At 41.3% G+C, this 72,089-nt stretch overlaps 1 protein-coding gene across 2 annotated transcripts; it reads left to right on the forward strand.

Moving 5' to 3' along the window:
* The first annotated feature begins 521 nt into the window (after positions 1-521).
* On the forward strand, positions 522-28,842 carry PPP1CC (protein phosphatase 1 catalytic subunit gamma). 2 transcript variants are annotated; one of them, XM_069081683.1, is made up of 8 exons: positions 522-657; positions 16,490-16,621; positions 18,053-18,283; positions 21,724-21,828; positions 26,268-26,491; positions 26,649-26,783; positions 27,453-27,513; positions 28,453-28,842. In XM_069081683.1, the coding sequence occupies exons 1-8, from the start codon at positions 603-605 to the stop codon at positions 28,521-28,523; spliced, it is 1,014 nt and encodes a 337-aa protein (XP_068937784.1). In that variant the 5' UTR covers positions 522-602; the 3' UTR covers positions 28,524-28,842. The 2 variants fall into 2 exon arrangements, with proteins under 2 accessions (XP_068937784.1, XP_068937783.1); XM_069081682.1 differs by lacking the exon at positions 28,453-28,842 and having other exon boundaries at positions 27,453-28,418.
* The last annotated feature ends 43,247 nt before the right edge of the window (positions 28,843-72,089 follow it).

Here is a 72,089-nt window from a genome sequence, read left to right on the forward strand (position 1 = left end):
AATCCCTCCCTTGCCGGGGCCCTATTTGTTCCCTGGTTGGCGGAAGGACCCAGCGCAGAGCGCTGAGCGACGCGTCTCTGCTACCCCCGCCCCCTCTTGCCTCGCGCACCGAGATCCCGCCCCCTTCCCCTTTGGCCCTAGGACCCATAAAGAGGTCCCGGCCGGACTGCCGCGCTGCTCCCGCGTATCCGTACGCCGCCCGAGGCTGGCTGAGGAGTCGGCGGCCATTTTGTCCCTCTCGTGGCTCCAGCGGGAGAGAAGGAGGAAGAGGGAGCTGGGGGGGGGGGGGGGGGGGACGGGAAGGGAGCCGGCCGCCGACTCCTCCATCGCCGTCTCCACCGCCGTCTCCACCACCGCTACCCCCGGCACCTCCACCGCCGCCGCTTCTCTGTGTTCTGGAGCGTGGGGAAGGGGCAGACGGGGCCGTGAGTCCGGGGGCTGGGGGGCGGGCGGCGGCGCCGCCGCTGCTGCTGGGGCCGAGCCGGGGCCGAGCCGGGCCCGAGCCGAGCCGAGCCGGGCCGGGCCGGGCGGGGGGGGGGGGGGAGGGCCGGTGAGGAGGCACCGCCGCAGCCGCCGCCGGGGCCGGGGTTCAGGAGGAGGCGATGGCGGATATCGACAAGCTCAACATCGACAGTATCATTCAACGGCTGCTGGAAGGTGAGCTGCAGGCGGGGGGTCCTGGGGCTGGGGGGGTGGGGGGGGGAGGGGTTACTTCGGGGGGGGGGGGGGCGGGGGGGGGGGGGGGGGGGGGGGGGGGGTGTCAGGCTCCCGCGCCCGCCGCTGCCCTGGGGGTTCTAGGCGACCCCAGACCTTCTGGCCTTGCAAGCTGAGATGGAGAGGGGGCACCGACAGTGCCCCGGAACACCCTCAGCCCTCCCTGGGGAGGGACTGGGGGCTCCTCATTCATTGCCCTCGCCGGTGATCGAGGGGATGCACGAGCACGTCCTTGATGCTCAGCCACCATCCTTGCTTTCGCTGCCCCCCCCCCCCCCCCCCCCCCGGCCCCTTGGCTTTGAATTAGAAACCGAGCTGTGAAGTAACTCCTTCCTCCCGCACCCCAACACCGCACGCTCCTTGGCCGGTCTCTGCAGACTTTGCTTGGAGCTTGGCAGGGCTCGTCCAGACCCTCAGGACGGCGTGTTCCGTCCCTTGCCGTCGGGGCGAGCACCGGGTTTCTCATAGTGGCCTCCACAAAAGCCTTTTTATGGGGTGGTGGTTCATTGGGTTTCTAGGTTTGCGGGCTTTTGTCCAGCCTACCCTCTCCCCCCCCCCCCCCCCCCGGCCCAGACCTTAGTCCTGGAGAGTCTTCTTTCTAAAGTTTATAGCTCAAGAGCCCTGGACTTAAATGCCTTAACCTTCTCTCCCCACTCCCTGCTCTTAAAAAATACAATTCCGTTGAATGTGGGCACTTATTTCACTTCCTGCCATAAGACCTGAACCAAGAAGGGAGAAAGGGGCTATTTGTTTAAGAGAAATATTGGAGGAGATTCTCTAGGACACCCCCCCCCCCGCAGTAATTGAGGGCTGAAATGCACTGGTTTTGGCTGACTCGAGGATTTTTAGGTAATGCAATTGATTGGAGATCGATGTAAGGGAAAGATGCGGGTCATTTCAAGTCAAGCCGGCTGGGGTTCAGGGCAGATAAACCAAGGCTAAGATTTTATCCAGACTTTCGAAGAGCACTTGGCACTAAGTAATCAAGCTTTTCTAAGTTTCCTGTGAAGTGCTTATCTGTTGTCCTCTTAAAAGATTCTTTGTGATGTGAATAATACTGGTGCTGAGGGGAGAAAGTAAGAGGAGCCATGTGCATTGTGGCATTAAAATTTGGGGACAAATGACTTACATGTGATAACCAAAAGGAAATTTTGTTTTCTTTCTAATAGCTTTCTTTTTAAACCACAACCAAAAACCCCACCTAGCTGAATGTGTACGTGTGCCCTGAAGTATTCTTGATGTATTGCTTAGGTGTGAGCTCTTTGTCTTGATGTTATGTTTGTTACAAATATTTTACAAGATAAGATTGTTCCCTTTTTATGAGTGTTAAATGTAGTTCTTTGCTTATATGAAATGGCAGTTTTCCCTTGACCAGAAACTGATGAAAGCAAACTGCATTCTGTGATGAGCAAAGAATCTTTAAATAATTTGACAATTAAAATAATCTAAAGTTGAAATTGAATAAATGGAAGAAATTGAAAAGATAGAAGAATTCGTTCTTTTTCCTCTTGTTCATTTGTTAGGTTGGTGGGTTGCTCTTCAAAGAGAAACTCCACAGTCTTTATTTTGTCACTTAAAAGGTATTCATGTGATACTTTCATGAATTATTGGCATAAAAATTAGTCATAGTTGGCCTATAAATCTATTAAGTTATGATTCCTTTGCCTTTACTTAATATGTTTTATTTGTTAATGCTTTTTTTTTTATACCAGCATACTTGTCATTACCATTGGAGGCCAGGTTTTACATTTCCTTGCTTGTCATTTAGAAAATCTGTCATTGCAAAGCTTGTCTCATCACATTTAGCATGAGTTGATCATTTCAGTAAATGTAATAAACTAGTATTTCCTTAATGTTTAGGTGCTAAGGAAGGCAGGCACACTGAACATTTAAATAACCTGTAGCATATGCTTGCAATTGGCAAATAAATTATTGCTTAAGCACAATAGGTTTAGCACTTAGGCAGTGGCTCACCATCCAAGTAGAAGACTTAGTAATGAAGTTTAATAAGATTTTTTTTTTCTAACCTTTTTTAATAACCATTTAGTTATGTCTGGAAATAGGAAGAAAATGCTTGCTCAGCAAGTACTAGAGTTTTCCTTCCTTGAGGCAGATCTTTTATATATTCAAAATGGACAGGCCTTTACATTGATTTAGAAAGTTTCATGCTTGTAAGGATGATGATGATGTTTGGCTCCGAAAAAACCGTGAAGACACTAGAGAAACCAACTCAAAATGGAAGACTTCCTTAGGTTGGATATAGGATCAGTTCTTTGCAGAAGAGTTTATTTTAAATTTTAGTTATTTATGTAAATTTTGCCACTTTGAGTTTAGGGGTACTAAGCTTTTACATACAATTTTTTTCCATCTTTGGAATGGTATTTTACACAAAACAGAAGTTGATGTGTACAGATAATATTTTGTAAGCACTCAACAGCAAAGTAACTCTTAATATTAGTAGCATTCCATTATTTAAGGTATTGTAAGATGAAGAAAAATAGACTTGCTAATGATTTCAGTAAAAGCATGGGGATACTTGCATATTTCAGAGGTGCACTTAGCTCATTATACTAAGTAGTAATAGTGCTTTATAAAGCATAAGATGTGCACATTAAGGAGCTCCTTTGCTCACATTTCCTGATGGCAGTTGCCACATTTTCTTGGAAGCTTAGAATGGACTGTTTATTTCTCTTTATTAGTGGAAGCAAAATTTCTTTCCTTTAGAGTAGTTCTTGTCCAAAGTCTTGTAAACAAGTCTGTGGGCAGGGCTTCACTCAGATTAGAATTCCCTGACTTGTTTTGACACTATAGATGCAGCCTTTCTATAAAAAGGGTACCTATAATAACCTCCTTCTATTTAATCCTTTGAAAGCTTCCTCCTGAATAAGTACATTGGTTATATTAATGACATTAACTTACATTGGAGCGGTCATTTCTGAGGTGGAAATTCAAAAATTAAATAAATTTCAGTTTTTAGAGCATCAAGTACCAAGTAGCACTCTGGTGTTAATAAAGGAGGAATATTTGTTCCTGGCGAACTTTTTGTTGTTTAGCAATTCCAGGGGAAAAAATGTTTAAAATGTATTTCGTACAAGTAAGTTTAACATGTGAGTTAAATTCAGTTTATTAAGCACCTGCAGAATAAGTGGCACAGTGAATTGAGTGCCAGGTCTGGAGTCAGGAGGACCTGAGTTCAAATCTGGCCTGACACTTACTAGCTGTGTGACCCTGGACAAGTCTTTTAGCCCTGTTTACCTCACTTTTCTCATCTGGAAAATGAGCTGGAAAATGAAACGGCAGAACCACTCTAGTACCTTTGCCAAGAATTCTCCAAAAGGGGTCGTTAAGAGTTGGCCATGATTAATTGACCAAAAAACAACAACAATCTGTAAGAAATTGTGACTGGGAAACTAGGATGAAAATTCATAGAAGTCCCTGCCCTCAGGGAGCTTGCCAGCTAGCCTGTTGGGGAGCATAATGCATATATAAATGTTTGTTCTGGGCAGAGAATGTTAAATGCAAAGGAATGTCCCAGAGTGCTGTCCATGGCTGTGAGTCGGATGGAGAGTCTTATTTTGGAAGGTGGGAGGAATGTCCCAGTGGTCATAGACCCAGCATCAAGAATCAGGTCAAGGAGATATATAACTGGATGGTACAAACTGCAGAGGAAAGCATATTGAATGTTGGTAGCAAAGCAAATGCTGAAAGGGAAAAGGCATTTTCTAGTCAGTGATTCTCAGTGACTGGAATAGAAGAGTAGAAGGTTGAGATCTAGCCTCAAGCCTCTAAATAGACATTTGATGTGGTTGGCATCTTCCTGGTAATACTGAGGGCCAGTGGTCCTTTCTGGAGAGAAGGCTCTTAATAAGGAGATATTAATATTTTTGCATTTCTTTTCTTGGATGCAAAATATGGTTTATGTTAAGTGCAGTAACAATTCCTGCAGGTGTTCCTTCTCTCTCTCTCAAAATAACTCCTAGCACTCTGATTTTTTTTTTTTAAAGCAGCTTTGTGTAACTGACGTCCTCTGATTATGCCCTTGCTAAGACATTGGAAATTCTACACCAGAATCAGATAATCTGTTTTGAGGCAACATTAGAGAAGAGTTTAATTGTTGGTCTGTGGTTAAAGAGAAGTTCTCTCCCCCTAGAGCTCTCCTTGCCTATGTCAGACAGAAGGCAGTGGTGAAGCTGACAGTATGTGTTTGATTTTGCTGCTCTTGTGTAGAGTAAGAGAAAGCATTGTGTACGAGAGTAATAACATAGATGTTCCTTTGGAGGTGTCAGTCTGTCTGTCTGTGTATCTAGTTGCCTGTTAACAAACAGTGAAGGTATGAGAAAATGTTTATACTTTTTTAAATGGCATGTGCTTGTGACAGAAAAATTTCAGTTAACAATATTATGTGATTAGTTTGACCCAGGGAGGAATCATTGCAGTAATGTTTAAATGTCACTTGTAATTATGACTGTTGGCATCTTCTTGAAGACAATCGAAGAGTCTAGCGTGACTGATTTGAAGGTTGGGGGGAGGGTAACAAACTTGGAAGCTTCAAGAAGAATAGGTTTTTAAAAAGGTTAAATTTCTCTAATAGTTCTAGCATTCTAGAAGGATGACCAAATCTAGTGCTTCGGCATATTCCTTCTAAATTTAAATTAGCTTAAGATAAGGTAGGCCTCCAAATTAGTACACAAAAGTAGTTCTACTAGTGGTTATTGAAGTTGCTTGCTGTGCTACTCCCCAGGATTTATGTGACTTTTCATTCCCAGAATGAAGGATCACAGCTAGTTAGTGGTACCCTTTGTCCTCTCTTCTGTTCTTTAGACTTCTCTCATCTCAGGGATTCGGAGAATTAAAAAACAGTTGCTTTTCACCCACTCCCCCCAAAAAGAAAAAAGTTCAGGGTCCCAAAATAGAATATTTCCTGTATAGGGCTATTTTGTCTGTGTGTTTGCTAAGGAAACCTATGCTGAATACTTTTGTATTTCATTGTTAAAGTGTGTTGCTCACAACAACGCTGTAAAATAGGTATTGGAGATGATCCCCATTTTGCAGATTGTAAGAAGCTGGCTTTCAGAGAAGTTAAGTAAGTTGCCTGGGACCTTACAGCTGTTAAATTCCAGAGCTGGAATCCAGGAGGAGGGAGTCAGACACTGATTCATAGAATCACAGAGTTAGAGGTCATCTAGTCTGACCCTTTGGTCTTATAAATAAACTGATGTCCATCCAGAGGGGTCACCCAGAACAGAATTTGAACCCAGGGCCACTGGGTTTGCAAGTTCATTTTTTCTTTCCACAGCACAATGTTTCTACTTCTCATTCCTTTTGGATTCTTTTTTGGTTTTAATATTTCAAAACTTATTGTTTTGATATTTCAAATTTTATTTCTAAGTCTGTTAAAGTATTATAGTTGCATCTGCTGGCATTGATTTTTTTTTAAACTGCCATTGAATTTAATATAATTGGGTGCACTTTAAGATTATTACTGTGTGATTATTTTCAATTAATAAGATCTATGCCCTAAAAAACTTTCTAATTAGATATTTCCTTGTGGCCATGGGTTCTAAAATTTTCATCATAATCTTTTTACCTTTATATTGTTTTTATATTTATAGAGTACTCGAAGTTTTTCTGCAACAGTTTTGTTTTCCTGATTGTTGACTTTTGTGCTTACTATAATAACTCCAAGTGGTTTTTATTCCTCTTTCTGTTGGTAATATAGCCACCTCCAAAATTCATCCTGTAAAATCCTTCCTCACACGAGTAGCTTATTGTGCCCTTGATAAAATTTCAGGTATCTCTCCCTCAAAGTTACTGTAGCACTTATTTAGACTGCTCATTTAGTACTTATTTAATGATCTCTTGGATTTATTTAATGTCTTTTTTTATGTATCTCACCTTACCATCCAGACTGTGGGTTTCTGGAACACTGGGACAAGGGCTTTAGGATACTTTGTTGTGCTCATAATGCTTTCAGAAAAGGCACATTTTCTACATCATTAACACTCGGTATTTGTTGGTTGGTTGAATACATGCTGAGAATTATTGTACAGGGCTTGGTGGTAAGGTGACAAGGTAGTCCCACACCAGCATCTACAAATGAGGGCTGTCACTGTGGAGAGCCTGGGCTTGCCACTGCCCTGTGTAGCTCATCAGAGAAATGAGTATGTCTTTCCAGGCACCTACAGTGGAGCATCACTGCTCATCTGGCAAAAAACACTGGGTACTCAAGGCAAGGTCAGCTAACAAAATGGGGTGTACCTGATCAGCAACAAGACTGAGCTCCTGTAAAGTCATTCTGAAGTCATATCTTCTCTCCCCTCCCCTCCTCCACCAAAAGTTTCAGAAATGTTTTGAATGATTGGAATAGTAAGCTAATAATAAGCTCACATTAATAAAATGCCAACTATGTGCCAGGTGCTTTACCATTATTATCTCATTTGAGTCTCACAAGAACCTTGGAAGATAGGTGCTGTTACTATACCCATTTTACAGATGGGGAAACTGAGGCAAACAGGTTAAATAACTTGCCCAGGATCACATAGCTAGTAAGCTGAATTTGAATTCTGGTCTTCCTGCCTCCAGGCCCAGAGCCCTGTCCACTGTCACTCAACTGCCTACAGACTATAACCTCCCAAACTAATCTCTATACTATTCTGTGTCCTCCTAAATACAACTCCCACCATCTATAAACTTCCTAAAGGTGGGCAGAGTTTGTACTTTGTATCCCCACAAGACTAAATACATTGACTTGAACAGAGGCAAATACTGTCAAATAGTATACAATTAATGTGCATGTTGATTACCTTCTTATAGTTCGGGAAGCTGAAACCCACAAAATAAATTACATAGTTTCTCTCTAGAGACAGATTACAATATGGACTAAACAGGAAAGTATTAGTTCAGTAACAACCATATAAACTCAGTATAGTGAGTTCTCTCTTCTGACACTGTCATCATTCATCTTAAAACAGGCCCTCATCATCACCTCATACCTGGACTATTGCAGTAGCTTTGCTGATTGGTCTCCGTGCCTCATTCTCCCCACTCTAATCCATATTTTGCTTGATTTGTCAAATTAATCTTCCTAAAACTCACCTGTCAGGCCCTGCTCAATAAACTACCCTGGCTCCCTAGCACTTCCAGGTTTGAATATAAAATCTTCTTTGAGACATTCAAAGCTCTTCATAACCCAGCCCCTCCCACCTTTCCAAGCCTTCTAACGCCCTTCCTGCTGCCTAGTACTCTGTGATCCAGTGACACTGGCCCCTCCTTGCTGTCCCTCAGCAAGACACATTTTCTCCTATTGCTAGACATTTTCACTGACTCTCCTCTATGCCTGCAGTTCTCTCCCTCCTCATTTCAACCTTTTGTCTTCTTTAGGTCCCTGCTGAAAATCCCACCTACAGGAAGACTTTACTGACCTTCCTTACTGCTAGACCCTTCCTTCTGTTCATTGTCTCCACTTTATCCTGTCTGTAGTTTATTTATACATAGATTGTTTACACGTTATCTCCCCCATTAGACTAAGCTCCCTAAGACCTCAAATCTCTATAAAATGTCTCATGTAGTTAAAAAGAATCCTTAACAGGAATCTTAAAAATATAAAACACAATCTGAAGGGAGACTAGTAATGGATTATTGAACCTAAGCCTGGAGGTCAGTGGGAACTTAGTCACTAGCAGAAGGGAAGAAAAGGCTGCAGCTGACTTCTGGCTGCCAGAAAGTGAGGCCAATGGAGAAATTCCCAGTCCAGGACTGGTCCCTAAGATGGATTACCTGTGTATTCCTCCAGACTCTGAGGACACATCAAGAGCTCTTCTGCCTTCCATACTCTGCCCACTCTGAAAGTTAATGTCAATTTGGAATGAAGAAGCTACTTAAGTCCAGCTCACATGATTCTTTGGGGACCGTGGCTTTGAATCTAGGGGATTCTGCCCTCTTTGAAATAGGAAGCCACATCCTCAATCCCCAAATTCCTGTGGACCTCTCTGTTGCCTGGAGCCAAGTGAGAGAGGACTGATATTCCACATCATCTCCAGAAGTTCATTCCAACCAGCATGGGGAAAACATCTCCAATTATTACATGCCTTCCTCTGAACTCTTAGCTGGGACATTTTGGTAACAAGTTTTTGAAAGGTGCTTTAGTGGTCAGGTGTTCTGAATCCAATCCCAAAGAAAACCAAGAGTGAATGAATATTGCTGCTTTTTTTTTTCTAGTCCTCTCTCTGTTTTCTGAGTCTTAGACCAAACTTTTTTTCTTATTGGTCACCACATATTTACAGGTAAAATGGTTTTAGCACTGTTGTAGTCAACAAAAGTCTTAAAGTATGACTTGAACAAAGATTCTGAATTATTTCCCATTGGAATTTTTACTTAAACATAAATTGTTCAAGGTAAAGTCTGAAACCAGGCAGGTCAGAACTGCCTGCCAATCAGCAGTGTAATTGGAGTGAGAATAGTGGTCAGTACACTTCCAGCCTCGACAAGATAGGGAAACCCAGTCTTTCCTCACACCCCAAAATGCCACTAACTGCTTTGCCAATTTTTTTTAAAGCTTTTTGCTTACAAAACTAGTAGTGTGTCTTATCTAAGTTCACTGTTGTCACTCTTGCTGTATTAGATCTATAACATTTACCTTTGTAATAAAAGTTTGAAAAACTTTTATTCTTAGCTAGTTGAGGGAAATGGGTAGCTTCTTGAGGCCATATCAGTGTTGCTTATAAAGCAATATTTTTTTAGCCTAAAGAAAATTTTGAGTACATTGAAAATTCATCTTGAATTCACTAACGTAGTTAATGTTTGGTAGCGGGAAGAAATAGTATTAACCTACCTGTTTTATGAGGGTGTATAGAGTTTAGCTTAGGGTAGCTAGTTAGCTGGCACAGTGAATAGAGCATTGGACTTGGAATCACAAAGACTTATCTTCCCTAGTTCAAATCTGGCCTCAGTCACCTACAACCTGTGTGACCCTGGATAAGTTGCTTAGCCCCGTTTGCTTCAGTTTCCTCATCTGTAAAATGGACTAGAGAAGGAAATAACAAACTGCTAAAGTATCTTTGCAAAGAAAATGCCAAATGGGGTCACAAAGAGTCAGACATGACTGAAAAGACTCAGCAACAACATGGAGGGTAGCTGTAGTGTTCTCTGTGTGGCTAAGTTCCTTTTAGTTTCCTAATGTTGGGGGTATATCCATTTTGTTGGGGGAACAAAGAGGGTAAGAAGTCAATAAATAATATCAGGGGGTGGGATTATATTTTATTTTTAAAAGAGTGAAGTTTCTATGGTTACAAATAAGTCATCACATAAATATCCTCCAAATTAATATTAAAAGAAACTGTTACAGAACAATAAAGTTTCTGTGCTGAAACAGTATATAAATCAGCAATGTCACCAACTCCCTATATGCTGCAAAAAGGTACCTCTTTTCTGCTGGGAAAACTGCCTGCGCTTCGTAGGTTCATAGCTTTCCTGCCAGATGGCAATATCTTCACTATTAGGTGGGTTTTTTTCTGGTTAGAGAAGCAAGAATCTTTCCACAGTGAGTACTTCTGAAGAAAACATGCTGTTGCTTTTTTGGAAAAACTGTTTCATCTTAATCATATCACATACCTAGCCGAGTTTCATAATGTAGTTTTGGTGTTTGGTTGGCACTGAATTCCATAAACTTAGTATTCTTCCTTAAAGATTTTTTTAAAAAGTACTCCCTCTTTCCCCTCCCCCCCATTCCTTCTCATTTCATAGAATTGTGGGATTTTAGATTTGGAGGGGGAACTTAGCTAAAATATTTGTAGATCTAGAGCTGGAAAAGGAACTTTGAGGTCATCTGGTTTACCTTTTTCATTTTAAAGATAGGGAAACTGAAACATCCAGAGAAATGAAATAAAATTACTTCCCCAGGGTTCCCACAATATTAAGTGGCAGAACTGAAGACTTGAATTCAGGTCCTGTTACTGCAATTAAGGATCTTTTCTGCTGCCCTGTGAGAACTCTATTTTATACAGTGAGGGAACCCCTGACCCAGAGAAATCAAATAATTTTCTCAGGCTCACATAGTGAGCTATCTCTAGGCAGAGCTCTGACCATAGTGAGACCCCTGGTCTCCTGACTCCTCTGTCCACTGTTCATAATACCCTCATTATTCAAGTGTGTTCTTCAACTGTGTCATCTTCCCTCTTTCTACTCCTACCTTCATTCTTTATTATTGAGTGGGAGGGGGGAATCTCTTTGATTAGAGTGTCCCAGTTCTGATCAGAACATATTAGAAGAGAATACTGGGCTACCAGCAGAAATGCTAACCGTAAGGTGTTTGTAGAGCTACCCTGTTCTTTACCTGAGATTCCTTCTCCTGGAGAGGTAGGGAGCAAGACCCCCTTGGCAAAATGAAGTAACATACTTCGTTTTCCTAATGATGGACCCTTTTTTGTAGGTTTTTACCTAGCCATGGTTGGCCTGTTGTTATTTATATATATATATATATATTGGGTTGAAGTGTATGGGTTTGTCTTGGGTCTGGAATAGTATGCACTTCACTTTTTCTGTCATTCAATACACTGTTGTAGATTCTTTCTAATTTATTTGGGTCATTTCAATTTGAAAAGTGCTAATTCAGTATCACTTGCAGACTTAAAGAGCATGTTTTACATTTGTTTGTTCAGGCCATTGGTAATTATGTTAAATAATTGTGACATCTAAATTATAATGAAATCTTTGAAGGTGTCAGATAGAAAGCAAAACTAATAATTCTACTTGCTGAGTACAAAAATAATTTTTGTAGGGGAGGAGTCAAGATGGCAGCATAGAAGAAGGAAAACTCCCTGTGCTCCCCCCATAACCACCTCAAATACCTATGAAAAATGACTAAACAAACTTTAAGGCTACAGAACGCACAAAGTGATAGAGAGAAACAAACCTCCCACTGAAGACAAGCTGGCAGAAAGGGTCCATTGCAGCGTGCTGGGAGCAGCACCTAGCCTGGAATGAGCCAGTGGTTTTAGCCCCAGGGTGGCCCAACCAGCCATGGCTGGAGGGACTTCGGGAGAGTGGATCACCAGCAGCTGTGGCAGTGGTGGTTATCAACCCATAAATGCCAAAGTCAAAGTGAGAGGTCAGTGGACTTCAGGAACAGGGAGTCTGGAAGTACAGTCTGACCTCTGCCTACCCCCACCACCCCACCCCCAAAGGGAGAAGCGGCTGAGTGGCAACATGAGGAAGCAAAGCAAGCACAGCAATCCGACTTTGGAATCCTTTTTTGGGGACAAAAAGGATCAAAATATGGAACAGGAGGAAGAAAATCAAGTCAGAACTCCTGCACCAAAAGCTTCCAAGAAAAATATGAAGTGGTTACAGGCCATAGAGGAGCTTAAGAAGGATTTTGGAAATGAAATAAGAGAAGTGGAGGAAAAATTGGGAAAAGAAATTAGAATGATGCAAGAAAATCATGAAAAGAGAGTCAACAACCTAACTGAAAAAAATAACACCTTAAAAAATAGACAAACTCAAATGGTGTAAGAGGCTCAAAAAGGCAATGAGGAGAAGAATGCCTTAAAAAGTCGAATTTGCCAGATGGAAAAAGAATCTCAAAAGCTCACTGAAGAGAATCATTCCTTCAGAATTAGACTGGAACAAATGGAAGCTAGTGACTTTATGAGAAATCAAGATACTATTAAATAGATCCAAACAAATGAAAAAAAATAGAAAGTAATGTGAAATATCTCATTAGGAAAACCACTGACCTTGAAAATAGATCCAGGAGAGATAATTTTAAAATTATTGAACTGCCTGAAAGCCATGATCAAAAAAAGAACCTAGAAATCATCCTTCAAGAAATTCTCAAGGAAAATTGTCCTGATGTTTTAGAACCAGAGGGCAAAATAGAGGTTGAAAGAATTCACCTCTTGAAAAAGATCCCAAAAAGAAAATTCCTAGGAATATTATAGCCAGGTTCCAGAATTCCCAGATCAGGGAGAAAATATTACAAGCAGCCAAGAAGAAACAGTTTGAATATTGTGGAAACACAATCAGGATAACACAGGATCTGGCAGCTTATACATTGAGGGATGGAAGGGCTTGGAATATGATATTTTGGAGGTCAAAGGAGCTAGGATTAAAACCAAGAATCACCTACCCAGCAAAACTGAGTATAATGCTTCAGGGGAAAATATGGTCATTCAGTGGAATAAAGGACTTTGAAGCATTCTTGATGAAAAAACCAGAGCTGAACAGAAAATTTGACATTCATATACAAAAAGCAAGAAAAGCATGAGAAGGTAAACAGGGAAAAGAAATCATAAGGAACTTATCAGAGTTGAACTATTTACATTCCTACATGGAAAAACAATAATTGTAACTGATGAAACTTTTCTCAGTATAAGAATATTTGAAGGGAATTAAATGTATATATATATGTATACATACATATGTCTGTATAGGAGGGCATATGGGTGTATGAATACATATGTGAGTGTGTGTATGTGTATATATATATATATATGTATGTACAGGTATACATAGACAGAGGGCCCAAGACCAATTGAATAGGAAGGGATGATACTTAAAAGGTGAAATTGAGAGGTGAGAGAGAAATATAATGAGAGGATATGGGAAGAGACAGAATGGGGTTAATTATCCCATATAGAAGAGGCAAGGGAAAACTGTTACAATGGAGGGGAAGAACAGGAAGGCACAAAGGGAATGGGTCAACCTTACTCTCATTGAATTTGGCTTAGGGAGGGAATGGCATACACACTAAATAGGGTATCTTACCCTACAGGGGAGGAGGGGGGAAGGGGATGAGAGGGGGGATTATAGAAGGGAAGCAGGTTGGGGGGAGGGAAGTTGGAAGCACCCATTTTTGAAAAGGGATGGGGTCAAAGTAGAGAATAGAACAAGTGGGGGGTGGGATAGGTTGGAGGGAAATGTAGTCAGTCTTTCATAATATATCTACTAGGGAAATATTTTGCATAGCTACACATGTACAACCTATATTGAATTGCTTATCTTCCCAGTAAAGGTGGGTGATGAGGGAGGAAGGGAAAGAATCTAGAATTCAAAGTTTTAAAATCAAATGTTTAAAATATATATATATATATATATATATGTATATTTTTTTTTTACTTGTGACTGGGAAATAAGATATACAGGCACTGGGGTATATAGAGACCCATCTTGCCCTACTTGAAAGCTGGAGGGAGGGTGGGGGAGGATATAGGAGAGAGTAATAGATTTGGGGAGGGGGTATACAGTGGGGTCACTGTTTTGGGGTGGTGGGTAGGGGAGAGATGGGGAGAAAAATTTGTAACTCAAAATCTTGTGGAAATGAATGATGTAAACTAAAAATAAACAAAATTTAATTTTAAAACATAGTTTTTGTAACTTTTACAATCTAATCACTCTGCACCTATAGAATTTTGGGAAAATAGGGGGAAATGTAGATAGAAAATGTGTATAGTCTGGGCCAGGCCTTGAACCCCTTGAATAGAGCTGTAGGTCTCTGACAAAGTTTCTCTTCTAAAGGAAGTAGTATCTTAAAATTATCTAACAAGTCAATTCAACAAGTATTAAATGCTTACAATGTATGTACAAAGCACTGTATTGTGTGTGTGTGTGTGTTTTAACTGTAACATCTGTACAGTCTCAACTAAAGTGAATTCCTTATTGGAAGTAGACTATAAAAGAGGATAATTGTAGGTGGGCTTGTAGTAAAGTGGCATTTTTAAATCTAACTATTGGTATGTTTGCTAGAAATGGACAAAGAGGAGAGGCGAACCAGAGGAATCTTAGGAAATGGAAAGAGAACAAAATGATTCAGTAGAGATAGCAAAAGGAGAGATCTCTAAAATTTCAGATATTTACCCAAGAAATGTTTTTAGGGGTTGGGGCCACAGATGAGTGAATGAATATAAAAATATTTAAACAGGGCCAAAAACCAAAGAGGTTTTTTTGCTTGACTATGCATATTTGTTACAAGGGGTTTTGTTTTTAAATGTTTAATAATAAAATTTAATTTAAACAATTCTATAGTATGTGGTCAAATAGGCCTTTTCAGTGCCATACTTCTTTAGTAATATTCATTCCTTTGGCCTTTCATTGTGAAAATGACTGGCCTTGAGATTTTATTTCAACTGTGCCTGAACCTTCATACATCCCCTGAGGAATGGCCAGTGATAGAATGCATCTTGATATAACTGTTTCTTGTGGTTACTCATTTCTAATGGAACTGGAATAGGTCCAGAGCAGGTCAGCTCCAATGATCAAAAGGATGGAAGGCCTGCTGTATGAGGACTTTTTTTTTAAAAAGCTAGGACTTTTTTATACTAGTGATGGAAGAAAAGATTGAGGTCTATAAAATCATGAAGAATGGAGAGGGATGTGTTCAGTAAATTGAGAGTTCTGGAAAGAATTACTTGTTTAAGTTTTTGAAGGAGATAAGAGGACAAAAAGTAGTAGGTTTTGTGCTGTCAGTAATAAAGAATTTATCCCAAGAATTATTATTGGGTAGAACCCTATGATAAATTGAAGTAAAATTGTGACTGCTAAATCCATAATTCGTTGGTCTGAATATGGACCATACTTCTTAAAAGATATCTCTTTAGAAAGAAAAAAAAATCATTAAGCATAGCATTTACTATGTGCCAGGCAGTATGCTAAGTGCCTTACAATTATCATCTTACTTTATCTTCACAACAACCCTGGGAGGTAGATACTGTTGCTATCCCCATTTCACAGATGAGAAAACTGAGGCAGGCAGAGGAGGCGTGCATGACCTGCCCAGGATCATACAGTTAGTAAATGTTGAGGCTAGATTTGAACTCAGGTCTTCCTGACTCAAGGCCCAGCATTCTGTCTACTTCTCCACCTTGCTGCTCCTGTAGTGCCTACTATGTGCCAGACACTTTGTTAGGTGCTGGGGATACAAGTACAAAGAATTAAGCAATCCCTGCTTCATAAGAGCTGTATTCGGATTCTGTATGAAAAAACGTGGAAAATAATATTTCTTACTGCCTTTACATGCATCAAAAAAGGGAAAGGCTGGTAGGGTGCTGGTAGTAAGACTATTTCTGTTTGGTTCCATAGGGTGGCAGAACAAGCAGTGGGACTGCAAAAACTGCAAAAAGGAAGCTTTAGACTTGATAGGAAGAAAAACTTGGCTAACAGAATTGTCCCTAAATGGAACGGGCGTTGCTTCTACTTTGAGAGTTTGGGGGCAGAGGTTGCCAAACAGCTGGTGGCATTGCTACCATAGAGATTCCTTTCAGTTACGTGTTGGGTGAGGGATCCAACTAAAGCCCCTTCCAATTCTAAAAACAGACAGACATCCTGTGATTTTGTTATACTTTATGGGGTCTGAACACTGTAATCCTAGATTTCAACAAATTAATTTAAAGGATCCTTCAAACTCAGTATGGATTTATGTGTGTCTTATCTTTCCATGTAAAATGTTAACTATTTGGTAAGAAATTAGTATTAAAGTTTCAAGTTCTTTTAAATACCATACTTGAATGTTTGTAATAAAATAAGAAAACTACAATGTTTTTCTTCAAATTTTCCTGTAAAACACTAAAAATATCTGAGGAAACTGTTATGTAAACATTCCATATTATGTTTTGCTTGATTTCACGTGTATATTGAAATATTGCTTGCCTTCTCAGTGGGTAGAAGAGGATTGGGAGGAGGAAGGGAAAGAATTTGGAACTCAAAAAATGTTTTAAAAGAATGCTAAAAGTTAATAGATGTTTTGAAAAGGCATTTCACCTGATCACCTTTTGTCCTTTCTCAGTGAGAGGGTCGAAGCCTGGTAAAAATGTCCAACTACAAGAGAATGAAATCCGAGGACTGTGCTTGAAATCACGGGAAATTTTTCTCAGTCAGCCTATCCTATTAGAACTTGAAGCACCACTTAAAATATGTGGTAAGTTCTGGTACATTAACTAGTGTTTGGGGGTTGTTGTTTTGTTTTGTTTTTTGTCATTGAATTGTGGATGTGTTAATAAGGCACTTATTCGGTGTCTTGTTCTCCCTCCCTCACCCCTTTAAGGCAGAAGGGGGACAGGTTCTAGTTTCATTGGCTTAGAAAATTGCCAGTCAGTAATCTTGGTGTCCAGTTCACGTGGGCACCTGCTCTGAGCTTAGGATCTTAGGGTTGTCTGGGGCACAGAGAAGGCCTTGCCTGCTCATGGTCACACAGCTAGGGCTTGACTCTACATCTTCCCTGAGTCCTGGGCCAACTCACCGTCACTATATCATGCTGCCTCCCACTCATTCATTAGGCATAAGGATTTGAAGGATAGTTCAGTTCTTGAAGCCTTACTCCTGTGACAGCTGACTTAGTTTATGTGTCCCTTCATTCTCTACATTATGATCTTCTGTATTTTGATACTTGAGAAGCCCCTGGTTGTGGTGGAAACCCTGGAGTCAAGTCCTGCCTCTGACAAACAGGGGCTTGGGACGTTTGAAGTTAGTCACCTAACCTCTCTACACCTTCCCAATCAACCTGTGTTGATTAGAGGAGATTTCCTCACTGGAATTTCCTATGAAATCTCCATATAGGTCTTCTCTTTCTCTCCCAGGGGAGAAGTACTTTAGATATTCTCTTTAGTGATTTTGATGATCCTGGAAAAGAGTGTTAGAGGAGAGATAAAGAGATGGGGAAAGGTGTGAAGAAATGTATTTTGGAGTTTCGATTTTGTTTTGTTTTTTTATCTCTCCATTTCAGTTTCCTCATGTACAGAACAGGGTTAAAATACACCTTATATTACCCATGTTACTGGGTCAAAGAATTTAGAGCTAGAAACGAGGCCTTAAAGAGATCATTTCCTACTCTCAGCTCTCATGTTTTTATAAATGAGGAAACTGTGCTATAAATCTGAGTTATTTTATAGTAATTCCTACATGCAAATTAGGTATTTAAACCTGAAGACTAGAAGTAAAGACCTCCCTAAATAGCACTTTAAAATCTGTTGGCTATTAGTGCTCAGCGGACCTGGAAGCAAAGCTATTATTTGACAAGAAGATTCGGGAGTATCTTCTTAATGAAACATTTAGTCCCTTGGTTAGATGTAATTTTCTTCCCTTGGTGAAAAAGATTTAAATAATAAGTATATACTAAGTTGCATTGAATTGAATGAAATAAGTACTAAGCTATACAGTATATAACACTGGGTCAATGGATATTAATTTGCTAAAGAATTATGGAATTTTAGATTAGACATAAAATTAGAGGATATTTAGTGCCATAATACATGGAAGAATCTAGAAAGGATATGTTTCGATAGGCTTAACTAGCAAAAACGAAGTGACTTCAGAGTATTAAAGTCCTGTATAACACAATTCTTGTTTTTAGGTGATATTCATGGACAATATTATGATTTGCTTCGGCTTTTTGAGTATGGTGGTTTTCCACCAGAAAGCAACTACCTGTTTCTCGGAGACTACGTGGACAGAGGGAAGCAGTCCTTAGAAACTATCTGCCTTCTACTGGCCTACAAAATCAAATACCCAGAGAATTTTTTTCTTCTTAGAGGGAACCATGAATGTGCCAGCATCAATAGAATTTATGGATTTTATGATGAATGTAAGTAACTTGCCTAAGTAAAAAGTTATTTAAGTCTTTTAAAAGTTCTTTGTCCAAAAAGGCTTTTTATGATGATTTTATGATGAATGTAAGTAACTTGCCTATGTGAGAAGTTATTTAAGTCTTTTAAAAGTTCTTTGTCTGAAAAGGCAGTGTCCATCACCACCAGTGATTAACACTGTCTTTGACAACTCGGGTGCTTCTCACAGAAGACTAGAATTTGGGGGATGCCCTTTGTACCCCCAACATAATTCTGAGACCTTTTTTTAATGAGTCCTTAAAACCACTTATTTATATGTATATCATTTTTCCTAGTATATATGTGCCAGTGAAAAGTTGAATTTGCTGTGAGAGGCAAAAAATTCTTATTGCCAGGAATTCTGTGCAGTTATCCAGAGTGGTTTGTTGTAATGGGTTTTTGTTAAAATCATTGAATTTAATTTTAATTTAATAAATTAAATTTGAAATCAGTGAAATTGATTATGTATTTTGAAATTCTATTTCATTTGATATGTAGCATTACATAATTATATAATTACGAAATTGTCACGAAAGTGTTTAGCACAGTGCCTGGCACATTGTAGATACTTAATAAGTACTTATCCCCTTTCCTCCCTCTGTCCTTCACACCCTAGAGTTGAACCTGAGCTTTATCTATAAACAGAAAGGAGGACTTTGAAAGAAGGTAGCAGGAGGCTCATTCTTTCTCTTTTCCTTTTGGTTCTTTCTGCATATAAAATCTGATTTGAATTTTGCCTGGACTGGCTAAGGGGGCATTAGGAAGAGTTACAGAATAACCAAAAAAATTACAGCAAGCTATAAGTTCTATAAGCTATACATTTCTGTATCAGAAACATCCATTTTCCAAAACTGGTAACAACAAAGCCTCAATTTAACTGTTTACACGGTTTGCTATGGAAGATCAATGACTTTTTTTTTCCATACTCTGTGATTATAAGAACCCTTTAGGAGATATTAACTATTCAGGCTGTCAGTATCCATGACATCTATAACAAAACCACAGACTGTATGTTTAAAATTCAAGTGTTCTATTTTCTTAAAAGTTATTTTAAAACTGTTGATTCCCGGTGTGTCTTGATTAGCCATTGATACTCAACCAGAGCCAGTATGTTTATCTTTGAAATTATGATCTTCAGAATTTTCCATTTGTGTACATTGGTTGTTCATGTTCTATCATTTTTCATAAAGCATTCTTATGTCATTCATTAAGAGAGAGTTATCGTTCTTTACAGTATCTTTCTGTTATTGTATTCATTTACTTTTTTCTTAAATTTAAGGGAGTTAAATTTGATGGGATTAAATTCTAAGCATGAGTTCACAGAAAGCCCTAACTAATTTCTGTTTGCTCCACCCTCCACCTCTGATGTCAGCCCTGGCTCCTTAAGCTGCCTTTTCCAGACTGATTGTACATCACTCCCCCTCATGGGCCTCCTTCTGCTCCTAATCTCTGTGGCTGTGCATGGCCTGCACCCCCCATAATCCCCAAATCCTTGTATTTTAGTCCTCCTCTATCTGCCCCCAGTTACTCTGCATATATTTTGTATTTACCCATGTTCATATTTTCTATTACCCTAATCCCTAGCACAGTCCCTTACCTACAGTAAGTGCTTAATAAATGCTTGTTCAGTGCTTTTGAGAGACTGGAAAGTGGGGGGAAGAGTATAGCTAGAACAATGTAATCATTATTTGTGAGTAGGATCTTGTTTTTTTGTACAGAGCATATATTTATGGAATATTTCTTTTTACCAGTGATACATTTGGCTTCAGAAAATAAATATCAACATTTTGATATTATAAAGAGTCAGCATGATCCTCTTACTTGAATTCCCCTTATGGACTTCTGATGTACAATGATACAGTTGTGAGTTTGGAAACATCCTTACAATGAGATATTTTCCATAATGAACTTGTTTCTAGAAAGATAAATATAAGCATACTGCATCAGATACCATGATTTAAGTATTTTGAGCTTTATCATCTTAAGATGAAAAGGTACCTCTTTATGAAGCAGTCATCAAATTAGTAATTTAATGGAGTTTGAGCCTGTCATCACATAAAGATTTAATTTTCCTGTTTTTGACTCCAGGAACTGTCTGATACATACTCTGCAGTGATTGGTAGAGCATTTTTTGCACCAGAATAGGAGCCAGTTTTAGTAGTTAGTCGTAGAGCTTAGAATAAAGTCATAGATATTTGGTGTTAAGTCAGAACTTAGATCATCTTTAAAACAACTACAACTAGAGGAAGTGGTCAGGGGAGAGAGAAACCACTATATATAGTTTACAATGTCAAAGTCTAAGAGACAGCTTCATTCAAGAAGGGAATGGTCCACAGTGTCAAATGCATGCAGACTGCATACTTAGAAAAGACCATTAGGTCTGCCAAGAAAACAGTGCAGGTATATGCCAGATTTGACAGGGGATTTATTACTTGGAAGAATTGGGAGTGATGATTGACCTGTAGACTCTTACAGTTTGCAATGAGGTTACATTCCAAATATTTGCAAATTGGTTTAGCTTTTCAGACACATTTTCCATAGAAAACTATTTTAAAGAGAATTTAGTTTCTTATTCCCTCTGAATTTCAACAAAGATGGACTTAATTCATATACTGTGTACATATGCTTGGAAAAAAAAAAACATTTAATTGCTGTAGACCTTCCCTTCACTAAGCAGATCTTTATAAGTACAATGATCCCCAAAAGAAAAATCATTCCCCATTGGCCAGCTTTTGGTGAAGAGACTCTGAATTTTGCTAGGTTAGTACTTGGTTTATATATAGTTCATTGAACCTTTCCAGCTTGTTATAAGGCTTAACAGAAATTATACTTCACTACATATGGAGCTTTAGAATATTCAACATTAGATCTATGCCAAGAGGAAGCATTGAATAAGCAGAGTTTAATTGTCAAATCTGAAATGTAGTTCTGTACTAAAGATGTTAAGCCTGGCCCCTCTTCTTACCTTCTCAGTTTCTTACTCCCTCTACTCTCCTCTCCACCAACACTGGCCTCCTTGCTGTTCTTCACAGGAGTACTGCAGTAGCCATGGCATGGACAGGCATTTTGAGGGTGCCCTTATGGGGAGAGCGGTGTATAAAATAGGGATTTCAAGTTGAATTTGTGTTATCACATATTCATTGAATTTGACAAAAATGGCTTAATTATATTCTCGTATCAAAACCTGCTTTCACTGTGAAATTCAAAATGCCTTGGTCTATATAATAAGAATTACATTTGATATTGTTGATCAGGTACCTCCAAGTAAATGGTCTAGTTCTCCTACATTCCTTCCAAACTCATAGCATTTAGTAATTGAGAGTTTTTTGTTATTATGAATAAGATGTATAGAATCTTAATTTGTTGAAAATTATGTTGAGCAAGTGAATCTGTAGATTAAGTCATTTAAAAATCTTTATAGGTAAAAGAAGATACAACATTAAACTATGGAAAACCTTTACAGACTGCTTTAATTGCTTACCAATTGCAGCCATTGTGGACGAGAAAATATTCTGCTGTCATGGAGGTAGGTGATAGAATTTGATTTCTAAGTAGCTATTTGGAGGGGCCAGAGTTGACTTTATATTTGTGTTTGTGAGTGTCATAATGTTGGGCCTGACTGCCAAAATCCAATTCTCATTGTTGACTTTATATCACCTATCTTCTCTGATCCACCCATGTTTATCAAGTTGAAATTACTTGTCTGAGGAAAAATTCAGGGTAAATGACCCATTTTGTGGGAGGGCATTTTTGGTTGTGTGCAATTTCTAGTCTTTTGGTTCTGGGGTTTTTTTTCCTTTTTTTCTTTTCTTTTTTAACCTCGTTAAAAGATGTCATTGAATTATTCCCTTCACCTTATGATCTCTAACCCTCTTCTTTGTCCTCATTTTCTGTTCTGTCATCTGAATTAGAACAAATTCCGATTTTCAAACACATTACAATAGAACCATGGTACCTCTACCACCTTACTCCTTCTCTCTTATTCATTTGCTGTTGAACTGAGCCTGGAGGAAATCACAAAACCATGGTGAACTTGTCTACTACAAATTTGTTATCTAATCGCAGTAGCCTTCCCTGGATCCAGGAAGTCCCTCTGCTCGCTGATCAGTTCTTCATCCCACTCTCCATAGCCTCCCACATCACCCTCATAGCTGAGACCCTCACCTCATCATTTCTCCCCCCCCCAAAAAAAAAAAATTTAAGCCATTCACTGAGAACCTCCCTCTTCTCCCCTTCTCATTTCATATCCCTCTGGCAACACACCCCATTAACTCTTCTTTCACTTCTGTCTCTGAAGAGGTGTACTTTTTCTTTGTCAAAATCAGCCCCTCCATGCACCCTTGATACCATTCCCTTCCTTCTCTAATAACAATTTCTAACATTTAATCTCTCTCTTATTTACTGGATTCTTCCCTGCTACCTACAAACATACATATGTCTCCCTAATCCTTAAATCCTCACTCCTAGCATCTGTACCGACCACTGTATCTCCTCCTCTCCCTTCCCCCTAGCTAAACTCCTGAAAAAGCCACAGTACCCCCACTTCCTCTCCTCACTCTTCCAAATCTTCTACATTTTGATTGCTAGCCTCATCCCTGAATGGAAACTTTCCTCCAAAGTTGCCAGTGCTCTTTTAATGGCCATATCTAAGCTTTTTCTCAGTCCTTACCTTTTTTGGGAAGGAGCAGCATGTAGTGGTTAGAGCTGGCCTAACAGGCAGGTGAAGGTGAACATGGCCTGATGGTCACTCCCTGCCTCCCTCTCTGACCTTGGGCACAAGTCACTTAACTTCTCAGAGTTTAAGGTAAGTCTCTAAGAGGATAAGTTACAGATAAAGTGCTGATTGGTATTGTTAGAGGAAATTTCCTCATCTAGGAAATGTTGTTTCAGTGAAATCAGCCACAGATCCAGGTCCCATCCCTAACCTTTCTCCTTGATCTGTCGTCGGCATTTGACAGACTGTTGATCCCTTCTTCTCTGGTGTTTCAGAACGCTTCTTCTGGTTTTCCTCCTACTTCTCTGACCTTTTTCTCAGTCTCATTTGTTGGGTCTTCATCCATGTCATACTAACTGGCTATTCTCCAGGGCTCTGTCCTGGACTCTTTTCTCTCAATAACCTGGGGTGCGTGAGCTGGAGTTTTGTGTTTGTTTTATAACTGTATTCCAGTATAATTGATTTCCTCTATAAGCCCATGTATTTTATTTTATACATTAAATAGCATTCTGAGAGCAAGTGCATAGTTTTCTTCAGACTGCCAAAGGTCAGTCCTTGACACAAGAAAGTTCAAGATCTCTGTTGCATACTATCTTACTTGGTAAGCCATATCACCACCTGCCCAACGGACATCTCAGGCTGACTGTCCAGTAGATAGCTCAGATCCAGCATGTGCAAAAGAGCTTTCTCTCTTCTCTTGCCCACCCTCCCCTCTCTGCAGCTTGCCAGCTCCCCAGGTCCAGTCTGGGTGCCAGTTCATTCCTGAATCTTTTTAGCTGTGTGCACAGCACATAGAGCACCAGGCTCAGAGTCTGGAAGCCCTGAGTTCAAAGCTAGCCTCACCTATGTGACCCTGGGCAAATCACTTAACCCTTTTTGCTCTGGTTTCCTCATTTGTAAAATGGAGATAGTCACCACACTATGTCCCAGGATCGTTGTGAGGGTCAGAGGAGACACTGTTTGTAGAGTGCTCAGCACAGTGCCTGGCATATAGGGTAAGCACTGTGCAAGTGTTAGGCATCAGCATCAGTAGTGTTTCTGGCTTCACAGTGGTCCCATGTTCCCACCTTTGTCTAGGTGCTTACCCCCTCACCTAGACTGGTAGAGGTGTGCTTGGTCTCCAGGCCTCAGGCCTCTCTCCTGTCCACCCCTATCAGATCGATGTTCCTGAAGTCCAGCTTCCTGATGCAGTGAGCTCTCCTTGCTCTCAGTCTCACCTCCAGGATCAAATATTGAACTTTCTGTTTGGTTTCTAAAGCCCTCCACAACTTGCCCCCCTCCTTTCTTTCCATTCATCTTATATTCTACTCACTTTCACACACAGTGAGTGCTAATAGTAAAACCACTACAGTCTTCAAAAAGGTGGGGAACTGCTCGTCGACAACATGTCTTTCTGTCTCTACATCCATTTTGTTTGTAATTTACAAAACTTCACTCTAGGTGTCTCCCCTTTCTAATTGAACTGTTGCTCTTACAATACTACCATTATGCCTACTAGAATGGGATTCCACAAACACAAAGCAGAAAATAATAACATTGATTTAAACAATAGTAAATTTAATCCAGAATAGCGGAAATGAGCAAGACTTTTAGCATGCTCTACCTGCATGAAAAGAACACAAAATTTTTAAAGGGAAAAAAAAAACAAAAGAGGAAAAATTTCAGCATATGGATGCTTCTCTTTTCTTTACTTTTGTTTCCAGTTTTTGTTATCACAAGAAGTGCTGCTATAAATATTTTGGTGTATATGGAGATCTTATTCTTATCATGACCTCCTTGGGGTAATGAAATCCCTAGGTCAGAGGGTATGTATGCACAGTGTAGTCACTCTATTTGCACAATTCCACATTGCTTTCCAAGATGGCTGTGCTGACTCACAGCTTCACCAACAGTGCGCTAGCATGCTTCTTTTCCCACACTGACTGTTCTCATCTTTGCCAATTTTCTCATGCGAGAAGAAACCTTAGGGTTGTGTTGATTAGCATCTCTCTTATTAATGATTTGGAGCCTTCTTTTATGTGGTTGTTTATAGTTTGCAGTTCTTCTTTTGAGAACTGCTTGTTCACATCCTTTGACCATCTATCAACTAAGGGGTGGCTTTTGGTTTCCATAGCTTTTTATTGGCTGTCTCTCTTGCCTAGAATGCTCTCTCTTCTCATCTGTGCCTTCAAATGCCACCTCCTACAGGAGCCTTTCCTGGTCCTCCCATGTGTTAGAGCCTTCCCCTCTCAGTTTAATTTCTATTAATTCCATCTATATTTTGCATACAACTGTGTATTTACATATTGTCTCCCCTTTTAGAAGGTAAGCTTTCTGAGGATAGTTTTTGAGGTACTGTTTTTCTCACTCTCTTTATATCCCCAGCTCTTAGTGTCTGGCACAGGGTAAACATTTAATAATTTCATTAATTGTTGACTGACAGGCTGAAGAGAATTAACATGACACATACATGCTTCACTTCCTTTAAAGGTCTGTGTAAGTCAGGTTAAGTATTAGCTATCCAGAGGGTTGTGGATCTAAGAGGACCGATATATTTATAATGGGAACTAGTAGTTATATGTTTTGGAACAGACATGTTCTTTACCTTCAAGAGCTATGTTTGGGTTTCAAGGGCATAATGTTCTGGATTCTGTGGGGTTTTTTCTATTTTAATGATTTAGCAAGTTTTAATGAAATAGGATCATAGGTTTGGAGCTAGTAGGAACATTAGATGTCTTGGAGTCTAGCCTCTTCAGTTTACAGATGAGGGAACTGAATCCCACAAAGGTTAAGAGACTTGACCCGGGTCATGAAGCTTGTGTTTTGTTCCAAGTGGAGCTGTTGGAAGTATGAGAGGAAACTAAAACTGAACTGGGTTTGAGGAAAGGAGGATGTTGAGGTCAGGGAGCTGGCTGCTTCTGGACAGCCTGAAGTTTTAAAAGTCACTTAGAATCATCTATATCTGTAGTTATTTAAATATCATTGGTGGTAAAATCTGGAATTTGCATGGCCTTTTTAAGAAAAAAATCTCAACCAGGAAAAAATATTTGCCAAAAATTGATTTTGTTTTCAACTTGAGAGATCAGTAAAATAATCTTTTAAGGTAAGTTCCTCCAAATTTTAAGGGCTCTACCTACAATTTAAAAACCTTCACTGGCAAGCTTTAACCAATTCCAGGCCTTCTGTGATGGATGTTGATTATTTAAATGAAGTTCCTCTACCTTAATTTTTGTGTGCTCCCCCCCCCCAAATGTTTTCCTTCTGTCCGACAGGTTTATCACCAGATCTTCAGTCCATGGAGCAGATTCGACGAATTATGCGACCGACTGATGTACCTGATCAAGGTCTTCTTTGTGATCTCTTGTGGTCTGACCCTGATAAAGATGTCTTAGGCTGGGGTGAAAATGACAGAGGCGTGTCCTTCACATTTGGGGCCGAAGTGGTGGCCAAATTTCTCCATAAGCATGACTTGGATCTTATATGTAGAGCCCACCAGGTATTAGATTTTGAATTTTACATTCGAGCATATGTGCTTAGCCCTTTAATTGTTTGAAAGGTTTCCTTAAGCAACCCACAAACTTAAAAGGGAATTGAGAACTGGTTTTACCATATTTAGAAATTACGCATAATAACAAAAATTCTTTTTCTCCAAGGTGGTTGAAGATGGATATGAATTTTTTGCAAAGAGGCAGTTGGTAACACTCTTTTCTGCCCCAAATTATTGTGGTGAATTTGACAATGCAGGTGCCATGATGAGTGTGGATGAAACCTTAATGTGTTCTTTTCAGGTAGAGTATGTTTAAAATCTTGTTTATTTCTGCCGTTTTGGGTCAAATTTACTATTGTCTAAATCAGTGTTATTTTTTGCTTTGTATTTGTGGAAGAAATTTCTGGTAGGATTAAATTAGAAAGAAGGGGAAACAAATTACAAATAAAATGGACATATAACAGCATCAGTTTCAGCTAAACACAAAATGATGTGTTATAGATATTCCCAACCTTTTTTGAATATTGGGATCACTTTTTACTACTAGAATTCACTGATTGAGGAAATACAGTGAAGAACTATTATGAGTGCAATGACACTTGACATATTTTTTAATCACATTAGTATTTATGTGTATCTGAAAAAATAATTACACATTTCTTGTTTATTATTTACCAGAAGAATTTGCTTATGAATCCCTGGCCTACAGGCTGAGGACCACCAACAAGCAATTCATGTGTCACTTTGGTGCTCGAGTCTGTGTCACTGAAACATGTCCCACGTAGGCCTGGTCCCCACACCTTGCTGGGAGACTGAAGAGGGTGGGGGTGAGCAAGGGGGCATGGGGGTGGGGAGGGGTGGCACCCCGAGCTAGGCTGGGTCAGAATTGACTGGGCACTCAAGCACCCGCATCATACCCACCATTGCTACCGCCTCCTTAAATGCCCTCTCACCTGTGTGACCGTTTCAGATTCTGAAGCCTGCCGAGAAGAAAAAGCCCAATGCCAGCAGACCTGTCACGCCACCACGGGGTATGATCACAAAGCAAGCCAAGAAATAGAGGGCAATTTGGCACTGCCTAGTTGGGACTTGTGTGATAGGGTAGAGCCTTCCTTCCCTTTTTTCTTTCCTTCCTTTTTAAACTGGAACGTGCACTGGTCAGCTTGCTCAAATAGATACATGGTTGTGGTTTCTTTTTCCCATTTTTGATTGAATGAATGGCATTTGCTGGTTACAGCAGCAAATGAAAGACTTTCTCCACCCCCAAGGAAAGTTTCTTTTTTGATAAGCAATTCTCTATTCCTTTAAAAAGCAACTTCCGTTGGTGTCCCTGCTGCACACTCCATAGCAGTTGATCCTGTCTTTCGGGGTAACTGTACAATTGACTTTTATTTTTTTGATTCAGTACAATATATGTGTAGTGTAAATGCTTGTTTTTCTTTAGGATCTATGGAGGCCACTAGTGTTCTCTGAGACTAGACATATGTTACTGTCATAAAATGCATATTGTTTATACAAACCACTGTGAATGTGTTTTTTTTCCTTTTTTTACACTTTAAAAGATTTGTTTCAAAGGGATTGCTTTTTCTTTCATTGTCTTGTCATGTACAAACTAGTTTTATTGCTCTCAACATTAGGATTAACCTTCAACCTTGCCAGCATCACTGGTATGATGTATATTTAATTAAAGCACACTTCCCCTACCATATACTTTTGACAATTAAAGCCATTATTTTAAATGTTTGTGACTTTCCTAAAGCCAAAGTTTCTGTTGAAATATGTATTGACACAACCCATAAATACATGTTGGCATGGTTGTATGTAAATGCCTTCCTCTTGGGGATTTCAAAAGAAGTTTTGATTTTGAATAGCCAATAGTAATGCAGTGCTGTTTATGCTATTAATGATTAAAGTTAATAAAATTTTGTACAATTTCCATATTGCCTATTCATTAAGTAATCTTTTTACAGTTACATCAGGCCTGAACCCGTCCATTCAGAAAGCTTCAAATTATAGAAACAATACTGTTCTATACGAGTGATCCGTTATGCTTTCTTTGGCCTACATGCTTTATTCTGCGGTGAAGTTGAGGCTTGTAAGTCAAAAAACAAAGGAATTAACTTAATGTTCACCAGTTTATACAAAACTCACAGTATCTATGACTTTTTTAAACTAAGATCTGTTAAAGAAATCTGTTTGAACAGATGACAGTGTACTATACCATGTGGTGAAAACTAATTCAGACTTATTAAATGAAGAACTTAAATCCTCTCAGTGTCAATTTATCAGCACAATACACACAGGAAAACTGTTGATGGCATATTGAGTAGATTTTAATGAATAAATTGCTCTGGAAACCACCGTGTCTCCATTTGGATTTGTCTCTTCACATTCAAATACACTTCTTTTCAGGGGGAAAAAAAACGGTAAAATGGAAACTCTGAGACTCAGTCAACCTGGTTAAAGTTCCAAGTCTGAGCCTTAATTAATCCAAGCCTACAGTACAGTGTCATTCTAGTGGTGGGATGGGGAAGGGTGGCTAACCCCCAAATTACAGACTGATCATTATTTTGGGGAATATAATTTATTAGCTTTGGATAGCATCCATACTTTGTAGCAATAAGCTGCACAGTAACAGGATTCTGTTATGCCATAAAATCCTTTTCAGAGTTTAGAAGATTCATATTGGGGCTTAATTTGAAGTCTCCAAATGGAGGAAGGTGTCAACTAAGAGGCTATTGCAGCAATTTAGGTTTAGGAATGAGATACCCCGAGTGTGTAAAAGAACAAGTCTGAAGGGGCTTTTATGGCCAGGGCTTTGGCTTGTCTTTGTCTCCCCACTTGCACAGAGTGAGTATTGAAGGAATGCAGTATTGAAGGACTGAGGGGAGAGACTTTTTCAGTTCTGTCAGCTCTTAAATTTTTGAATGGTCTCCATTTCACCTGGGAAGATTAGAAGATGGTCTTAAGTCTCAGGCTTCATGGTGTGGCCAAGAGAGTTGGCTGCCTCTCAACAGCATCCTTGATGGGTCTTCTCGTTTCTTTTCACATGTACCTGTGACTTAGAAGTGGACATTATTAGCACCAGCTCTAGGCCTAAAACTGGGCTAGATTGGGAAAGAAAACAGTTATGGACCCATGGATTGCTATGGGATTGGTAAGCTCAGAAGCTAGGTGGGGAGCAAATATTTGTCTAATACTGACCTCTCTCTGTATTTGACTTTCCTACTATTCCTGATTTTTAGCATATCTGCTGCTGTTTTTAATGAACTACTTAAAGTTGCCTCAAGAGAACTTGGCTTAGTTAAAGACAAAATGGTTTTCCCCCGTATATATTAATTTCCCAAGTTTCACTGTGGTGGGTCTTCTGTGGGTCAGTTTATGGCTACGGAAGAAATGGAGAGTTAAGAATTTAACGTAAACTACTTTTCAGATAATTCTGCTCTTAATCCTGTAGCTAAACAGCAAGTTCCAGCAACATTTCTGTTAAGAGTGGGCCAGCCCACACGCCAGTTGTTCAGGCCATTTTCTCTCAAGTGAACAGCAAACCAGTCATGTTCTTGGACGAACAGGCTGTTTGACCTTTTCTAGGAAGACATTGGAACGTGTGCACAGCCTGGGTTCCAGCATTCTGTGCACTGTCCCAGAAACGTATTCTGCATGTTGTTGGAATGTTGCACTGGTAAAGGTTAGCATTGTGCCATCTACTGGCATTCAGGATTAATGCAGCTTTGTGAAGAGTCACCGCAGCATTCCAGGATCTGGCATTTCATTCTTCACAGTCCTCACCCCTCAGAATTTCCTCTTGATCAAGTAGGTTGCTCACTGTTCGTTTGGAGTTTTTTTTACTTCTCCTGGATAAGGAGGAAATTTAAGTTCTACCAGGGGCCTGGGAGGGTCTCATTTGAATAGACTTTGGCTGTGCAGTCGTGAAAAGAAACCATAAAAAATGTACCAAGAAACCTTTAGCCTCTGGCTTCACGCATCAGATACAGTTTCCTTTCAAAACCTCATTGAATAAAATTCTTAGGAACTTTCAGAAATAATATTTAGGGGAAATAGAATCAAGTATTTGGCGTTAGGGCTGTATTTTGATTAACATTGCTAAAATATTCTTGTAGACTGGTCCAAGGATAAAAATGTCAAACAGTCTCAGCTTTTGACTTTTTTAGTAGCTCTTTATAGTTTTATCCTTCCTACTCTGAATTTGGGTTCTTGACAGAGAGAAAAGATTCATTTCCCTTTCCTGTGACACATTTCCTATGTTTAACTCAAAGCTGGTAATTGCTAATTTCCTATTTTGAGAATGGGCATAGGGGTGGCCAGGTGGCTCAGCAAGTAAGAGCACCAGCTCGTGTCGGGATGATCTGGGGATTGAATCCAGGCTCCGACACTTAGCACCACACCCAGAAATAACTGGCCATGTAACCTTGAGCAAGTTACTTAACCCCAATTGCTCAAAAAAAAAAATCCTTCAAGGGACGGCCAGGTGGCTCAGCGAGTAAGAACACCAGCTCCAGTGTTGGGATGACCTGGATCAAATCCGGGCTCAGATACTCAGCACCACACCCAGAAATAACAGGCCATGTAACCTTGAGCAAGTTACTTAACCCTGATTGCTTTAAAAAAAAAAAATGGGCAGATTGTTGAACTGACCAATATCCCCTGGGAGTGAAGGTACACAGGAAAAAGAGTAAAGAATTCATGTTCTCTAACAGATCTCCCAGGGAGGAAATTCCCTCTGCCACCAGGGCTCAATATGAGCTTTGCAATTTAAGATCTTTGCTTGGGCACTCAGTTTATGTGACTTGCCCAGGGTCATTAGGCTAGTATATGTAAGAAGGACTTCAGCTGAGGTCTGCCCTCCCTCTGAGGTGGGCCGTCTACTAAAGTCATGTCACCTCTCAGAAGAAAAGAATATTTTTGAATGTTTTACATGAGTTATTTCTAGTGAACTGTTGGCTTAAAAAAAAAACTTTTGCATTTAAAAACAGCTGGAGAATTCAGTCTCTGGATGAAGTAAACTCCTTTGTTTTGTCTTTGCATCCTCGGTGCCTGCCACTGACCCTCCAGCATAATTGACAGTAAACCATTTATTGAACAGAATATTCCTCAGGTGGAGAGGAAAACCCAGATTTAGTAGCCATCCACAGGTTTTGGCTCTATTAGCAATGCACAAGGGGTGTTATGGTAAGTCACGGGGACAGCATGTCACAGGTAAGTATGAAATGTCTCCTGGGAAAAGCATGCCATAAACCCTGCATCAGTGTGGTTGGGGCCAGAAGGTTTAGGAATGCTGAGGTACAGTTAAGTTTCTTGGCAGCCCCTTTTCTTCTGTCTTATCTTGGCTCCCACCTCTCTCTGCTAGGAATTTTCTGGAAATTTTTATTTAGCCTGTTTTAGGCTACCATCTACCAGTTCTTTTAAAAATCAGTGCTGTTCTTAAAAAAAACAAAACAGCTGGCATAATTTGCTATTATTGGCTGACATTGGGGCTCATAGCCCCTCATTAGGCACAGGTATAAGCATTTCTGGTTTAAAAGGTGCATTCTTCAAAACAACTGGAAGGTAGTAATGACATTACCTTTCTATGACACTTAAGTTGTGCAGAGATAGCACAGGTTACATCATTTGATGCTCACAGCAGAACGGGGAAGAGCAGGTGCTGTTATACCCATTTTACAGGGGGAAAGGAGGCATTAGATGACTTGCTCATGGTCACGGCTATTTTCTGAGGCAGGATTGAAGTTCCCATCTTCGGCTTCAGCCAGTCACAGAGGAAGAAATGGGCCCAGAGAAGTAAAACAATTTAGCCCAGGGCACACAAGTGCCAGAACAAGAATTGGAGGCCATGTCACATAATCCCATTATGTTCAGGCTCCACATCAAAGAGTTGGGACGCTTTTAATCGCTGTGATTGTCTGTACCTGACACCTTATGTCCCTTTGGTGATGCCCCCCTGCCCCCCCCCCAAAGGGAGGGATCTTGACAATATGCCTAGCACAGTGTGGTCCATGCAGCAGGTGCCATAAATGCTGAGTAGTTGATTCACTGAATTCTAGCCAAGTGGGACAGCGCTAGTATGGACATACAACCTTGCCTATTGGGCAAAAGGTCTGCATTATGGACTCTGGTTGGTGTCATGGCTGAGGCTGATACCTTGGTGTGCTCTGCTATGGCGGTGCTGACTTGATCTTTCATTCGTGCAGGTCCTGACAAATGTTGGCTGCATCCAAGGCATGGTGTTGGTCTTGTGCATGGTGGTCCTATTAATCTATCACTTCTAACTCTGAAGGGATTATTCTAGGGTACTGTAAGGGTTATGGGATTTAAAGATCTCCCATGCCCCATGGACGTGCTGAGCCGAGCTAACGGTCCTGTGGTTGGCAGTTGGTGGCGGTTGCCTTTTTTTTTTTTTGAGTTAGGACTCCGGCTGAGCACTGCCAGGGGCCGGAGCTGCTGGGAGCGCTCTTCCAGGACGCTGGGTGGTTGCTGTGAGTGGGGAGAGGAGGACCTTTGCCTGAGGTAGCCTGTTCTGTTTTGAGGGCTTGAAAATGTGGGTGCTTTCTACTTTATCTACCTGTGCCAATGTCATAACTACTCTGATGGCTTTCACTTTCTGGTTTTGGGACTCAGTCTTTTGGTATCTTAATAAATTTTCTAGTTTATTTCCCCAAATGGCAAACCTGACGTATTTTGTGATGGATAATTATATCAGCATATTTGTAATCTCTATAGGCATTGTGAATATGGCATTGCTGATACAGGTACCAAAAAAAACACCTTTGTTTTTGCTCATTAGCTGATTATAAAAGCATAATCTTTTACTGTAATGCTTCTGAGAGGCAGTGTACATGATGGATAGCAAAGTGGGCTTCAGAATCAGAAAGGTCTGACTTCAAGTCCCTATTTCAGACAACCTGTCTGTGTGACTCTGGTCAAGTCATTTAACCTCTCTCAGGATCCCAGAAACTTCTAAGACTATAGGAGTGCTGACTTGGGCTGGTAGAAGTCTCCTATACCAATGAAATGATAGGTCTGGGTTTTGTTTTGTTTTATTTTTAAGCAATCAGGGTTAAGTAACTTGCTCAAGGTTACACGGCCAGTCATTATATTTCTGGGTGGGTGCTAAGTGTCTGAGCCCAGATTCGATCCCAGGTCATCCCGACTCTGGGGCCAGTGCTCTTACTCACTGCGCCACCTGGCTGCCCCTCTGGGTTTTTTTAAGGGGGCTAAGGGATACTGCTAATTTTAAGTATGTCTATAAAAATGCCATATCTACACATTAATTACAGTGATTGTTCCAAGTATGCAGTGTCTCCTGGTGTAGCAGCAAGCACCCCAAGCGTCCTCAGGGTTTGCAGCTACCACAGGTTCTTGGATCTGCTTTGTTAAAGGAAAGCAACTCAAAATGGGTTAACAAGCTTACTTTAATCAGTCAGACATATATCGTTTACCTTGTTCAGGAGAAAAGGTCAGCACCCTGAACCTCAAAGTATACAGGCATAATTATCAAGACAGAAACATCAAGTAGACAGATTTCCAAACTGTCCAACCATTACATCCATACCCAGTCAACATCTGGGTTTCCACATTCTGGGTTTTTCAAAGCCGGGGGACTCTCAACAACGGCTTCCCAGAATTCAGATCAAATCACAGAACACTTCTCAAAGTGAGTCCCAAAACAAAGCTACACATCAGGGCTTATATAGCCTTCTCCTGGCTCAGAGAATGCAACAACCTCATTGACCCACTGGCCAATCAAAAAGTATCTACTGAAAAACAAGCCTCCCTCCCCAGGCTTCTGGTGCACTCCAGCCTAGGGGCAGGGAAGATCTTTAAAATTTACATTCGCATTACACCTGGCTGGACACTGGTCTTCCCCCATTATCCCCCTTGTCAAAAGCCCAGAATCTCTCTCCACTCTGAACCTTAGGGATACTCCCTCTTTCCCAGTGATGGCAGAACAGAAACTCTAATGTCTTCCAAGGACTCCCTGCCCTCATCATCCCCAGACTAGTCAGTGACCCTAGTTTCCACCCTTTCAGACCTCCTGGTCTTTCCATCTACCCTACACAGTGCTGTGCACATAGTAGGTCTTTGGCAAATGCCTCTTGATTAGTTTTCTAGTTCTTTAGGAGAAATTTAGGGAACATTTGCAAAGACTTCAATATTGCAAAGGTAATTCTTTAGGTGACATGGATCTTTGCTCCCACTTGGCTTAGGACTTGGCTAAATGGTCTTTGATACCCAAGAGTAACTCCAGCCAAGCACTATCTCCACAAGTATCTGTATCAAACACCTACTGTGTGCCAGGCACTAGGGATATAAATACAATGAATGAAGCAATCTACTTACAAGAGGTTCACATTTTAGCCAGGGAGATGAGAAACAAACATTAAAATAACAGCATAAAACTACGAGGCTTTTGGAACACTAAGTATATATGGAAGAAACAGAAAATTTAAGTAGCTACAAAGAAGTATTGGTGCTCCTTTCCAAACTTAACATGCAGCAGGCCAGTAGAGGCTTCAAGATGTAACACCAAATCTAAAACAGCAGAGGACCTAGGTTTGTAATTATAGTTCTGCTAGGTGGTGTGGATAGAGCCCTGGGTCTAGAGTCAGGGAGACCCAACATTAAATCCCACCTCAGATACTTAAAAACTGTGTGACTCTGGGCAAGTCACTTAACCCCGTTTGCCTCAGTTTCCTCATCTGTAAAACGAACTGGAGATGGGAATGGCAAACCGCTCCAATATCTGCCAAGAAAACCCCAAATGGGAGACACACATGACTGAAATGACTGAACAACAAAAGTGGGCATAGTAAGAGTACCTGTCCCACAGGGTTGTGAAGATCAAATGTCTAACATGCTTAGCACAAGTGTGTAGCATGTAGTAAGTACTTACGTGTTTCCTTACTAATTTCTGCCTTTGTTTCCTTGGACAAATCACTTCCTTGGACCTTTCCTCACTTGTAAAATGAAATTATCGGACTGGATAGCCCCTAAAATCCATTTCCAGCTTCAAATTGATGGCCTGTGGCCTTGCCTGCCTGTCCCGGACAACTCTTATAACCTGTCTAGGTCTTTTTGTAAATCCACAGGGAATCCATCCAATATACTGAGAGCCTTCCCCTACCTCTCTTCTGAAGTGTGAATTGTTCTATTGGCTTTGCTCTTAAAGTTACATGCATAATTATTTTTAAACTAGCTTTAGAAATAAGCACATAAATTTGGGCAATGGAGGGAGGATAATCAGCTCACTTACAAATCCTTAACCCCACTTGCAACTTGGGATCAACTTTCCTCTTTATAATTATCTCTAACTAAAGTCTTATTCACCTTTCTAGGTGACAGAATGTATTTTTATATATGAAACCGGATTTAGAGCTGAAAGGAACCTTACAAATCATCTGGTCTAACTGCCTTTCAGTGGAGAAAGAAACAGACCTAGAAAAGTAAGGTCATATGTCCAAGTTCATGTAATAAGTAGCAGAGCTGGGATCATATTTAGCACTAAATCCATGGGTTTTTCTTTTCGAAAAAGTTTTAAATTAACTTTTTCATTTAACAAAAATGTATTCTCTCTTTCACTTCTCCACTCCAACTGAAAAAAAAAAAGGGAGAAATGGAATCCTTGCAATATGCATGGTCAAGCAAGACCAACTCCCACACTGGCCACATCCAAAAATGGGCATCTCCTTCTGCATCCCAAGTCCGTCACCCCTCTGCTTCGTGGTCCGTCCTCTGGAATTCTGCTTGGTCACCGCATCATTTGGAGTTCTCAAGTCTTTCGAAGTTTTTTGTCTTTACAACATCATTATTATATAAAACTCCCAGTTCCGGAGCTTTTCCGTCTCACCACACTGTGTCATTGTCTGCTGTCTGAGGACCAGCCTCGTGAAGTTTAAAGTCACCAGATTGACTTCAGGGTAATGGGTTTGGGGCTTTTTGGCCTAGGCAACTCAGGAAGATTAAAAGCATTTCATCTCAGGGTTGGGGAGTGTATTCATGCCGACAAGACCAAGAATCCTTGATCCTGTAAATCTTTATGAATGTGCCTTAAATTGTTCCCAAAGAACTGGCAAACTGAGACTAAATACCATTCATTTGTGAACTGGATGGGGGGAGGAGGGACAGGATGGAGAGAAAGGAGAGAGAGCATATGTTGGTTCAATCAGCATCATTTCTGGAAATGACCACATTGAGAAAGAAGGAAGGAAGAGAGGGAGGGAAGGAAGGAAAGAAAGGAGAGAACAAAGGGAAGGAAGGAAAGGCAATATTCTCAGCACTTTATAAATATTATCTTATTTGATCCTGAGGAAATTGAAGTAAACAAAGGTGGAGTGACTTGTCCAAGGTCACACAGCTAGTAAGTGTCTGAGGTTGAATTTGAACTTCGGTCTTCCTGACTCTGGGCTCTATGCCCTTCTTTCCCTAGTTGGTCACAGATCCACTGGCCTGCCCATTTTTTTAAAAATTCAAAATAGAATTCATCTGTAAGTTTCTGAGTTACTCCCTTTTGTCCTCTAATCCATTCAGCTCTGTATTTCTATGTGATTTTTTCCTTTTTACATAATTAGGTACAGTAGGATATCTCACACTCTTCTATTTACCTACTGTCTCTGCTACACTTTACTTATGTCTCCTTACATATTTCTTTGTATTCCTCTTACTCAGTGACCCTGGAGAGTCTCCTTCCTTTGTAGGTACCAGTGGATTCAATCATTCAGCAAACGTTAGGCAAGTAGCTACCCTGCATTTGCCGTTCCATCTGAGGCTGCTCCTTGGATGTGCCAATTCATGTCTCCTTCCAAATCAGATAGGAGTCAAGTTCCCAGCCTCTCTCTCATTCTAGTCTCCAAAGAAATATGCTTAAAGGCGAAATTTCATTTCTGAGAGTAGGGATGTATTGAGTTGAGGAGCAAGCGCAAGAACAATGGGAAAATATATGCCAACCACCTTCTTGCGACCACACAGATCTGCCTGAGTCAATAAGCCTGACTATTCAGCAGAAGACAGTGGTTCTTTGTGAGAGTCAGAGTTCCCAGCATCTGTTCCTTAAGTTTTATAGGAGACTTCATTCATTCATTCATTTACTCACTCAACAAGCATTTACTTATGCTAACATTACACTGAGCATACAAAGACAAAATCAAAGTCTCTCACCTCGGGGAACTTACAGGGGAGTAGAGGGGAGGATAATAAATATATGAATAATGGAGGAGTGGAAGAAAGAACAAGCATTTATTAAGGACCTACTATGTGCCCAGTACTGTGCTAAGAGCTTTATATTAAAATTATCTCATTTAAATCTACCCTAGGAGGAAAATGTTATTATTATCACCCCCATTTTACAGTTGAAAGAACTGAGGCAGACAGGTTATATGAGTTACCCAGCTAGTAAATGTCTGAGGGCTGGATTTGAACTTGGGTATTCCTGACTCTTGACCCAGCACTCTATCAACATAGCCACCTTGCTGAAGAGGACTGAAAATTGAACCGGGGGTGACGCCCACAGTAGGGGGTGGGCCATGGGTGATGATCCTGAAAAGGATACCGAGGAAGATAAGTAAGACACAGAAGATAGGAAGCAAGGACAGTGTCATGAAAACAAGAGTCTTAGGAGAAGAAGGTGAGCCGCCGTGTCCAAGGCCGCAGAGAGCTCAAGGGGACTGAGAAAAGGCCATTGGTTATGGCCATGAAGAAGTCACTGGTAACTTTGGAGGCAGAAGTTTCAGATCATTACTACCCTAAGGAAGGGATGCACCTGAGAGACTGGCCTCCAGTAAGACCCCTTGAACCATCCTTGACATTCTGTTAATAGAATCAGGGCTGATCCATCACGGTAATGGAGGAGTCTGGGAAGGGAGGGAGTCAGGCCATTTGCTCATTCTCTTGCCCAAGTTTAGTAGTGGGTTCAGAATGAAACTATTATTTGTTCTTTTATTTCAATACACCTAAATCAATCAACAAGATGCAAAAGTGAAAGTGTCTTCAAGAAGCTTACACTCTTTGCAGTTTATTTTTATTCTGAATTCCAAATTCTCTCCCTCCACCACTCCGCCATCCATTGAGGAGGCAAGAAATACGAGCCTCATTATACATATGAAGTCATGCAAAATATATTTCCATATTGGCCATGTTCTCACCCCACCTTCCTCACCTCCCCCCACCAAAAAAAGAGTAAGAAAAATAAAGAGGAAAACATGTTTCAATTTGCATTCTGAGTTCATTGGTTCTCTCTCTGGAGCTGGATAGCATTTTTCATCATGGGTCCTTTGGAATTGTCTTAGATCATTGTATTGATCAGAGCAGCTAAGTCTTTCACAATTGATCATTCTTACAATGTTGCTGTTACTGTATACAATGGTCTTCTGATTCTGCTCACTTCACTTTGTACCAGTTCATATAAGTCTTCCCAGGTTTCTCTGAAATTCTCCCCTTCATCATTTCTTATAGCATAATAGTATTCTATCCCAATCAGATCACAGTTTGTTCAACCATTACCCAATTAATAGGCATCACCTCAGTTTCTAAGTCTTTGCCGCCACTAAAAGAGCTACTATAAATATCTTTTTCACACATATGGGAAGGAACTTACATTCTCTAGTTTAAGGAGCACAAATTCATTCATTTAATAAGGACTTGTTGAACACCTACTATTTAAGAGATACCAAGTCTGGGGCTACAAAGATGAAAGTGAATTGGTTCCTGCCCTCAAAGAGCTTACATTTTACTAGAAGGGCACAAAAGTCATTCACTTAAGTATTTATTAAGCACCAGGCTGCAAAAAAATACAAGCATGAACCATTTCTTATCCTCAAAAGAGGTTACATTCTAACAGTGAAGACAACATAAATGTACATAAATATATGCAAAATAGGAGGAAGCACTAGCTCGTTTTTACTACTTTTGTTACAAAGTTCAAAAGGCAGTGTGGCATAATAGCTATAGAGCTGAAACCAGAGACCTAGGTTCAAGTCTCACCATCGATCCATCCTGGCTTAGTGACCCTGGCCAAGTCATTGGACCTTTCAGTGATCCAGCGTCTAAAAGACTAGAAGATATACCAGCTGCAATGGTGGAGAAAGTTCTTTCATCAAGGAGTTCCCTAAACCAGTGAAATCCCAGACTACTCCCCATCTCTTTATCCCACTTTACATGGTAAGTCTAACTAGTGGCAGAGAAGCTAAGCTACCTTGTTGTGATGAAGTGCCTTATACATGGCTTGAGATCCCAACTCAGGGAACTTGGGGCAAAGCATTCTGGGAAGGACAACCTGTACCAGCTCCACTTCATTCCTGAGGCAATAAAGTGAAGGCAGGTAGGGATTATTGGGGGGTGAGTGGAGGCCAGGGATAAAAGAATCAGAGTAGCATGATTGCTGTAGGTGTGGCAGATAAGGGGCACAGTGAATGGAGCTCTGGGTCTGGAGTCAGGAAGACCTGAGTTCAAATCCAGCTTTAGGCATTTACTAACTATGGGACCCTGGGCAAGTCACTTAACCTCTAGCTATCTCAGTAGTAAAAATGGGGATAATAACAGCACCTGCTTCCTAGGGTTTGTTGTGAGGATCAAATGAGATAATACTTATAAAAAGTAGTTAGCACAGTGCTTGGTACACATTAGGGGCTACATTAATGCTTATTCCTTCCCCCGTTGCTTAACACAGTATCTGGTGTATAGCATCTGCATAATCAATGTGTGTTGACATGCATCTGGAGGACAAAGTCAAAAGAATGCTGCTCATTTCCTACCAGAGATGAACTTCAGATGCGTTTTTGGACATGGCCAATGTGGGAAGTTAGTCTGCTGAATTAAGAGTATTTGTTGTGGAAGTTTTTCTTTCTTTCTTTCTTTTTCTTACTTTAGTTGATAGAGCAGTTGAAAGTTTATTTAATTAATAAAAATAAATGCTGGAAGAATTAATTCATTAAAGAAAAATTCTTGTAAAACACAAACCAATTAATTGAAAGTAAGTGCTTATTAACTGAAGAACAGGCAGGAAGAACTAGTATCCAAGTTTGAATAATAAATCTTGAATAAGTTGGTGTTGAGGAAAAAGCACTGAATTCTGATTCAAAGAACCTGGGTTCCAATCCAGGTCAAATAATTTCCCATTTTTGACTGCATTTGCCTAAAATAGTAAATGAAAGAGATTCAGCTTTCACTGTCTAATCTTGCCAGTCCAAGATCTAGGCTGTCTGGGGTCAACACACCCATTCCCTTCCCTAACCATAAAAATGCCAGCATGTTCCTCATCCCTGCCTTGTTCTGCAGGGGTATTCCCATGAGATTTCAATGGAAAGTGGTAAATATTTAGAAGAAAAGGGTGGAAAGTTCCCTGGAACAGGCATGGGTTGAGTCGTGGGTTTCAGAACATATGATTTGACTTTGTAAATAAGAACTGAGAAGTAGATGTAGAAGAAAGGTAGATTTTTACTCCTCAACCCAGGACTGAGAGCCATGGAGTATAGAGCCCAGAATGATGTGGTGGGGTTAATAATTAATAATAGTAAATAATTGTATAGTACTTTAACATTTGCAAAACATTTTATAAATATTATCTCATTTTATCTTCATAGCAATTCCTATGAGGCAAGTGCTGTTATTACCCTTATTTTACAGCTGAGGAAACTGAGGCATACAGAGATTGAATGACTTGCCCAGGGTCATACAGCTAGTACATGTCTAAGGCTAGATTTGAACTCAAATCTTCCTTGACTCCAGGTCCAGCATCTTATCCACTGCAGCACCTAGCTGCAGACAAAAACTCATCCATAATTATAGACCTAACAATTTAGTTCAGGGAATCAGACAATCATACAAAAAAGACTTAAAAATATTAATAAATCATCATAGAACACCATCTTACCTTTTTAAGAGTTCTTACTAACATGACAAAACAGGAAAATGATAAATATTGGAGAAGACATGGGAAAATTGGAACACTAATGCACTGTTGGTGGAGTTGTGAACTGACCCAACCATTCTGGAGAGCAATTTGGAACTCTGCCCAAAGGGCTAAAAAACTACGTAACCGTTGACCCAACAATACCACTTATAGGTCTGTATTCCAAAGAGATCATAAAAAAGGAAAAAGGATCCACATATACAAAAATATTTATAGCTTTTTGTGGTGGCCAAGAATTGGGAATTGAGGGGAAGCCCATCAACTGGGGAATGGCTGAACAAGCTGTGGTATGTGAATGTAATGGAATACTATTGTGCTATAAGAAATGATGAACAGGCAAACTTCAGAAAAACCTGTAAAAACTTATATGAACTGATGCTAAGTTAAGTGAACAGAACCAGAACATTGTACACAGTAGGAGCAACATTGTGTGATAACTTTGATAGACTCAACTCTTCTCAGCAATGTGAGGATCTAAAACAATTCCAAAACACTCATGATGGAAAATGCTATTCACATCCAGAAAAAGAACTTTGGAATCTGAATGCAGATCAAAGCATATAATTTGCTCACTCTCTCTCTCTTTTCTTGTTTTGTTTTGTTTATTCTTTCTCGTGGTTCTCATTGGTTATAATTCTTCTTTAGAATATGACTACTATGAAAATATGTTTAATATGAATGTATATGTAGAGCCTAAATCAGATTGCATTCTGTCTTGGGGAATGGGGGAGGGAAAGGAGGGGGAGAAAATTTAGAATTCAATATCTTATGGAAGTGAATGTTGAAAACTAAAAATAAATTAATAAAAAAGATTTTTAAAAGAATTATTCCTTTGTTTTCACATACATATGGAAAATCAGATTTTCTAATTTAAAAAGCATTTATTAAGTGCCGATTCTTTTCAGGACACTAGATGTCCCAACTAGATGCTGGGGACAAAAATGTTACATCAGTCCCTGCTCTTCAGCAGCTCACACACTAGTAGGACATTGGAGGAAGATACTGGAGAGGTCAAGAAAGGCCTCAGGTAGGAAGTGGCACCCACACTGTGCTTTGAAAGAAGATGTAAATTCTAATAAGCAGAGGATGAGGAGGCATTTCAAGTCCATACAAAGGCACAGGAGATGGAACATTGTGGTTAGGGAGCAAGCAAGTAAGCATGTAATGTCCATATAAGCAGTTACTAATCCTTGGTTTTAGGGGTAATAATTGTATGTTTGCTCTCCCAACACTATAGCTCATAAACCCTAGCCTGTAAGCTTCCCATTAACAATTAGCTAAATAAAATAAATATTAGCAAGGAGACTATAGCAATATATCACAAAAATTATATGCTATATATGACCAGGTTGGAGTTATAATAAAAATGAAGGAATGGTTCGGTATTAAGGAAATTATAAACGTAATCAACCATATTAATAACAAAAATAGCAAAAAGCATGATTATATCAATTGATCCAGAAAAAAAGTTATTTATAAGATGCAATACCCACTGTATAGCATAGGAATAATACTGCAAAGCATAGGAATAAATGGGAGCCTTAATATGATAAGTAGTATCTATCTATCTAAAACCAAGAGCCAGTATTATCTGCAATGGGAATAAAATAGAAACTTTTCCAATAAGATCTTGGTAAAGGAAGGATGTCCATTATCACCATTACCATTAGATACTGAACTAGAAATACTAGCTATAGAAATAAGAAGAAAAATAAATTCAGAGTATAAGCATAGACAAAGAGGAAATAAAATGAACATTTTTATGAGTGTAATGATAGTTTATTTAGAGAACAGTAGAGAGTCAACAAAAAAAAACCAATTGAAACAATTAGCAACTTCAGCAAAATTGTAAGATATAAAACAAATCTACATAAATCACCAGCATTTCTATATATTATCAACAAAACTCAAGAGGAAGAAATAGAAGGAGAAATTAATTTAACATAACTACAGATGATATAAAATACTTGCACAATACCTGCCAAAAACACACACAGGAACTTACAAGCACAATTATAAAATGTTCTTTATACAAATGAAGACTTGTAAATAAGTTGTAGAAAAACTAATTACTCATGGGTAAGCCAAGTCAATATGATAAAAACTATAATACTACCTAGATTAATTTTCCTGTTCAGTGGCATCCCAATCAAACTACCAAAGGATTACTTTATAGAACTAGAAAAATAATAACAAATTTCCTCTGGAGGAATGAAAGGTCAAGAATATCAAGGACATTCATTTTAAAAAATGAGAAAGAAGGGGGTCCAACAGTGTTAGATCTTAAAATATACTACAAAGCTGAAATCATCCAAACAATTTGGTACTGGGTAAGAAAAAGAGAAGTGGATCAGTTTAAAGGATTAGGTATAATATACAGAAACAAAGAAGCACAATAACCTAGTGTTTGAGAAACCCAAAGATCCCAACTACTAGGGCAAGATTTCACCACAAAAAACAACAAAAACCCCCACACTGTTAGGAAAACTGGAAAGCGGTCTGACTGAAACTAGGTATAGACCAACATGTCATACTGTATATCAAGACAAGCTCCAAATGGATGAATGGCTTAGATAGAAAAGGTGACACCATAAACAAATTAGGTGATCATGGAAGAAAATACCTATCGTATCTATAAATAAGTGAAACATTCATAACCAAAAAAGAGATAGAGGGGAAATCAGTACACTAATCTACTGTTGGTAGAGCTATGAGCTTGTCCAGCCATTCTGGAAACCTATTTGGAAAAATGCCCAAAAGGGAATAAAAGTGTGCATACCTTTAAATGCACTGATGTCTCTAAGGAGGAAGGAAATAAACATTTATTAAGCACCTACTATGTGCCAGGCACTGTCCTAAATATCTGATTTGGTTCTGCTTGGTCTACATTCTAAAGAGATAAAAGAAAGAAAAAAGATCCATATATATAAAAATAATTACAGCAGCTCTTTTTATGGTGGCAAAGTACTGTTAAATGAGGTGGTACCCATTAGTTGGGGAATGGATAAAAATGCTATGGTATATGAAGATGATGGAATACTCTTGTGCTGTTAGAAATGCTGCAGTGGATTGTTTCTGAGAAATGTGTGGAGATTTGTATGAAGAACTGATGGAAAGTGAAGTGAGCAGAACCAGGAAAATTTATGCCAACAACAATATTGTAAGGATAAACATTTTTTTTATTTATAGAAATATATTTATTACCATTTTAATTGATGTTCAGTTGTGTCAAACTCTTTGTGGCCCTATTTGGGGTTTTCTTGGCAAAGATACTGGAGCGGCTTCCCATTTCCTTCTCCAGCTCATTTTACAGATGAGGAAACTGAGGCAAACAGGGTGAGGTGACTTGCCCAGGGTCACACAGATAATAAGTGTCTGAGACCAGATTTACTATTCTACCTAGCTGTTCCCATTTTAACCAAATAAGTATTACCACCTTCACAAAATATTTGTGTTTTAATCCAAGTTTAACATTTGCATTTCGACTTAGCACAGTGCTTGACATACAGTAATGCTTGGAAACTTGTCTAATCAGAACCCAATGGATTTTTTTAAAGGTATAAGTTGATTTTTTTATTCCATTTTATTTCCAGTTCCAAATTCTCTCCCTTCCTCCCCCTTTCCTAGATCCATTAAGAAGGTAAGAAAAATTATAAGCATTATAAATATGTATAGACATACAAAACATTTCCTTGTTAATCATGTTCCAAGGAAAAGAAAGAATTTGAAAAAAAAATAATGCTTCAACCTACACTGAGTCCATCAGTTCTTTATCTGGAGGCAGATAGCATATTTCATCATGGGTCCTTTGGAATAATGGTTGGTCATCGTGTGGATCAGAATTACTAAGTCTTTCGAAGGTGATTATCTTTACAATATCGCTGTTGTTGTAGAAGTCATTCTGGTTCTGCTCTTTTCACTTCGCATCAGTTCATACAAGTTTTCCCAGGCTTCTCTGAAGCCATTCTCTTCAGCATTTCTTATAGTACAATAGTATTCCATCACATTCATATATCATGACTTGATCAACCAATTCCCCAACGGATGGGCATCCCTCAGTGTCTAATTCTTTGTCACCAGTAAAACAGCTGCTATAAATAGTGTTGTATACATGGGCCTCTTTCATCTTTCTTTGATTTCTTTGGATCATAAATGTAGAAGTGGTGGCACTGGGTGTGCAGTTTGATAGCTTTTGGGGGCATAGTTCCAAATTGCTTTCCTGAATGAGGACTAGTTCACAGTCCCACCAATAGCCAATTACTGTACCTATATTCCCTCATCTCCAGAATTTGTCACTTGACCTCTGTTTGCTTTTCTTCAACTGTTAGATGGGTATAATAATAGCATCTATCTCCCAGGGTTGTGAGGATCAAAAGGGATAATATTTGTAACACACTTGGCATAGGTAGGCAACTAGATGGCACAGTGGATAGAGATCTGGACCTAGAGTCAGGAAGATTGTCTTCCTGAGTTCAAATCTGACCTCAGACACTTACTGCATGACCCTGGGCAAGTCACTTCACCCTCTTTGCCTCAGTTTCCTCAGCTGTAAAATGAACTGGAGAAGGAAGTGACAGACTACTTTAGTATATTTACCAAGAAATCCCCAAAAGGGGTCACGAAGAGTTGGACGAGACTGAGGAAAAATTAAACAACAAAAACTTGTCAGAGTGCCCAGCACGTAGCAGATGCTCGATAAATGTTTGTTCCTTTCCCTTTCCCTAAAAAGATCCACTCACACTTTGAAAGGGGCTCAATCTCTACAAAATATAAATGTAGTCTAAGTAGGACACACAAATTCTAAGTAGGACTACAAATTCATTGAAGTCTGGAAGGGACACACCCATACTGTAATATTTTTGGAAGAGTAGGCTAGAGCTATTTAAAGGTCCTTACTTGCCAAAGGAGGTCTAGCAGCAATTGGGAGCCAAGGAAGCTTCTTGAGCAGAGGAGTGACAGAGTAATATTCTGGCCATCTACACCCAATCCCACCTTCATGCTAATCATCATCCTCATCCCTCTCCCACCAGAACCTTGGACTCTACCCCAGGGATGCCAAGTTTTGATAACTGAATTTTCACCATTTTTGCCTGAAACTAGGCCTCACATCACTTTCTGCCCATTGGTACCTAGCACCAATTCCAGTGCTGCCCATAGGACCCTTTTTCTCTCTTGGCTCTTAGGGCAGGAAAAATGACCACCTTCTCCTGATAGGGATTGCATATTTCTAATTGCTCCTGCATGCTTCAAGACGGATCTAAAGCTTTACAGAGCATAACATCACCACCAGCTATGAGATGGGACCTCAAGGAAGGACCTTGGCCAGTCTAATTAGGTGCCTCCTTCTGCAGACCATTCTCCAATTGCTGTGACTCTGCCTGAATGTACTTATCAATGGTACCTTCAGCCCCTAGAGGCCCTCCCTCTGATTTCAAGGGTAGAGAGCTCTCAGAACTTCCATCTAGGGAGGAGGATAAGCTAGTCATCTCTGAAATTCCACTTCCCATCCTTTCATGTATTGTCTCCCCCCATTTGATTGTAAACCCCAGTGGGTATTCTCCATCTTTCTCTTGGGTATTCTCTGGCGGCTCTCTTATTCCCACTCCCTTCAACCCAACCCCTCCCCACCCCCTGCCAATTCTCAATTTATTTTCTTCTTCCACTATGCTCTCTGAAATGTTCACTCTCTTTCTTTCCCACTCCTTTTATGGAGACCTGGCTCCCTCCTGATAACACAGCTTCCCTAACCATTCTTTCTAGCCCTGGTTACACTTTCACTCATTCCCCAGACTCCCTGCTTGAGCTGGGAGAGTTGAAAGACTCTTTGTTCTCCATTACCACTTTCAAGTGGCATTACCACTATTCAGGAAACTCTCCTCCTTTGAGGTTCACTCAATCCACACCTGAACAGCTAGGTGGTGGATAGAACACTGGGATTAGAATCAGGAAGATCCTTCTTCGTGAGTTCATATCCAGCCTCACTTACTAGCTGCGTGACCCTGGGCAAGTCACTTAACCCATTTGCCTCAGTTTCCTCATCTGTAAAATAAAAGAAATGTCAAACCAGTATCTCTGCCAAGAAAACCCTAAATAGGATCATGACTGAAAAGACAGAATTAAAACAACAATCCATATCTACTTGTCCCAATCAAAATTCTGGGGTCTATTGTCTACAGACCCACAGGACACTTCCCTTTCTTTTTTTAATGAATTCAATGCCTTTGCTTACATTTTTTCCTCCCCAACACCTGCCTTCATACTAGGGGATTTAACCATGTGTGCTCAGAGTCTGTTGATGATAGGACATTTGATTCTGTAAAGAAAAATGAAGCTTTGAGGGCTTGTTTCTGGCAACAACTCTCTCATACATTAGGTTAATCCAGGGGTGGGGAACAAATGGGGAACAATTCAGTCAAAGGGCTGCACTTGAGGACCTAGAGGGCCACATGTGGCCTTGAGGCTGCACATTCCCCACCCCTGGGATCTCTTGACAAATTCCTTTAGAGGTGCCTACATGATTCTTGGTTCTGTCTGTTTTAAAATGTAAAAATCATTTGCAGATCATACTAGGGGATTTCAACATACTCCCTCAAACATCCCAATCTCCCATTTCCCCAGCTTCCTCATTTCCCATGACTTCAACCCCATCACAGTTACACACAGAGATGTGCTTCATTTTACCATCCCACACAAATAGAGCACTTTCATGTTGGGGAACTCTGAAATTCCTTTATCTGATAACAATCTGTTGTCATTCCATCTCTCCTTCTACTTTGCAACACCAAACTGTCTTCATCCTCACCAAGACCTCTGACCCCTTGTCCTCTTAGTTCTTTCCCAGGACATCCCAGCCTTCAGGCCAAAATATCCAAGAGGCAGTCCGAGATGCAAGACTGATGGTCAGGAGAAAGGTTCTGAGTAAACCTGAGAACCAGCAGTATAAGGATGATATGTGAAAACCTGAAAGCTGATGAGATCACTGAGTGAAATATCAGAGAAGGGAAGAAGGCCCTGGATGGGACCCTGCCAGGCATCCAAGGTCATTAAGAGGAAGATCTAGAGAAGACTGAGAATGAGCCGTCAGTCAGATAAGAGGAAAACCAGAAGAGAACATCACTTAGCACTGCCTAGCACATAGTAGGTGCTTAATAATGTTTCTTGATTGAGGCTCCCCATTATCATTTCCACACCCTCCCACTACTAGATTCACTAAGCAACTTTTCCTCATTTGGGTTCACACTATCCACACTTAAGCACTCAATCCAAATATTGGTGGTTCTTATCTATTGACTCCCAGGCCATTCTCCTCCCTTTTTTTTTGTTTTGTTTTGTTGTTGTTTTTTGCTTTTTGGAGGGCAGTTGGGGTTGTGACTTGCCCAAGGTCACATGACTAGTTTTGTGTTAAGTGTCTGAGGCCGGATTTGAACTCGGGTCCTCCTGACTCCAGGGCTGGTGCTTTATTCACTGCGCCACCTAGTCGCCCCTCCTCCCTCCCTTTTCTTAGTTCAGTGAATGGCTCATAGTGCGTTTCTCCTACCAACCTCCTGCCTTCATTCCAGGAGACTTCAACATGCATAGTGATACTCCCTCAAATGCCCTAACCTCATAATTCCTCAATCTACTCAGTTTCCATGACCAATACTCTTCAGAGCATGTAGTTAATCAGTGTCATCAATGAGGAGACTCTTATGCAAATGGGCTCGGCCTCATAATACATTAATCATTAATTAATTAATTATGAGTAACAATTTTAACAATGATTATTGTTTAAAACAAGATTAACAATGAGTATTGAGGAAATTTGTTGCCTCAAACCCATATAAGGTAGGGTATCCCTAGAATAATCAAAACTGAAACTGAGCGGAAGACAAAAAAGAGATTAAAATAGATCTCTCTGTATTGCTAAGCCAAAAATAATTGTGTGGACTTTCCACAGTTGAAGCGTCTGTCACGGGTCATGCCTTCCTTCCCCCAGGAAACCCATCACTGGGAAATTTCATACTGCAAGACTGACTCTGCCTAGTCCTCTCATCTCTCCAGCACTCTCGATGCCTCTGATGGGATTCTTCAACTGGAGAGCAGGGCCATGGGCTCTGCCACTTCTTTTGTAAAAATGGGGCTTACAGGGTGGCTAGGTGGCACAGTGAATTGAGCACCAGCCCTGGAGTCAGGAGGACCTGAGTTCAAATCTGGCCTCAGACACTTAACACAAAAACTAGCTGTGTGACCTTGGGCAAGTCACTTAACCCCAGTTGCCCTCCAAAAAAGCAAAAAAAAAAAAAAAGCAAAGGAAATGGCCTACATAAGCATCAGAAGGATACTTGATAAGGATATAAGAAGGGAATAGGTAGCATTTTGCAAATAATTTTCTACACTCACAAAACTGAGTGGAAGGTATAGAGAATACAAGATCACAGAATAATGGCTGGAAAGGATCTTAGAGGCCATCTCATCAAACCCTTTATTTGACAGATGAGGAAACTGAGGCCCAGAGAATTAAAGATCCAAGGTCATGCAAGTCATCTGTGGTAAAGCTAAAATTCCAACCCAGATCCTCTGACTCCAGAACCAGCCTTTTTCCCATTGGACCACATCCCAGGAAGTTTAGAGTCTGCTGAGGATAGATGAGCATTCAATTCAGGAGAGGAATATGAAGATTTGACATCTCGTTTCTTAGCAATCAACATCTCTCCCATGCAGTAGGTTAAGATCTCATTCAGTTGCTTGATGGGTTACAGAAGGTACCCGTGCCCTCACATCCCAACTTCTCTTGGCTCTATGTCTTAACATGTAAAATTATCTGCAGATGATAGTGCCTAGATTTAATTACAGTTTGGCTCATTTGCCCTATCCAGGCATTAAGCTCTAGGACAATTAACAAATTTGACTCCTGTTCCACTTCCCATAAAGAAGCTAATCTTCTATTCACCTTTGCCATGACCCTAAAGGAAAACACAGTGATCTCCTACTTAAAAGTACATTTCTGGTAAAAATCAGGATTTTTTAAAAAACAGCATCAAACTACTAGATGCTTTATTTCTCCAATAAAAAGCGGAGTCCTGGGATCACCACAGTCTCTCTCTTTGGGGTGGAGAAGGAGAAAGCAATTAAGGTGAACTAACTTGCCCAGTGTCATACAGCTAATGTCTGAGGTCAGTTTTGAACTCAGGTCCTCCTGACTTCAGAGCAGATGATCACAGTCTCTCAAACAGCAAAATTGTGGATGACCAAGAAGGCAACAGAGAGCTGAATAGTGGGGAGAAGTCAGATGTAGCACACTTTAGTGACTGAGATGGAGAAGGGATTTTTGAGGTGGGGCTGGGCTTGTGATTTTATGACAGGCGTGGGGAGCTGCCTTCACCATTGCAGATGAGTATTCATCTCTAACTTAAAATCTGAAAGTCATTCACAATCAGGATCCCACTTCTGTTCCCAACCTTTTTCTTTTTCTTATTTATTACACCTCATCATGTCCAATACATTGGGTGGGTCATTCTTAAGGATTCATCCTGGGCCGTCTCCAGTTGTCCTGATGAATATCTGGCTACTGGACCCAGTTAGCTCTGGAAGAGAAAGTGAGGCTAGTGACCTTGCCCAGCCCTCTCTCACTCAAATCAAAGTCAACTGCAAGACATGTCATTGTTTCCCTGATGTCATGGTTCTCTTAGAGAACTAAGGACAAACACACAATGGTAAAATCTCCCTAATTTCTTTTCTGAGGCAGGGGATTCTGGGTATGAAATGTTACATATGCTATTTGATTTGTTTGATCTTTCAGTTAGTTTTGCTAAGCTTCCCCCCCCTTTTTTTTTTCATTCTGTGTTACAAGAGATGGCCTTCCAGGTAAAGGAGTGGATGGAATATACTCAGAAATAAGGATAACAATAAACAAATATTAATATTTTTTGGAGGAGCTATGACAGAATAACTAGAATTACATGTTATGAGAAGATGCAGACGATTTTGATCTGCACCCAACTACTCAAGTCAATGGGATCACAGATCCATTGGCACATTAAACCCTTTTATCCCAGCAAGTTAGGGTCATAGATTTAGAGTCTAAAGGGACCTTAGGGGTTATCTAGTCCAGGAATCCCCATTTAGTGTTTCACAGGCCCCCAAAGGGTTCAAGATGGGTATAACTGGTTCCTGTTAAAAAATTCTTTAAAGAAACATTAAAGTAGAGTGGCTAGGTGGGACAGTGAATAGAGCACTGGCCCTTGAATCAGGAGGACCTGAATCCAAATCTGACTTCAGACACTTGACACACTAGCTGTGTGACTTTGGGCAAGTCACTTAACCCTAATTGCCCTCCAAAAAGCAAAAAAAAAAAACAACCCTCAAACATTAAAGAGCAAATAATCACACAGTTATGTTATAAATATATTTTTTTCTCTATGACAAAAATGTGCATTGCTAAAGTATTATAGATTTGTTTCTAGGGGCAATTTGAAATCATCATGCTTACACATACAGCAATGTGGGTGTTCGTGCAGCAATTACCACAAACTCTGACCATTTCTGCTTAAGTACAATGTATTCTTGCAGATTCTCAACCTGTCATCAAATTTTTTTCAAACTGCCACAAGAGTTCAACATTCAAGCACAAACCAACTCAAAACACATGTTCAGACATGTGCGTTACCCTCATTTGTATTCCATAGACTTCACCAGAGTAGTTCCTCCATCCTTACCATTACCCTGTAATTCTGTGTAAACAAAGGATCAAACAAAACATTTTCATTCTTGCAACACAGATGTCAGACTGTTTGAAAACCATGATCATGGGGCATGTATATTATAAGTGCCCTCTTGAAACCATTATGGACCATCTCAAACATTCAGCAAAAACAAACCTTATGTGGTCTTTCATTGCCATCCTAACTAAGGGTGTTTCCCAATTTTAACTTATTTTTCACTTTTGTTACTATTTTTCTATCTGCTGCATTTTCAAAGGAATTTGACAACCTTGGTCAATAGTTCAGCAGAGTTTCTGTGAAAGTGTAGCTGGTATGCCAGTAGAAAAAGAGAAAAAAAATGTGTCTGTAGAGATTCTTTGTAAAGTCTTTTATATGCAATTTAACTTTAAGTATATTTATAATTTAATACAATGCTTGCTTGTCATTAGCCATGAGAAAAGTTAATATTTCATATTTTAACTAGCTATTCATTTTATTTTTGTCTTTTTTTTTTAGAGGGAAGAAGGCAGGGCAATAGGGGTTAAGTGACTTGCCCAAGGTCACACAACTAGCAAGTGTTAAGTGTCTAAGGCTGGATTTGAACTCAAGGTCCTCCTGATTCCAGGGTCAGTGTTCTATTCACTGAGCCACCTAGCTGTTCCCTAGTTATTCATTTTAGTTGGTTTCTTAGGTATAGCCGTATCTTCTGGGTTCATGCATACTGATATATTCAGTGTTTAGCTACAGGGGAAGATCCTGATGCCTATCTATCATTACGAAACAAAATCTCTGAGAAGAATATGTCACTGTATCAATGGTGCTAATACAGGGTTGCTACATATTTAACAAGTGTTGAATATAAAAATGAGATTTTTGTGAAATTTTTAAATTTTATTTTTTTAATCAAATGCTTTATTTACTTCTAGTTTATATCATTCATTTCTGAAAGATTTTGAGTTACAAATTTTCTCCCCGTTTTTCTCCTACCCACCACCCTAAAATATCCCCTCTTCCAATCTGCTCTCTCCCATATCTTCTACCATACCCCCCTCCGACTTTCCAGTAGGGCACGGTGGATCTCTATGCCCCAGTGCCTGTATGTCTTATTTCCCAGTTACATGTAAAATAATATTAATAATAGTATATATATATATATGTTTTTTAACATTTGATTTTAAAACTTTGAAAACCAGATTCATTCCCTTCCTCCCTTGTCACCCACCTTTACTGAGAAGATAAGCAATTCAGTATAGGTTGTACATGTGTATCTATGCAAAACATTTCCATAGTGGATATATTGCAAAAGACTAACTATATTTCCCTCCCTCCTATCCCACCTCCCACTTGTTCTGTTCTCTACTTTGATCCTGTCCCTTTTCAAAAGTGGGTGCTTCCAACTTGCCTCCCCCACCCCAGCCTGCCCTCCCTTCCATTATACCCCCTCTCATCCCCTTCTCCCCTACTCTCCTGTAGGGTGAGATGCCCTATTTAGTGTGTATATTATTCCCTCCCTAAGCCAAATTCATTGAGAATAAGGTTGACCCATTCCCTTTTGCCTTCCTATTCTTCCCCTTCATTGTAACAGTTTTCCCTTGCCTCTTCTATATGAGATCGTTTATCCCATTCTGTCTCTCCGCATCTCCTCTCATTATATTTCTCTCTCACCTCTTAATTTCACCTTTTAAGTATCATCCCTTCCTATTAAATTGGTCCTGTGCCTATGTATGTAAACATATACACACATTCACATATGTATTCATATACCCTCCTATATAGACATATATGTATGTATATATATATATACATTTCTATTCCCTTCAACTATTCTCATACTGAGAAAAGTTTCATAAGTTACAATTATCATTTTCCCATGTAGGGATGTAAATAGTTCAACTTTGATAAGTTCCTTGTGATTCCTTTTCCCTGTTTACCTTCTCATGATTCTCTTGATTCTTGTATCTGAATGTCAAATTTTCTATTCATCTCTGGTTTTTCATCAAGAATGCTTCAAAGTTCTCTATTCCATTGAATGACCTGGAAATTTACAACACATTTTTTGTTGTTATTGAATAGGGTTCATGGAACAAAAAAACACTGGAAACCACTGACTTAGTTTAATCCACTTACATTTCAGAGGAAGAAACTAAGGCCCAGGGAGGAAAAATTATTTGCCTAGAGTCACACAAGCAGTAGCATCACACATCACAGGCTTTTATGGACAAGGACTTACTGGTAAATGTTTAACTACCTTCTCTGGAAACAACACACTTTAAAGTTTAATCTGCATAATTAATACTCTCTTTAACACTTTCTTAAGTCTAGACGATCACTGAAATAATAAGAGACCAGCTTGTCCAACCTTACCTCTCTCCCACTTTTCAGACAAAGATACTGAAGCCTTGGCAGACATGTCAGAAGCCAGGCTTGATCTCAGGTCCTCTAAGCCCAGAGTCTGGGCCCTTTTCACTGCTGTACCACAGAAATGAAGTGCAGATCTTTGAAAGATGAGTAGAGATTCACCAGATGGGGAGGAGGAGGAAGAGAGAGACTATTTATTTCAAACATAGAGAACAAAGGATTAGCAAAGTCCAGGGCTGCCTTCAAGGACCCAGTTTCATGGGCAAAGAGGAGTGGTCCATTTGCGTGACAGAAATCCATTCAAAAATGGCTCTCAGGATCCTGTTATATAATTCAATTACATGCCATTTCAATTATCATTACTAATTAAGCAAAGCCCGCTGGCTGACCATCTGGCACCTTCACCAGGGCAATGTCAAGCAGGTGGTCAGGCCCCACCAGTCTAACTCATGTGTCGCCACTTCCTTGTTAAGTCAGCAACTCTGGGGTTTCATCACTGTGGGTGCTCTCTCCACAGGCACAGAGAGACCATCACCCACCCCCCAACTCTTCCCTAAATGGTTTCATAAGCTGCCATAGCCGCAGAAATGGTTTCCCAGTAGCCAGCCTTTCTGAAATAAACTTCTCCCAGCCTAGCTAGACAGACCCTTGGCCCTCAGTCCCACATAATTCATAATCATGTTTTGATTTCTAGTGCAGTAAATATTATTAGATACAATTCATGGAAATGAAAGCTCTTTAAGGAGGGTGTTCAACTGTTTTTAAGAATGTAAAGGGGTTGTGAGACCCGCAAGTGTGAGTGTTGCTGCCCTGTGTCATTGAGCTGCTGTTGGTACCACGTTATCATCTGTGTAGGTGTTTGACTCATGGTACAAATGGAACCTGCCAGCGCACGACCTTTCATGCTACATGACTCTTACTCACATGATCCTTGTTTGTTGTTGCTTAGTCATCCCAGTAGTGGCCCCCTTTGGGGTTTTCTTGGCAGAGACACTGGAGGGGTTTGCCATTTCCTTCTCCAGATCTTCTTACAGATGAAGAAACTGAGGCTATCAGGGTAAAGTGACTTGCCCAGGGTCACACAGCTAGTAAGTATCTGAGGCTGGATTTGACCTCAGGAAGATGAGTCTTCCTGACTCCAAGCTGCCCCTACAATCTAATGGGGGAAGACAAGGTAGAAAAGGAAGCTGACAGGAAGGTAGGGAAGAGGGAAGGTATATATGCTCATTCAACATTTATTCAGCAAACATGTATTATTAAGTGACTCCTCTGTGCCAGACACTGTTCTAGGCAATAGAGATACAAAGACTGAATAGTCTTGAGTTTCAAGGACCTGAGGGGAAAAAACAACATATTTACATTAAAGTCAGTGCAAAAGATACACAAGGTAGGGACCAAGTAATTTCCAGGGAGGAGGAGGGATGCTAGCATCTGGTCCAAGTTGTTGGGCAAGAGGTGGCACCTGGAGCCAGACTTCAAAGGGAGCCTGGAATTCCAAATGGAGATAAGGAGGGAAGGCATGAGGGGAGTGGAAAAATCTAGGCAAAGACCCAGAGGCAGGAGATTTAGGTATGGGGAATGAGAAGTCTGGTTAGAACTGTGAGATTACGATTTCATATTAGTTGATATGATATGTGTAATGAATATACTAAGACTGGATTTTCAGAATTGCTTTTTCTAGCTTGGGTCAGACTTTAAATGCAGTTTAAATTGATAAATCAAACTTTAACAGCTCTCACAGTCACTGGCATCACTGCCCATGGACCTTAAGTGGAACGGCTTAAAGACTGTAGAACCTGTTCCAATCACAGAACTCTGGTCCTGTGACCCACCAAGTAACAGCCCCCAAAGATTTAAACAATGCTGTTCCCACAGAACTTCAGGACACCTGTACCTTAGTATTGTGGGATTTGTCATGGAAAACCACTCTGGCCCCCAAATAATTGTCTGTAATCCACCTTCCTGCCTCCTTTTCCATTGTGATTTCTGTAATCTCTATCTTCACTTCAGCAACGTGGAATTCCGATCAGAATTTCCGATTTGCAAATCTGTTCCTCATAATGAAATTAATTACTTAAACAGCTACCTGATTACTGGAACTTTGTCTCTGGCCTTCTGTTTCATCATTCTCAGGTTAGAGACTGGCTCAGTAAAATCCTGTTAGCAAAATGCAACTCATGCTAGGAAAGTGGCAGGCAAAAAAAAAAAGTTATTTTCATTCCATAAATCAGATTGCAAAGGGCTTAAAATGCTGGAGGAATTTGCATTGGATCCCAGAGGCATGAGGAACCTTCTTGATCTGGGGAGTGACATGGCGCTGCATAAGAAATGAATTGGAAAGGGAAGAAAGCAGCTGGCATTTATTGCAGACACCAGCTTGTTCCTTACTTACTTGGTAATAGGGTTCTTCCTTTCTTATTTCAGTCACCCAAAGGAGGCTCCTTTTGACCAGTGGATCCCATGTTAAAAGTCTATCTACACTGGCATCCAGGATTATAGGGTCAGAGATTTAAAACTAGAAGGGTGATCATTCCCCAGAAACATTTTCTGTGTGACTTTGAGGAGAGACCTTAGAAGTCAGCTAGTCCAGTCCCATCCCACCATCGTACAGATGAGGAAAACTGAAGTCCCGAAAGTGACTTGCTCCTGGGTTTGAGCCAGGTTACAATCCCAGGTCATCCCTCTCCATTTCCAGAAGTCTTTCTGCTGTGCCCCACAAGAGAACAAGAGAACTAGCCCAGCTGGGGAAACTGAGGCCTGGAAAGAGAAAGCAACTTTCTCCAGTCATATACACTCAAAGAATACTCTTTGAAGCCCTCTGGGTAAGAGGGGAGGGCTTTGCTTTAGCAGAAGATCAGGGTTCAGAGCAGAGGAGCAAGGTAAGAATTAAACCAAGGGGGAAATAGTGAATGGATTGGTGGTTAGAGGCAAGAGAAAGATGTTATCTCAAAACCAAACCAAACCCCAGACTGCAGAGGTTTCCAGAAGGAAGTCCCTGGCCACTTTAAGGAAGAGCAGCCCAGAACATGCCCTGGCTGGTTCCTCCAAGGTGAGGCTCTTCCTTTCAGGCCCACAGGCAATCCCCTGAAGGTGTCTTTGGGATCAAAAGATTTCCCCCCAGGCTGCTCCCTCCCCCCCTCCCCCCAAACTCTGCTCCTGGTTCTCCTTCCCCTGCACGTGATTCACCTTCCAAGAGAGACCTTTGTCCATTTCCCCAGCCCAGGAGGCTTCAAGAACTAGGGCTCTGGCCTGAGTCCACTGAGAAGAGGAAAGGAGGGAGAGAGGAGAATCCAGGAGAGAAGGAAGGGAGGAGGGGAGGAAGAGGAAAGGTGGGAGAGGGAGCAAGAGACTCTGGGGAAGGTCGAAGAGAGGGGGGCAGAGGGAAGAAAGTAAGAAGAGGGGAAGAAAAGGAGAGAGAAACAAAAGGGAGGAGAAGGGAGAGAGGGAAAGAGAAGGAAAAAGAAGACAGGAAGAAAAGGGGGAGATCTAGAGAGAAGAGAGAAAGACAGAGGGGGAGGCGGAGGAAGAGAGAGGGAGCAAAGGGAGGAAGGAGAGGAAGAGAGAAGAGGAAAGAGAATGCAAGGGGGAGGGGGGAACGGGAAACCGGATGGTGGGCAGGGGCACTGGCCATTATCATAAGAGACTCCAGCCATCCTGAGACCCTGAGTCGGAGGGAGGAGTAGGGAAGGAGGAGAAAGAGGAAAAAGAGAAGGGGAAGAAGGGGGGCGGGGCCGCAACCACTTCTCTTAGAGTTGCAGAGGCGGCTCTAACTTAACGCCCGCCCTGTGCGGGAAGCTGAGGCTCGGGACGGGGTAAGTCATCTCCTTACTACAGGCTGCTCAGCCCCTCCTGCCCCTGTCCCTTCTTCCCTTGCCCTCCACCCCCATTCCCGGACTTGGCGGGGGTGGGTATGTGCAGGGTGACTCTGAGATGCGTCGGGGCCTCTACGTCGTCCCTAGAGGCTGCTGTAGTGGGGGGCCAGGATGAGACGGGCCCCCAAGCTCCTTCTGGTGGGTGGGTGCTGGCCATGGTATTCTGAGCCAGCAGGCTGACACAAGTACGGAGCTGGGGGGCTGGAGCAGGGAGAGATGCTGGGGACATTAGCTGACCTCAGTGACCTGATCTGGAGAGTGGGAATGAGGAGCCTGCCCCCCGTTATTTCCTCCCTTCCTTCCCTTCCCCCATTCCCACTTCTCCCAGACCTCCTTCTCTCTCTCTCGTCCTCTCAGAAAGGTGGCTCTTCCTCTTGGCTTTATTGTACCCTCAGAGATCAAGTTAATCTGCCTTCCCCTCCTCTGCCTTCAGGAACCTCGGAATGGACCCCTGAGGCCTCTACTGTTCCAGGCTTCTTTCCCCTCTCTTGAGCTCCCCCTTTCCTGTGCTTGCTGGCTGTGCAGACACGCTATCCCCATTGCCCATTACCCTTCATAAGGGCTTTCCAGAGGGAAGAATTGCCTCCCACCACCAGGTACAAGAGAGAACACTGACTCTGGGTCAGCCCAGTTCAACCCAGCCCACCACAGAAAACATCAGTCCAGTTGCCAAAAATTGAAGACTAGAGTAACTGACAAAAACCTTGGAACTCAGAGGACATCAGATCTGGGAGGGACCTTAGAACTTGTAATGAAGATCTCCAACCGTGGAGTATTTATTAATTTGGGTATGGGAATAACAAACTATTCCTACTATGTGCCCAGGCTTGATGCTGGAACTATGAAATTTAAGAAATTTACATTCTAATTCCATGGAATATAGAATTTCGGGACTGGAAGAGATCTTAGAACATAGAACTTTTGTGATCCAAGGGACCTTAGGGTACAGAAATCAGAGCTTCCAGGGCCTGTAGAACAGGGAATGTCAGATGGGAGAGGTTGGAACACAGAATGTCAGAGCCGGGGGGGGGGGGGGGGGGGCGGGAAAGGGGTAGCGGGTTAGGGGGGGGGGGGGGGGGGGGGGGCCTTAGAACGGGGAATGTCAGGGCTGGGAAGGATCTTAGAACACAAAATATCAAAGCTGGGAAGGGCCTTAGAACAGGAAATGCCTGGGTTGGCAGGGGTCTTAGAACACAAAATGTCAGAACTGGGAGACACCTAAGAACACAGAATGTCAGAAGGGGTCTTAGAACAGGGAATGTCAGAGCTGTATTGTATTATATTAAAACACAATATCAGAGGAAGGGACCTAGAACATAGATTCATAGAACTGGGAGAACCTTAATACAGACAAAATTGGAATTGGAATTCCACTTATAAAGAGTATGCTCCAGCTTCCTTATTTTACAGGGGAGGAATCTTAGGCCAGAAGAGGAAACTTCGTTGCCCAAGAGCTCCCCTGGGGATCCTGCTTCTCTCCATCTTTACCTCTTCTCCCTCTTTCAAAGCTCAAGCTTTCCCTGAAGATGCTCTAGAAATAGCCACAAAACCGCAGAGCTGCGTGTCCAAGCAGGAAGAGCCCAGGGCTAAGAGTCAGACCTTTCCACATCCCTGCTCCTTCCTGGCCTTCGGTATGACCAGAGGCAAGGGATTTCCCCTCTCTGGGCCTCCAGCCATAGAAAGAAAGCCCTGGACTCAGTAATCACTGATATTGATTGACTGACTGACTATCTCTTCAGATTCTAGCAACATCCCTCTGAGGGTGAGGACTGTAGAAAGGGGATAACAATAGCCCATACCTCCCAGGGTTGTTAAGGGGAATAAATGAGTTAATGTTTGTAACATACTTAGTGCAGTGCTTGGCAAACAGTAGGTGCTCTATAAATGCTATCATTTTCATTATTATTCTCTCTCTCCAAGAGTTGTTGTGAGGATCAAATGAAATAATATTTGTCAAATACTTAGCATAGTAGGGGACAGCTAGGGGGTGCAGTAAATAGGGCACCGGCCCTAGAATCAGGAGGACCTGAGTTCAAATTCGGCTTCAGCCACTCAACACTTACTAGCTGTGTGACCTTGGGCAAGTCACTTAACCCCAATTGCCCTGCCTTCCCCTCTCCAAAAACATACTTAGCATAGTCCCTGGAACATAGCAAACACTATAGAAATGTTATTATCAGTATCATTATCATCTACATTCCAGGTTTGTTGGGAAGATCAAATGAGATCATTTGTGAAGAGCTTAGCACAGTGCCTTGCCCATAGTAGACACTGTATAAAATGCTAGCTATTGTTATTTCCGTTATTATTATTATTACTTCAGAAATTATCACTCCCATTTTACAGATGATGAAGGTGAAGTTCAAAAAGGTTATGTGACTTGCCCAAGGTCACATACTTAGAAAGCATCAGAGGCCAACTTTGAACTCATATCCTCTTGATTTCTACTCTTATTACTTGGGAGGCTTTGAGATCCGTGGTTGCAGTGTTAGGGCATGTCCGTCTCCTCTGTCCTCTCTACAAGGCTGCCTCAACCCTTAAGGTCACAGGATGGGAAGATTTCAAGCTAAAAGGGACCCATGGAGGTCATCAGTTTCAGCCCCCTCATTTTACAGATGACTAGACTGAAACCCAGAAAGGAGAACTGGAATCACAGGACCAGGGATTTAGAGCTTTCCAGCTTTATGACACATTGCTGTCCTTCACAGGTTGTCTTCTAGTCAAACTGACTTTCACATTGCATCATATTTATGATTCTCTACCTCCCACCTCCACACCTTTGCCCTGGCTGTCCCCCATGCCTGGAACACACTACCTCAACTCCACTTCTTAGACTCTTGTTTCTTCAGGAATTAGCTGACAGTACATCCTCTACATGAAGCCTTTCTAACTCCCCCAATCATTTTGTGTTTATTTGTATGTATTTTCATAGTCATATAATTCATGCTGCATATATATATGTATATACACATGTACATGGGCAATGCATATACAGATATTTAATATATTACATATGTATATGTACTGTGTGTTTATACATACAATCACACACATACATGTTGTCTCCCCCCAGATGTAAGCTCTTTAAGGGTAGGGACTGTTTCACTTCTGACTGCATTCCCAGCACCCTGGCACAATGCCTGGTTAGTTGATTGATTGAGCTGAAAGGGGCCATCTCAGGAATCACTAGTCTGAACTCCTCACTTTACACATGAGGAAACTGAGGCCTAAATCCTATAATCTGCTAACTGTTGAGGACACTATAGTCAGGAGCTCATGGGCTAAATATTTAGGTCTTATGGTGGAGGTTGAGGTGGCACAGTGGACAGAGTGCTCCTTAACCTGGAGTCAAGAAGACTCATCTTCCTGCCTTAGACACTTCCTAGATGTGTGACCCTGGGCGAGTCACTTAATCCTATTTGCCTCAGTTTCCTCATCTGTCAAATGAACTGGAGAAGGAAATGACAAACCACTCCAGGATCCCTGCCAAGAAAACCCCATGAAGAGTCGGACGCGACTAAAGAACTACAACAAAACTTCTTTGTCTCTGTTTGCCCAACTGAAGATCCTCCCAGCTCTTGGGGTAATAGGAACTGAACGCTAATTGCCTGGGAGTATCAAGGCTGTAGGAATCCTCACTCCCGAGGGTGCTTGGCCAACCCTTCTGCTCTAACGGGCTGCTTGGAGGCTCTTGGTTGCAACGTCCATGGGAAAGGTGTTGGAGTGTGCACACTCCTCGGTCCCTAGGGGGTTGTGGTTCTCACCCTGGTTATCTGCTATCAGCAGAGTTTCCGGGAGGCCCCCCTGGCCAGCTCCTGTCTTGGCAAGCAGGCAGTCTTGTGTAAAGCTGGGGTTTCATTCGATTTCCCTGGGGGAAAAAGCTGAAGAGAAGGGAAACAGGACTCTGCACGCAGGAGAAGCAAGCTAGTGACTGGTGACTGGACATTATCAGAGCATGGGGCAATGTGAACTTTTGAAAACTTTCTTTGAAAAGAGGTTTGCACAAGTCCACGATCATTTGGCAACAGACAGGAAGCATGTGGCATTAGGATGCCCTGAGTAAACTCCCCTCAGATAATCCCCACACAATCACAAGGTCACAGATCTAGAACTGAAAGGAACCACCCTTGGCATCTAGTCAACCCAAAAGCATTGATTAAGCACTTACTGTATATATCAATCAAATATTTTTAAAATTTGTTTATTTTTAGTTGTCAACATTCATTTCCACAAGATTTCGAGTTACAAATTTTCTCCCCGTCTTTCCCCTACCCCACCCCAAAATATCGATCCTACTGGATACTCCTTCCCCCAATCTGCTCTCTCTTATATCCTCCCCCATCCTCCCTCTGACTTTCTAGTAGGGCAACATGGATTTTCCAGTTGTATGCAAAAAAAACTATTTTTAGACATTTATTTTTAAAACTTTATCAGTCAAATATTAAGGACTTTATAGGCAGGATAGTAATCAATCGAAAAGCATTGATTAAGCACTTACTGGACAGTCCAGACAGCAATCAGTCAATCAGTTAGCAAGCACTTATTACATCTGCAGCACTGGTGTAGGTGCTGGAAATAGAAAGAAATATAAAAAAAAAAAATCCCTCCCCTCAAGAAGCTGACATTCTAACTGTCAAGACAACTTATTTAGAGACAAGGCAGCTGGAAGGTGCCCTTGGGGGTGGAGGGGATCAGGATCTGGGAAAGGGTAGAGGAGGAGAGATGCTTTGAGCAGAGTCTGAAAGGAAGCCAGAGATTCTAAAAGGCAGATGTGAAGAGGGAGTGCACTCCAGCCATTATACCTGAGAAAGAATTCCTTGTACAATGTCTGTTATATATTTTATGTGTGTGTGTGTGTGTGTGTATAGAGAGAGAGATTTATCTATAGAAAGAGACCTCTATATGTACACACATAAATATATATATATATATATATGTACATATGTAGATATAGATATCTAGATGTAAATATAGCACCTCTGGGGAAGGGTAACTTGCCACCTCCTGACACTGCCCATTCCACTTTGGAACAACTTTACTGATTAGGGAATTTTTCCTTAACTCAAACCTAAAAATAGATTGATTAGAAAGGAGAGAAAGAGAGTGGACAGCTAGGTGGTACAGTGGATAGAACACCAGACCTGGAGTCAGGAAGAATTGAGTTCAAATCCAACCTCAGACACTTACTAGCTGTGTGACCCTGGGCAAGTCACTTAACCCTGCTTGCCTCAGTTTCCTTATCTGCAAAATGAACTGGAGAAAGAAATGGCAAAACATTTCAGTATCTTTGCAAGAAAACCCCAAATGGGGTCACAAAGATTCAGACATTACTAAACAACAAAAAGGAGAGAGACTGGAGACAGGGAGATCAGTCAATCGATGAATATTTGTTAAGCACCTACTAAATGCCATTCCTACATTCCATCCAGTTAGGTACTACAAAGACTATTTTAATAATCTAGGTAAGTCAGAATGGATTGAAATGGATTAGTGCTGCATGAGAAGAGAAGGGGATGGATTCAAGAGATGCTGTGGATATAAATTGTAACCTCCTTGAGGGCAGGGACTGTTCATTTTTGTCTTTGCATTCCTAGCACCTAGTAGAGTCCCTGACACACAGTGGGCACTTAAAAGTATGGTTGAATTTAATTAACTTATATTATATATTTATTATATTATTACATATATTAAATATATTTTGTTATGTATAATTTATATTATCTATATTTATATTAATTAATTTAATTTAATTAAACATGACTGAAAGAGATGTTGCAGAAGTTTAAGAAACTGACTAGTTATGAGGGCAAGGAAGGTATTAAAGGTGACCACAGCTTATGAACCTGGGTGGATGGGAAGATGATGGCTGGCACCCTTCATAGAAATAGGAAAGTCTGGGGGTGGCTAGGTGGCACAGTGAATAGAGCACTGGTCCTGGAATCAGGAGGACCTGAGTTCAAATCTGGCATGAGACACTTAACACAAAACTAGCCATGTGACCTTGGGCAAGTCACTTAACCCCAATTGCCCTACTTTCCTCCCTCCAAAAAAAAAGCAAAAAGAAAAATCTTTGGAAAAAAAAAAGAAATAGGAAAGTTTGGAGGGAAGATGGAAGTTCCATTCTGAATGGCTGAGATGCCAACATTTGGGACATCCAGGAAGGAATGGGTAGATGAACAAGACAATGGGTGAGTGAGTGAAAAAGTATTTGTTAAATGCTTCCTATGACGCAAACACTGTGCTGGGCACTAGGAATGCAAGGTCAAAAGCAGGCAGGTGATGGTGCCAGACTAGAACTCAGGAGAAAGATTAGGACTGGACATAGAGATCTGGGACTCCTCTGCATAGAGATGGTCACTGAACCTATGAGAGCTGAGGATGAACAGAGAGAAAAGAGGACTCACACTAAGGAGAATGGGAAGAGAATGAAGAACCAGCAAAGAAGAAGGAAAAGGAAGAGACATAGAGGTCGGAAAACCAGGAGATACCAGTGTCATCCCAGCTGAGGGAGGAGACAACGGTCACCTGGGATAAGAGGGTAAGGAAGAATTGTTCAGTCGTGTTAGACTCTTGGTGACCACATCTAGGTTTTCTTGGAAAAGATACTGGAAGTGGTTTGTTGTTTCTTTCTGCATCTCATTTTACAGAGGAGGAAACTGAAGCAAACAGGGTTAAGTGACTTGCTCAGGGTCATACAGTTAGTAAGTATCTGAGGCCAGATTCAGCCCTGGGCATTCTTTCCACTGTACTACCTAGCTTCCTATCAAGGAATGGGGAAAAGATCATTGGATTAAGCAATTAAGAGCTTATGGGTGGTTGTTCAGAGTGATTATGGTGGAGGGGTAGACTTGGAAACCACATAGCAAAGAAATAACAATAGCATTTATATAATACTTTAAGGTTAGTAAAGTGTTTTCTATACATACATTTATCTAATCCTTATCACAGGGCTTATGAGGTAGGTGCTATTATTACAATACATTTTACAGTTGAAGAAACAGAGATAGACAGAGATTAAAGTGACTTGCCCAGAGTCACACACAGCTGGTAAATGCCTGAGGCTGAATTTGAACTCAGGTCTTCCTGACTCCCAGGCCCAACAGACTTTTCATTATACCACTGGTCATGATATGGAGGCAAGAGCTTTAGCAAACTGTTCTTTAGCAGTAAAAGAGAACTAAGATATTTCGGGGCCTGCAGCAGTGAAACCCCTGTTTGTGTGCTGACAACATAGTCACTCATTCCCAGCCTCAAAGTCATCCAAGATCCTTCCCACTGATACAGGCACTGCCCTCAAGGACCTCAGGCTAATGGGGGGAAACTAAGTGCAATGAACGGTGTCCAGATAAAATCTATGCTAGAAAAGTTGGAGCCAATCAAGGGAGGGGAGGCCTAGTATTAAGCAAGGCAGTTGACATGATCATACAGGAACATGGAGCTGAGCGGAGGATGGATTGTGGTGGGGAGAGACTGGAGACAGACAGACCCTTCCCCCCCAGCAGCCATGGCAACAATCCAGGTTGGAGGGGTTGAGGATCTATACCAGTGGGGTGGTCTAGAATCAGCCTCAAAGGAGGAAGGTTGCTTACTGGTGGCAGTAGAGGGAGGGTCCGGAGGGTCCTCCTGCTCCCCTCCCCCATCAGCCCTATGCCTACTGTCACCATTTTTCCATGTCTGAAACTGACTCCAACCTTCATTCCGCATCCCTCCCATTGCCTCTCCATTCAGTCAAACTAGCCCCATTCTTCTTGCCTCCATGACTTTGCATAGGTGTTTTTCCCCATGTTTGGAATGCATGCTTTCCTCACTTCTATTCCATAGAATCTCTCACTTTCTTGAAAGCACAACTCGGTCGTTGCCTCCTACAGAAGTAAGCCTTCTTCACGCCCCTCCCCCATTACTGGTATTCTTACCATCTTGAAATTGTTTTGCATATATCTGCTATTTGCTGATCTGTGTACGTGTTGTAAACTGCCTCCTTTCCTGTCCCCACCCCAGTAGAATATAATCTTCTTGAGGACAGGCACTTGTTTTGGTTTGGGCTTTGTGCCCTCAACATTTCCCACTGTCCCTGGTGTATAGGAGGTGCTTGGTACATATTTGTTGAATCAAATTGGAGTTTTGAAGATGGGAGAGATGACAATGGTCTTTCTCTTTCTTGAAGCTTTTAAAATCAGTGTGCAAATTGGGGTGAGGGATAGGGGAGAGACTGGGAGAAGATTTGTAACTCAAAATCTTATGGAAGTGAATGTTGGAAACTAAAAAATAGAGTGTAAAATTAAATTAAAAACGGGGAAAATTTTTTAAAAATAAAATAAAAATTAGTGCGCAAGTATTTCTCAAGTGATTAATTACTATGAACCAAGCACTGTGTCAGGTATAAGTTATACAAAGACAAACACAAAACAGTTCCTGCCCTCGAGGGGCTTACATTCTATTAGCAAATATGCTTTTCTTAAGGGATGGGACTGGACCTGTGATTTCATCCATCTAGTTCAGTTGCTTTCAGTCATGTCCAATTCTTTGTGACCCCATTTGGGGTTTTCTTGGCAAAGGTCCTGGAGTGGCTTGCCATTTCCTTCTCTAGCTCATTTTATAAATAAGGATCTGATGTAAACAGGGTAAAGTGACTTACCCAGGGTCTCACAGCTAGTGTCTGAGACCACATTTGAACTCAGTTCTTCCTGACTCCAGGCCCAGTGCTCTATCTACTGTGCCACCCAGCTGCTCTTTCATTGATCTAGGGAACTCTCTAATGAGGAAACTCCCTTTACCTATCAATACAGCTTGGTAGCTTCTATGCAGCTGAAGTCTTAGAGTTGCCTAGAGCACTGACCCAAGTCTGCTAGCAGTCAACACCAGGGCAATACCAGGGTCAGGGGACTAGGCCTTATTGGCCCACTGATCATCTCTAATGGCTAATTGGCAAAAATTAGTTTTGTGTTCACCATGTCAGATAAGCCTCGACTACCGTGGGGTGGTAGGGAGGGTAGAGGTGCATCTTAGATGCCTAGGTCAGGGGAGCATGGCACAGTAGGTACTTGGACGTGGAGTTAGGAGGGCCTGAGTTCTAATCCCACATCAGACACTGTCTATGAAACTGCAGTTTTCTCATCTGTAAAATGAGGATGATGTCTGCAGTACCTACTTCTCAGAAGCTCAGAGGAGATCATGTTTGTAAAATCAGTTTAAACACCAGCTTTTATTATTATTAGAAGGAAACAGAATCATCAGACCACAGATTTAGAGCTGGAAAGGGCCTTAGAGACCATTGGGTCTGACTTCCTCATTTTACAGATTACGAAACTGAGGTAGACAGCAGTTAAGTGACTTGCCCAGGGTCACACAGCCAGTAAGTGTCTGAGGCTGGATTTTGAACTCAGATCTTCCTGACTACAGGCCCAGCACTCTATTCACTGTGCCACCTAGTTGCCCAAGCAAATAAGTATAATAGGAAATAGAAGGAGGGAAGAGAATACTCACTAATCAGTGGGGAAAGATCAAGGAAGTTTTCATGGAGGAGGAGACATGAGCTGAGTGTTGAAGGAACATAAGGATTCTGACACTGTGAGAAGAAGAAGTGCGTTCTGGGCATGGGAATGCCCAGTGCAGATGTCCTGAGGCAGGAGATGGAGTATTGAGTTTAGGGCATAGCCAGTAGTCCAGTTTACAATGTAGAGTACATGAAGAGAAGGAAAGTGAAATGAGTCTGGAAAGGCAATTTTGAACCAGACTTTGGAGAGCCTTGAATGCCAGGGTTAGAGGTAGCATAGTTGATAAAATACAAGCTTTGAGTCAGAAAAACATGAGTTCAAATCCTGCCTCAGACACTTAGTATGATTCTAGACAAATCACTTAACCTCTAGTCTTATTTTCCTCATTTGGAAAATGGGGGTAATTATATCACCTACCTTGAAGGGTTGTCAGATGAGATAATATTTGTAAATTGCTTTGTAATGATTAATGAACTTTATAAATGCTGGCCATTATCCCTTTCTCCTAGAGGCAGTAGGGAGCCATTGCAGGTTTGGGGGTTCATTTGGTTTTTGAGCAGAGAGGAGTGATCTGATCGGACCTATACCCTAGAAAGATTATTTTGATAATTGTACACAGGATGGATTGGTGAGGGGGGAGCCTAGAAGCAGAGAGGGCTATTGGGAAAGCATGACATTGGTCCAGGCAAGAGGTGACTCCATTCTCAACTGGGTGGCAGAAGGATGAGTAGAGAGAAGGGAAAGAAAGCACCTGAAGGGGCAGGGGGGGGGTGCAGAATTGACAAGATTTGTCAAAGGATGGGATGGGAGGGAGGAAGGTGAGGGAAGAGTCCCAGGTGACCGATAGATAGGGAGGTTGCTAGGGTCCTCAACAAAGCCAAGTAGGTATGGAGGAGCCAAGATGAGGAGCATCTGAAGGTCTGTTTGGGGTGCTCTGGGCAGGTACCCCGGCTTTAGGAAACCACTGCAACTCTGAAGTTTCCTTAACTCTAGACTGGGCAGCTAGGGGGTGCAGTGGGTAGAGCTCCAGGCTTGGAGTCAGAAAGGCTCATCTTCCCGAGTTCAAATCCAGACTCAAACTCTTATTAGCTGGGTGACCCAAATGGGGTCACAAAGAGTCAGACATGACTGGAAAATGACAAACTATATGTTGACAGCCTGACACAGTGCAAAGAGGGCTAGCTCTTGAGCCAAAGGCTTCGGGTTCATCCTGCCTCTGAGGCCATGAGCACCCCATCTAACTTCCCTAGGACTCAGTTTTCTCATCTGTGAAATGAGGCAATTGGACTCTGATGGTCTCTGAGATTCCTTCCAGCCAAGAGCTAGAATCTTAGAGGAGAAACGCTGTAAACAACACTTAAAAACAAAGTTGTGTTTGCTTTTTTTTTTTAATTTAAGACGAATGTGTTACATGAGTGAACCCAACTACAGTCTCCTTTTTTCTAGATTCTGTGACAGCTGAGAAATGGGTACCGAAGACAAAGAGGTAAGTGGATTTTCATCACTAGAACTCAGATGGGAAAAGACCATAAGGAGAGGGGGGGGGGGGGGGGGAGAGTCAGCCAGGGAGGCCTGGGTTCAAGTTCTACCACTGACAGCCTGGAGGTGTGACCCTGGACAAGTCATTCACCTCAGTGCCCCAAGGCCCCTCTCTAAGACCATAAGTTACAGATGAGCAGTCTGGCCAACAGGAATTTCTGTACCTAGTGTTGGATGAAGACACAGATGCACCCACTTAGTGAGTGTCAGAGCCAGCCTCTCTGCTTTATTTTCCCCCCTTTTTTGGTAAATCTATAAAAGGAGCTAGAAGAAAATTCAGTTCATCTGTCTGGATTAGAAATCAGGGGGACCTGAGTTGAAGTCTCTGCTCAGACATGTTCCATCTGGAAAACTCTGGGTGAGCCACCTTCTAGTGAAAAATCCACCAATGAAAAGAGGACTGGGGGGAGGAGGAAGGTGAGGAGGCCAGGGAAGAACATTCCAGGTGATAGTGAGTCAGGAGAAGGGAAGATATGTTAAGGCCCACAGGCACAAAATAAACCTCTTAACAGGTCTCAAAGTGAACTACAAAGTAAAGTTGGTTTTATTCTGCTGCCTAAATCTATAAACCAGATCAGCCCTAGTCTGTGTGTGTTTGGAGGAATCTGTTCCAAGTGAGTCCCCTCCTTTCTCCAGGCCTCAGTTTCCCCATCTGTAAAATAAGGATACTATGGCTTATTGGCAGGTGGTGTGGTGTAATAGCAAGAACACTGAACTTGGAGTCAGGGACCTGAGCTCAAATCCAGGCTCTGACACTTAGTACCTGGGTAGCCCAGGACAAGTGACATGCATTCCCTGGCCTCAGTTTCACCTGTGCCACCCAGGACAAGTGACATATATTCCATGGCCTCAATGTCATCCAGGACAAGTGATGTGCATTCCCTGGCCTTAGTGTCATCCAGGACAGGTGACGTGCATTCCCTGGCCTTAGTGTTATCCAGGACAGGTGACATGCATTCCCTGGCCCTCAGCTTCTTCACCTATAAAATGAAAGAAAAGATTCTTGCCAGTCCTCTCATCCCCCAAACCTATGAGTGACACATCTAAAATCTTGGTATTGTAAGTAAGTATAAAGCAGGGGCCAGTGGATGGATTTCATAAGATCTATGAATTGGGACGAGGAAAAAAATCTTCACTTTCACCAACCTCGGCCTGAAATGTAGCATTTCCTCCGATTGTGAATATAAGCAATGGCATGATTTGGAGCAGTAAATCTGCCTTACCGGACTGCCAAAGGAGCCCATGACATGGTGTTCAGTTGTGTCTGACCCTTCATGACCCTATTTGGGGTTTTCTTAGCAAAGATACTGCCATTTGTTTCTCCAGATCATCTTACAATGAGGAAACTGAGGCAAACAGGGTTAAGTGACTTGCCCAGGGTCACACATATGGGAAGGTCAGATTTGAACTCAGGTCCTTCTGACTCCAGGGCTGGCACTCTATCCACTGCCTACCTGTCTGTGATAGGTGGCTAATAAATGCTGTTGGATTTAATTGAATTGAAGCCATGTCTTAGATTTAATAGATGGGGAAAATGAGGTATAAAAAAAAACAGAAACAGCTTGCAGAGGGTGACCTCGGGATAGGCCTGGAATGCCAGACTGCAGTCTGGTCTCCAGGCCCAGAGGGTTCCCCCCTCCCAGACTCTTTGTACCAGGCCCCAGGTCACGTGGGTCGGCCTGCTGAATTTGCGGTTGCCCCCCTTCATGGACCTCATACTTCTTTTCTGTCCTCAAAAAGGAAAGTTTGCTATGCTTATTTACATACTTCCCTGATTTAGAAAAAGAAAAAAAAATTCCACATAATCTGAGCCCCAAGAGTCTGGTGAGAGTCCCAGGCAGCTGTGCTCCTATGCACCAGAGAGCTCAGTCTTGCTCTCCCTGGCCCTTACCGCTGGTCCCCAAGGATGGCTTCTCTCCCAACCATGACTCGAGAAGGAAGCATTTGCTTAAAAGACAGAAACCCGAGAGAAAAATCTTCCAGACTGTTCTCTGAAGTAAGGACGGAGCAGGAACTTTGGTGGCCAGACTTGGTGACAATCCAGGCTGTGGACACAGGCTGTATGCACGTGTACTCAGACTGGTAGTTTCCACTGAGCTTGTTCCTTTCCCAGCCTTTAGCCTGATCGGGAAGTTTCTGAAAAATGGAACCAAAACCAAACCTGCTAACCCCAAATGGAAAGGCGCTTCCAGAGGCTCCTTTTAGCCACTTACTTCATGCACCTCATTCCTGGGCCTCTCAAAAAGACTGTGTACCCATTCAGGCTTCCTGCTGGAGTGGAAAGATTCAAAGTCTAAAACTATCTAAATTCTGACTTTTCCTATCTCTTGCCTTCAATTTCCCCATATGTAAAACAAGAGGATTGGTCTAGAGATACTACAAGGTCCCTAATCAAATCTATGGTCCTATAATATCTTTTCTGTCTAGTATAGGGGAATGGCCCCAAGGTCTCCCAATGGAGAGAGGAGGAACGTGTTCAAGCTACCATTTGGATGATCAGTCCCGGTATAATAGAGAGCTGCCTGCATTTCTCTTTTGAGACTGGGTGTCCCCAGACTCATGGCCTCACTCCAAACAGTTATGGGTACATCAACTTTAACTTGCCCTATTCTTCCAGCCTGGGCTGATTCAGCCCTTCTTCAGCAGCCCAATAGCCTTCTTCTCAATCTGGAGACTCACTCTATGGGTGCAAGACTTCATGCAGGCAACCAGTTGGCTCTAGCCCACTGCAGCACAAAACTCCTG

The sequence above is a fragment of the Petaurus breviceps genome, unplaced genomic scaffold (assembly GCF_028583685.1).
Source record: "Petaurus breviceps papuanus isolate PSGF00001 unplaced genomic scaffold, PetGlider_PUasm1.0 99, whole genome shotgun sequence".
NCBI lineage: Eukaryota > Metazoa > Chordata > Mammalia > Diprotodontia > Petauridae > Petaurus > Petaurus breviceps.

Coding starts and splice junctions, on each gene's coding strand:
- PPP1CC (XM_069081683.1), top strand. CDS start 603: ATGGCGGATATCGACAAGCTCAACATCGACAGTATCATTCAACGGCTG. Junction 658..16,489: donor CATTCAACGGCTGCTGGAAG/GTGAGCTGCAGG, acceptor GTCCTTTCTCAG/TGAGAGGGTCGAAGCCTGGT. Junction 21,829..26,267: donor AATATTCTGCTGTCATGGAG/GTAGGTGATAGA, acceptor TCTGTCCGACAG/GTTTATCACCAGATCTTCAG.